This window comes from Staurois parvus, unplaced genomic scaffold (assembly GCF_062004578.1).
Source record: "Staurois parvus isolate SC_StPar_1 unplaced genomic scaffold, SC_StPar_1.0 ptg000110l, whole genome shotgun sequence".
Lineage (NCBI taxonomy): Eukaryota > Metazoa > Chordata > Amphibia > Anura > Ranidae > Staurois > Staurois parvus.
This window is the reverse complement of record NW_028317906.1, coordinates 162,678-234,766: the sequence shown is the minus strand read 5'-3', so window position 1 is coordinate 234,766 and position 72,089 is coordinate 162,678. Positions and strand designations below refer to the sequence as shown.

Sequence of the window (72,089 nt, the reverse complement as noted above, 5' to 3'; positions counted from 1 at the left end):
TTACATCAGCGTCCCCATCAAGTGCTCTCCTTACATCGGGGTCCTCATCAGAATCCCCCGTTATATGAGAAGTGGAGACCATATGCAGCCTCTGCTAACCTCAAACAGTGCACTTTGAGGGTACGCCACTGAGTTCCCATCAGAGTCCCCCCTTTCAGGATCTTTTTGTGGGTTTGAAGGAGTTGAAGCAGAGATCATAAGCAGCCTCTACTGACCTCCATCCCTGCGCACATTTAGAACATGCCACTGACCTTAACTGAGGGTCGGATAAAATCATGTAGTGGGCCGGATGTGGCCCTTGGGCCATTGTTTGGAGACCCCCTCTTTAGATGGGGCGTCCAGAAAAATAATTTTCAGGGTTGTCATTGTGTAAGAGGGTGTTAGACCAGTTCCTAGTTTGGCCACTAGGGCACTCCCTTCCCCAGGTATAAATAGTGGGTTGGGTTGGAGTCAGTGCGGCAGGCAGTTTAGAGAAGAGAGGAGATGGTTATGTAGCTGTACCCTGTGGGACTGGGTGGGGCCCTCTTTAGAGATGGAGTGGTACTGCAAGCAACTGGCATTTACTGGGGAAATGCCTAAGAGTCCTGGTGCACAAGAAGGACTTAATAGGAGACAGGACTAAAGATTCCCGCCCTGGGAAAAAGGACTTGTAGCCACCACCCCTGAATATAGAAAAAGTTGTATGCTTTGTCATTTACTAGAAAAGCATTCAAAACCAAATTAACTTATACCTGATTTTATGGGTGGGCTGTCCCGAAACTGGTACCCTACTCAGCCGGGAGAAAAGTGTTATGTTGAGGAAATGAGAACTCTCAGTTTTGATACTGATGTAAGTGATAGAAATATGGAGGCTGCAATTGTTCCCACCTCCCTAAAATCTTAGTTGCCTGGCTTCAAGACAGTCTGAGTCTCTGATTTGGAACAAACGTGGCAACTGAAGTAGTAGAGAAGTCTGAATTCCTGATCTGCACATTTTTTTCAAGGTCGGTGGCTAAGAAAGCATTGAAGGTGGAGGGTTAGTTTTGCCTGCTGCAGTTAAGTGGCCCCTACAGGTCTTGCCCCTCCTCAGCCTATGATTGGACAGTGAAAGGAGAAGCAGCAGACCACTTGGCTTATCTCTGTCACTCTGCTCTCTCCTGCAATCATCATGTGATCTGACGAATGACCTGTAATTCTATTTAGGCACTTTTGGAAGTACAGTTGCAAGAAAAAGTATGTGAACCCCTTAAGATTACGTGGAGTTTTGCATGAATTGGGCATAAAATGTGCTCTGAACGTCATCTTAGTCACAATAGAAGAACACAGTCTGCTGAACATAATACTACACAAACATTAGATGTTGCCATGGTTTAATTGCACATAACATGTAAACATTCACAGTGCAGGGAGGAAAAGGTATGTGAGGCCCTAGCTTAATGACTTCTCCCAGAGCTCATTGGAGCCAGGAGTGAGCCAACCTTGACTCCAATCAGTGTGATGATATTGGATGTGTTGCTGACAGCTGTCCTGCCCTGAAAAAACACACAGCTGTTTTGGGTTTACTGGTTTCAAGAAGCACTGTGTGATGTGAACCATGCCTCGCAGAAAAGAGCTCTCAGAAGACCTACGATCAAGAATTGTTGACTTGCATGAAGCTGGAAAGGGTTACAAAAGTATCTCCAAAAGCCTTGATGTTCATGTGTCCACGGTAAGACAGACTGTCTACAAATGGAGAAAGTTTAGCACTGTTGCTACTCTCCCTAGGCGTGGTCATCCTGTAAAAATGACTGCAAGAGCACAGCGCAGAATGCTGCATGAGGTAAAGAAGAATCCCAGAGTGTCAGCTAAAGACCTACAGAAATCTCTGGCACATGCTAACAGTTTTGTTGACACATCTACAATAAGGAAAACATTAAACAAGAATGGAGTACATGGGAGGACACCACGGAGGAAGCCATTGCTGTCCAAAAAGAATATTGCAGCACGTTTGAAGTTTGCAAAAGAGCACCTGGATGTTCCACAGCACTACTGGCAGAATATACTGTGGACAGATGAAACCAAGATTGAGTTGTTTGGGAAGAACACACAACACTATGTGTGGAGAAAAAAAGGCACAGCACACCAACATCAAAACCTCGTCCGCCAACTGAAGCTCCGCAGAGGATGGGTGATGCAACAGGACAATGACCCAAAGCATACAAGTCATTCAACAAAACAATGGCTGCAACAGCACAGAATACGCCTTCTGGAGTGGCCCAGTCAGAGTCCTGACCTCAACCCGATTGAAATGCTGTGGCATGACCTTAAGAGAGCGATTCACACCAGACATCCCAGGAATATTGCTACACTGAAACAGTTTTGTGAAGAGGAGTGGTCCAAAATGACTCCAGATCGTTGTGCAGGTCTGATCTGCAACTACAGGAAACGTTTGGTTGAGGTTATTGCTGCCAAAGGAGGGTCAACCAGTTATTAAGTCCAAAGGTTCACATACTTTTTCCTCCCTGCACTGTGAATGTTTACATGTTATGTGCAATTAAACCATGGCAACATCTAATATTTTTGTAGTATTATGTTCAGCAGACTGTGTTCTTCTACTGTTGTGACTTAGATGACGTTCAGAGCACATTTTATGCCCAATTCATGCAAAACTTCACGTAATCCCAAGGGGTTCACATACTTTTTCTTGCAACTGTATATGAGATGCATACACCTCTGCTAGACAGCACAGCCAAGTGGCTGCCACTGCTTTCTGTTAAGAATTATGGTATACAGTGGTGTCACCTACTTTCCCCCAGCCTATTGATGTTCTCACTCTAAATGCTGCTGTGTACAAAGCCAGCTCAGTAAAGACATGGTTTGCCCAGTTTTGTGTGGAAGAAGTTGAGTGTCCTGCACAGATCCCTGATCTCAGCCCTACTGAACACCTTTGGGATTAATTGGAATGCCGATCATGAGAGGGGTCTTCTCATCCATCATCAGTACCTGGCCTCAACCCTACTGAATACCTTTGGGATGAATTGGAATGCCGATCACAAGACGGGTCTTCCATCCAACATCAGAACCTGTCCTCAACCCTTCTGAACACCTTTGGGTGGAATTGGAATGCCGATTGCAAGCCAGATCTTCTCATCCAGCATCAGTACCTAACCACAAATTCCCACAGACACTCCAAAGTCTTGTGGAAAGCCTTCATAGAAGAGTGAGAGATGTTGTAGCTGCAATTTAGGGAGACAACTCTATACTCATCCTCCATTCATAGAGCACTTTTCTCTGTTGGAACCGATAGTACAGCTTCTATGGACAGAGCAGAGCAGTGGAAAGGGGCAGGTGAAGAATGCCTGTGATGGGTAGAGCCGCTCATACTATTCCCTGCAGCACTAGTAGATCACAGGTCCAGTGGCCGAGTGCTTTGGATTTCTGAGCATGGCACACTTTTAATTCATAGTAAATTCCGTTCCTGGTGATTTTTTTGTAATTCCACAGAACTTCAGTTTTAATCTTTTCCTACAACTCCTGGAAACTTGAGAGATTTTACCTTGTCTACAAATATTTTTTTTTTCTTCTGAGCAAGTGGCAGAAGAACTGACTTTATGCAAATAGTGTCACAAAAATAACTGTTGGGTCTGGGTTTAACATCAAACATTCAGAATGAAACTTTTGTGGGGGGAAGATGAGACTTTCCAGGACATAAAGGCTGCAGTTTCTGAGAGAGTGGTAACATTAGGCGCTTGATGTTAAGAGGGGCATTTTCCATTTCAATACATTTTTACTGAAGTATTACAAGTTCCAAGTAACAGGACAGTAACTGAACACAAAAACAACAAAAGTTCTGGCGCTAGCCTAGGGTGAAGTTACAAGCCAAGAATAGTACTACCCAACGTCACGACATGGCCACATTGGTCAGAACACCTAAATATGGGATATTTGGGCATACCATTAGAGCAGCCACTGTCAGGAATGGACTTGCCAGTAATGGTGGGACTCACCTGCCTTGTGGGCTGCAGTACCAGGGCTGGCCAGCGGGTGCTCTCAGCAATCAGAGACTCAACCCTGCAGTCAGCCAAACACCTGAAGCTGATTACGGAGGTGTATTTAAGGGATGGCCAGACCTGCAGTCTGGGCCTTGGTGTGTGTTTTTCTATGGGCCCCTGTATCTTGTTACCTGCATTCCTGTTCCTGTTCCTGCCTGACTTACTCATTGCCTACCCTGCCTGACCCTGACCTCTGCTGTCTTCTCCTGTTTGATCCCTGGCTTGTGACCCCGACCATTCTCTGCCTGACCCCCTGTACCTACTTGCCCGTTAGTTGCTGTACCCGGCTCGTGACCTGACTACTCTCCGCCTGCTCCTCCTGTTCCTACCTGCCCGATTGTTATTGACCCAGCCTGCCTGACTACGCTTGCATTGTATGTATTGTTATCTGTGGGTGGTTTGGTTTGGTTCGTTTGCACTGTGTTTATGTTTTAGTATTGCACTGCGTTTTGTATTGTTAGTATTAATAAATTATATTGTTTATAACACATCTGAAGCCTGCGTTTCCCTGCGTCAGTTCACATACCTCTGGTCATACCCGGAGCCCTGACATTACACCAAGGCCCAGACTGCAGGTCTGGCCATCCCTTAAATACACCTCCGTAATCAGCTTCAGGTGTTTGGCTGGCTGCAGGGTTGAGTCTCTGATTGCTGAGAGCACCCGCTGGCCAGCCCTGGTACTGCAGCCCACAAGGCAGGTGAGTCCCACCATTACTGGCAAGTCCATTCCTGACAGCCACACTGCCAGGCCATTAACATTGTGAGGAATATCAAAAGGTAAGGAATAGTAAAAGCCTAAAGACACAAGAGATAAAGATAGTAAAGAAACGGGCAGGTTAAGGGTTGAAAGCAGAACACGGGGAAGAGGAGGACCTCAGGGGGTTGGGAACCTCCCTATATCCTGTGAAAGGTTTCTGGTGCTTTCTTGAGTATAAGAAACAGCTGTCTTGTCTAGTGCCACTGTCACTTGCCCTTCACAAATATACTTCAAGGCTGCTAGGGCTGTCATTACCTCAAAGATGTTGGGGTATCACGGAGGGTTGTGCTGCTATCTCGCCTGGACCTGGTATCCCCAACAATGCATGCCCAATGCTGATTGGTGTCTGTTGTAAGGATGACCAGTACGCCAAGACTTAGAAGCTTTCCCAGTAACAGGTTCTGAGGCATCACCCACCAAAGGTTACATGAGATGGGGAGAGCAGGATCTGTTAAGATAAAACACTGAAAAAATATGGTAATGCCGGTGCCACCATCAGGGTGTCAAAAAAAATATTCTATTTTAAGCTGGAACCAGCTGGCCCAGATATACCAGCCATCAAAGGTGTACACAGAAGTATTCTCTTGTGGGACAGCAACATTGCAAAAGAGCTTGCTAGAAGCAGAATATACTCTAAATATTGATAGATTTGCAGGTGTTGGATGCAACAGAAGAACCTGGAAGCTGTTGCCAGACCAGAATGGTAGACAGTGGAACTGATCATGTCTGATGTACTGAAAACTGGAGGTACTTCTGTTGAGACTTGGCCACTGCAATATGGAGGGACATATTCAGGTCTATTGACAACATTCAGTTCCCCCTCTGCCGCTTTTGCATAATCAACTTTGCTAACTCAATCCAAATTTTTTTTCTTTGATAAAGGAGTTGAAACTTGCTTTATAGTACTGGTCTGACTGAATTTCCCAGATTTTCTTACTAGAAAGATTGGGGAGTAGAACAAGGGGTTCCTGATTCTGCTCCAGGAGCTAGACAAATTGCCCTTGACTACAGTTCTTCTATGTGTTGATTTTGTGATCACTGCTTTTCTGGGGGAACCTGCCACCAACCAGGGGCTTCTGGGAGGGCAGAACCTCAGAATAACGTTTGTACTTTTGTGCTTGCCTGTCCGAAGAAAGAATCGCTGGGTCCCTCGCCAGTGAAATGTGGGAACTTCCTTTCCCAATGTATATGCTCTTGCCTCACTGAAAGCCTCTTGATCAAAGGGACGGTTGATTCTTTCACCTATCTTGGGACATTAAACCAAGCTTCCTACCAGTTACTCTCTGGATGGCTTCTTCTAAGGGGTTGCCAAACAGGGCCTTCCCCTTGAAGGTAAAAACACAAAGGCCCGGCTAAGAAGAGGCATCCACCACCCAATATTTCAACTAATCACAGCATGCATGATCAAACATGAAGACATGCAGTCCACCGCTGCCTTGCCCACAAATCTCAGCTTCAACTTCAAGAGCAATTTGAAAATGGTCAGTCCGTTTCTTCAGAGCTCTTGAAACTGATGTTAGTGCTGCAGATGGCCTGCAGGCCAAAATTGCAACCAAATAAATCTTCTTTAAACCGACATCAATGCATCATTCTAGCTAAAGGCTAGAGTTACACTATATTGCCAAAAGTATTGGTCGGTCGGCCTTTACACGCACATGAACTTTAATGGCCCCCCAGTCTTAGTCCGTAGGGTTCAATATTGAGTTGGCCCCGCCCTTTCCACACATATGACCTTTAATGGCCCTCCAGTCTTAGTCCGTAGGGTTCAATATTGAGTTGGCCCCGCCCTTTGCAGCTATAACAGCTTCCACTCTTCTGGGAAGGCCATCCACAAGGTTTAGGAGGGTGTCTATGGGAAGGTTGGACCATTCTTCCAGAAGCACATTTGTCAGGTCAGGCACTGATGTCGGGGGAGGAGGCCTGGCTCACAGTCTCCGCTCTAATTCATCCCAAAGGTGTTCTATGGGGTTGAGGTCAGGACTCTGTGGGGCCAGTCAAGTTCCTACACCCCAAACTGGCTCCTCCATGTCTTTATGGACATTGCATTGTGCACTGGTGCACAGTCTTCTTGGAATATAAAGTGGCCATCCCCAAACTCTTCCCACAAAGTTGGGAGCATGAAGTTGTCCAAAATGTCTTGATATGCTGACTCCTTAAGTGTTCCCTTTGCTGGAACTTAAGCGGCCAAGCCCAACCCCTGAAAAAGAACCCCACACCATAATCCCCCCTCCACCAAACTTTACACTTGGCACAATGCAGTCAGGCAAGTACTGTTCTCCTGGCAACCACCAAACCCAGACATGTCCATCAGATTGCCAGACAGAGAAGCGCAATTAGTCACTCCAGAGAACATGTCTTCACTGCTTTAGAGTCCAGTGGCGGCGTGCTTTACACCACGGCATCCGATGCTTTGCTTTGAACTTGGCACTGTAAGGCTTGGAAGCAGCTGCTTGGCCATTGAAATCATGCAGCTCTTTACGCACTGTTGTTGTGCTAATCTGAAGGCCACATGAAGTTCGGAGGTCTTTAGCTATTGACTCTGCAGACAGTTGGCAACTTCTGCGCACTGTGCGCTTCAGCATGCGCTGACCCCGCTCTGTCATGTGACGTGGCCTACCACTTGGTGGCTGAGTTGCTGTTGTTCCCAGTTGCTTCCACTTTGTTATAATACCACTAACAGCTGATTAAGGTATTTTTAGCAGCAAGGAAATTTCATGGATGGACTTACAGTGAAGGAAATGCGTATTTGATCCCCTGCTGATTATGAATGTTTGCCCACTCACAAAGAAATGATCGGTCTAAAAATTGAATGGTAGGTGTACTGAGACAGAATAGCAACAAAAAAATTCAAAACAAATGCATGTCTAACAAATGATGACTGATTTGCATGTTCATGAGGGAAATAAGTATTTGATCCCCTTCACAAAACATGACTTAGTACTTGGTGGCAAATCCCTTGTTAGCAATCACAGAAGTCAGACGTTTCCTGTAGTTGGCCCCCAGGTTCGCACACATCTCAGGAGGGATTTTGGCCCACTCTTCTTGGCAGATCCTCTCCAAATCATTAAGGTTTGGTGGCTGACATTTGGCAACTCAAACTTTCAGCTCCCTCCACAGATTTAGGTCTGGAGACTGGCTAGGCCACTTTTGGGTCATTGTCATGCTGGAACCCCATCCACGACCCATTTTCAATGCCCTGGCTAAGTTAAGAGGTTTCTCACCCAAGATTTGATGGTACATTGCCCCGTCCATCGTCCCTTTGATGCGGTGCAGTTGTCCTGTCCCCTTAGCAGAAAAACACCCCCAAAGCAAAATGTTTCCACCACCATGTTTCACAGTTGGGATGGTGTTTTTGGGGTCATAGGCAGCATTCCTCCTCCTCCAAAAACGGCGAGTTGAGTTGATGCCAAAGAGTTCCGTTTTGGTCTCATCTGACCACAACACTTTCAACCAGTCCTCCTCTGCATCATTCAGATGTTCAGTGGCAAACTTCTGATGGGCCTGGACATGTGCTTTCTTGAGCAGAGGGACCTTGTGGGCACTGCAGGATTTCAGTCCTTGTCGGCGTAGTGTGTTACCAATTGTTCTCTTGGTGACTGCGGTCCCAGCTGCCTGGAGATCATTGACAAGATCCTCACGTGTAGTTCTGGGATGATTCCTCACTGTTCTCATGATCATTGACACTCCACGAGGTGAGATCTTGCACGGTGCACCAGACCTAGGGAGACTGGCAGTTGTTTTGTGTTTCTTCCATTTGCGAATGATTGCACCAACTGTTGTCACCTTCTCACCAAGCTGCTTGGCCATAGTTTGGAAGCCCAGTCCAGCCTTGTGTAGGTCTACCATCTTGTCCCTGACATCCTTGGACAGCTCTTTGGTCTTTGCCATGGTGGAGAGTTTGGAATCTGATGGTTTGATTGCTCCTGTGGCAGGTGTCTTTTATACAGGTAACACAATGAGATTAGCAGCACTCCCTTTAAGAGACTGCTTCTAATCTCAGCTTGTTACCTGTATGAAAGACACCTGGTAGCCAGAAATCCTGCTGAATGATAGGGGATCGAATCCTTATTTCCCTCATGAACATGCAGATCAGTCATCATTTGTTAGACATGCATTTATTTTCCATTTTTTTGTTGCTATTTTGTCTCTCAGAGTTACAATACACCGAACATTCGATTTGTAGACTGATCATTTCTTTGTGAGTGGGCAAATAATCAAAATCAGCCGGGGAGCAAATACACATTTCCTTCACTGTATTGCACAAGTGGCAAACTACACTATTTTGCCAAAAGTATTGTCCCCGCCCTCCCAATCATGTGACTCAGGTGTTCCAATCCCCTCCATGGCCACAGGTGGATACAATCAAGCCCCTAGGCATGCAGACTGCTTCTGCAAACATTTGTGAAAGAATGGGTCGCTCTCAGGAGGTCAGTGAATGCAAGCGTGGTCCCGTGATAGGTGGCCACCTGGGCAATAAGTCCATACAGACAGCTTTAAAGCTAAACTCCACAATAAGCAAATATTGTCTAAATACAAGAAAATGACCACCATAGGGTGCATCTGAGTGCAGCATGTTAAGTAATTTATTAATTATACAGTAAAAAATGCACTCACACTCAGATTAAAAGAAGGAATATCATGAAAGCAGAAGTAGTCATTTCAGGGACCCAAGTCAAGCTGTAGCGATTAGAGGTCATGCCGTGCAAAGCCATTAGCAGTATAGATATCTACAGTGACACCAGAGCTAATCTGACAGCATGGGAAAGTTCCTGAATGAAGTCAGTCATTGGGGATGTGACCAGGGGCGGACTGACAACTCACGGGGCCCCCGGGCAATAGGGGATCATGGGGCCCCTGTGTCCTTGCCCAAACTCAAAAAAGCCTATGAAAAAGGTACCAGGGGCATCTCATGGGGCCCCCTACTGACTCCGGGCCCTCGGGCAGTGCCCGAGTTTCCAAATGGTCAGTCTGCCCCTGGATGTGACTACACGTTGAGGCGGTACCCCAATATGTAGTATTGCCTCGAAACAGTAATCCTGTGTGAAACTTGCCATAAAAAGTGCAGATCAACTAGTCTTGTATCTGCTCGCTTTTAGTTTTCTGCAAGCAGCCTGTTGCGGGTGCTATCAAACAGCTTTTCAAAAATATACAGTTGCAAGAAAAAGTATGTGAACCCCTTGGGATTACGTGGAGTTTTGCATGAATTGGGCATAAAATGTGCTCTGAACGTCATCTAAGTCACAACAATAGAAGAACACAGTCTGCTGAACATAATACTACACAAACATTGGATGTTGCCATGGTTTAATTGCACATAACATGTAAACATTCACAGTGCAGGGAGGAAAAAGTATGTGAGGCCCTAGCTTAATGACTTCTCCCAGAGCTAATTGGAGCCAGGAGTGAGCCAACCTTGACTCCAATCAGTGTGATGATATTGGATGTGTTGCTGACAGCTGTCCTGTCCTTAAAAAACACACACCTGTTTTGGGTTTACTGGTTTCAAGAAGCACTGTCTGATGTGAACCATGCCTCGCAGAAAAGAGCTCTCAGAAGACCTACGATCAAGAATTGTTGACTTGCATGAAGCTGGAAAGGGTTACAAAAGTATCTCCAAAAGCCTTGATGTCCATGTGTCCACGGTAAGACAGATTGTCTACAAATGGAGAAAGTTTAGCACTGTTGCTACTCTCCCTAGGCATGGTCATCCTGTAAAAATGACTGCAAAAGCACAGCGCAGAATGCTGCATGAGGTAAAGAAGAATCCCAGAGTGTCAGCTAAAGACCTACAGAAATCTCTGGCACATGCTAACATTTTTGTTGACACATCTACAATAAGGAAAACATTAAACAAGAATGGAGTACATGGGAGGACACCGCGGAGGAAGCCATTGCTGTCCAAAAAGAATATTGCAGCACGTTTGAAGTTTGCAAAAGAGCACCTGGATGTTCCACAGCACTACTGGCAAAATATACTGTGGACAGATGAAACCAAGATTGAGTTGTTTGGGAAGAACACACAACACTATGTGTGGAGAAAAAAAGGCCCAGCACACCAACATCAAAACCTCATCCCCACTGTAAAACATGGCGGAGGGAGCATCATGGTTTGGGGCTGCTTTGCTGCCTCAGGGCCTGGACGGATTGTTGTCATTGATGGTAAAATGAATTCCAGAGTTTATCAAGACATTTTGCAGGAAAACGTACGACCATCTGTCCGCCAACTGAAGCTCCGCAGAGGATGGGTGATGCAACAGGACAATGACCCAAAGCATACAAGTAATTCAACAAAACAATGGCTGCAACAGCACAGAATACGCCTTCTGGAGTGGCCCAGTCAGAGTCCTGACTTCAACCCGATTGAAATGCTGTGGCATGACCTTAAGAGAGCGATTCACACCAGACATCCCAAGAATATTGCTACACTGAAACAGTTTTGTGAAGCGGAGTGGTCCAAAATGACTCCAGATCGTTGTGCAGGTCTGATCTGCAACTACAGGAAACGTTTGGTTGAGGTTATTGCTGCCAAAGGAGGGTCAACCAGTTATTAAGTCCAAAGGTTCACATACTTTTTCCTCCCAGCACTGTGAATGTTTACATGTTATGTGCAAATAAACCATGGTAACATCTAATGTTTGTGTAGTATTATGTTCAGCAGACTGTGTTCTTCTATTGTTGTGACTTAGATGACTTTCAGAGCACATTTTATGCCCAATTCATGCAAAACTCCATGTAATCCCAAGGGGTTCACATACTTTTTCTTGCAACTGTAGCATTTCTGTTCTTGCCATAAAATTGATGATAAATCAAAACCAATGGCCTTCACCACATCCAGGCAATGGCGAGGCGTCTCCTATGGATCAAGGGGTTCCTGCCACGGGGAAAGCAACAAGACTACTTTGGACAAGAAGTTCTTGGTTTCAAAAAAACCTTGTATTTTGTAAGAAAAATCCCCCCCCCTTAATTTAGAAACCCTTCTGACCGAAGTGAGGGTCACAAAAAAGGCTACCTTACATGTTAGAGATGAAAAAAAATATGTCCTGAATAGGTTAACAGGACTTTACAGCACAGACAATACTAGGTTTTAAAAGAAAAGGTTATAAGGGAGGCCTACATGGTGGAGCAGCTCCCTTGTATAATTGTACAAATATACCAATGATAGCAAGAGGACGTTGGGGGGGAAATAAACAAAAAACATCAATGCAGACATTTGACCTTTGATGGTGCCAAGGACCAAGCATTCCCAATCATAGAAAGAGCAAACTACCCATCGAAAATCATGTGAAGGAAAACTCTGGAAGTGTTCCACATTCAGTGATAAACCTTCTTGGAAGATTTATGATTGGTAACATGGTCAGGACTACAGAATCCGAAAAATCCCTGCCTCTGATGTTGGTGTCCTCCAACAAAGGCATGTCCTGAAATAACACCAGGTGGAGAGACCATTCACTTGGGTACAGATGTCATCTGCTAAGAAAATCTACCTGTCACTTCACCATCCTGGTAATGTGCAGTGTGGAGATTGCCTAAACATTCAAATCCTGTCCAGGAGAGAACAGACTATACCTTCAATGCTACAACACTCCTGGGGTTCTCCTGAAAATTAATGTAAGCCACAACTTTGCCACTGCCTGAGTGAAATCAAAATGCAGGACTTGCCAGGAGGGGGGGTCCAATGAATGACAGAATTACTCATAACTCCAAGATGTTGATAGAAAAAGTTGGCTCCTTCAGTGAATAACACCCTCAATAGAAGGTTCCAAAACTCTACCCCAACCTCAAAAGACTAGCATCCACTATGACAATTTTCCATTGTAAGGGGAGAAAAGTTTACCCTCTGACAATGTTGGGGACAGATGTCACTAGGACAAGATACAGTGGGGTAAAAAAGTATTTAGTCAGCCACCAATTGTGCAAGTTCTCCCACTTACAAAGATGAGAGAGGCCTGTAATTGGCATCATAGGTAGACCTCAACTATGAGAGACAAAATGAGAAAACAAATCCAGACAATCTCATTGGCTGATCTGGAAAGAATTTATTTGCAAATTATGGTGGAATATAAGTATTTGGTGAATATGAAAAGTTCATCTCAATACTTTGTTATATATCCTTTGTTGGCAATGACAGAAGTCAGCCGTTTCCTGTAAGTCTTCACAAGGTTGGCACACACTGTTGCTGGTATGTTGGCCCATCCTCCATGCAGATCTGCTCTAGAGCAGTGATGTTTTGGGGCTGTCGCTGGGCAACACGGACTTTCAACTCCCTCCAAAGGTTTTCTATGGGGTTGAGATCTGGAGACTGGCTAGGCCACTCCAGGACCTTGAAATGCTTCTTACGAAGCCACTCCTTCGTTGCCCGGGCGGTATGTTTGGGATCATTGTCATGTTGGAAGACCCAGCCACATTTCATCTTCAATGCCCTTGCTGATGGAAGGAGGTTTGCACTCAAAATCTCACGATACATGGCCCCATTCATTCTGTCCTGTACATGGATAAGGCATCCTGGTCCCTTTGTGGAGAAACAGCCCCAAAGCATGATGTTGCCACCCCCATGCTTCACAGTAGGTATGGTGTTCTTTGGATGCAACTCAGCATTCTCTCTCCTCCAAACACGAAGAGTTGTGTTTCTACCAAACAGTTCTATTTTGGTTTCATCTGACCATATGACATTCTCCCAATCCTCTTCTGGATCATCCAAATGCTCTCTAGCAAACTTCAGACGGCCCGGACATGTACTGGCTTAAGCAGGGGGACACGTCTGGCACTGCAGGATCTGAGTCCCTGGCGGCGTAGTGTGTTACTGATGGTAGCCTTTGTTACGTGGTCCCAGCTCTCTGCAGGTCATTCACTAGGTCCCCCCGTGTGGTCCTTGGATTTTTGCTCACTGTTCTTGTGATCATTTTGACCCCACGGGGTGAGATCTTGCGTGGAGCCCCAGATCGAGGGAGATTATCAGTGGTCTTGTATGTCTTCCATTTTCTAATTATTGCTCCCACAGTTGATTTGTTCACACCAAGCTGCTTGCCTATTGCAGATTCAGTCTTCCCAGCCTGGTGCAGGTCTACAATTTTGTTTCTGGTGTCCTTCGACAGCTCTTTGGTCTTCACCATAGTGGAGTTTGGAGTGTGACTGTTTGAGGTTGTGGACAGGTGTCTTTTATACTGATAACAAGTTCAAACAGGTGCCATTGATACAGGTAATGAGTGCAGGACAGAGGAGCCTCTTAAAGAAGAAGGTACAGGTCTGTGAGAGCCAGAAATCTTGCTTGTTTGTAGGTGACCAAATACATATTTTCCACCATAATTTGCAAATAAATTCTTTCCAGATCAGCCAATGTGATTGTCTGGATTTGTTTTCTCATTTTGTCTCTCATAGTTGAGGTCTACCTATGATGCCAATTACAGGCCTCTCTCATCTTTTTAGGTGGGAGAACTTGGACAATTGGTGGCTGACTAAATACTTTTTTGCCCCACTGTAAAGAATATATATATATATACACACACACAGTGCTCAGCATAAATGAGTACACCCCAACAGATTTGTCAGAGCACCTCCTTTACTTTTCTTTCAGAATCAACATTTTCTATGGGACACTATACTACATAATATTCCCACAAATGCCTGTCATTGATTGCAAACAAGATTTGTTAATTTGCACACATAAAAGAGTTTTTCTCCTAACAAATTCATCCAAGACCATGTTGCAGAAATGAATACACGCCAATGAATGTCTTAGGAGCAAAGATAAATTTTAGACAACAAAATCTTAATGAACAAGGATTCAACTCCAGGTGAGTCTACTCATTAAACAGGCATCCTGCAGACAGGTGATTATAAAAGGTCGTTACTTAACAAAGAAAACCCCTCCCATTTCATGCTGTGAGCTATGGGACCACATGGAAGAGAAATGTCACAAGGACTGAGAAAGAAAATCATTTCTTTACACAAGAAAGATCAGAAAAGTTTTACTTATCAGAATACTGTAGCAAACGTGATACAAAAATTGAACAAAGATGGAACTGCAACCATCTCACAGAGACGTCCAGGCTGTCCATGGAAGTTAACTCCCCAGACAGGAGCATCTTCTGGTGAGAGGGGTTGAACAAAATCACCATGCAAGTTCACTTCAGTTAGCTAAAGAAGTAGAAAGCCATACTGGGTGATTGTATCCTGTGACACAATACGGCATACACTGCAGAGAAATGGCATGCATTGTTGTCATCCACGAAGAAAGCCCATACACAAAAAAGCCCACCTAGAATTTGCCAGGGCCTATACTGAAAAAAAAAAGACTACTGGGACTCTGTACTCTGGAGTGGTGAGACCAACATAAATGTTTTTGGAACTGATGGCTTCAAAACTGTATGGTGTCACAAAGGTGAGAAGTACAAAGAAAAATGCATGGTGCCTACTGTGAAACATGGTGGTGGCAGTGTCCTTCTGTGGGGCTGCATGAGTGCTGCTGGTGTCGGGGAGCTGCATTTCATTAATGATATCATGAATTCACAGATGTACGGCTCTATAGTGAAAGAGAAGATGCTCCCATCACTCCATGCCCTTGATCGTCGTGCACTTATCCAACATGACAATGATACAAAGCACACATCTAAGGCCACTGTTACATTTCTGAAGAAAAGGGTGAAATTGATTCAGTGGCCAAGTCTCCTGATCTCAACCCAATCCAACACCTATGGGGGGAATTCTAAAGAGGCAAGTTGAGCATCGCTCTCCATCCATCATCCAGGCTCTACAAAAGGTAGTTCTTGAAGAATGTAAAAAAGATCGATGTTACAATGTCACCAACTTGATCATTCCATGCCTAGAGGACTTGTTGCCGTCCTTATTTTATCATACAAAATACTAGATATAGTTTTTGTTGTGGGGTGGATTCATTTTTGCAGCAACTAATTTGAGTAAAACTGAATATTTTGTAATCTAAGTTATATTATTAACCTTCCTTTCATGTAATGAGCTAAACAAATGGTCTATAAAAACTCAGTTTTGTCAAAATTTTGGAAATTGTTGTTGTGTTCATTGAGATATTGATTAAAATCTTACTTTTCAAAAGGGGTGTACTCATTTATGTTGAACTTGCTTCGAAGGAGGACATCATCATTCCCATCACTCGCACGCAGACCCACAGGGAAAACTTACAGTAGAACTAAAATGATCAAACCTGATTCTGCTGATTAGTCAGTTTTTTCTGGGGTGGAAACACCTTGGCCTGAAGGGTATCCAGAAGAAGGTCCAAAGCTCCAAGCTTTTTGGCAGAAACAGAAGTGACTGATTTTCACGATCCATCCAAAGTCCTCAAAGGGTCCACATTATAATTGACACATTGTATTTCAAGGTCAAAACAGGTCTTGCAGCAGAAAATAGTTTCAGTATATATAGTTACATAGTTAGTCTGGCTGAAAAAAAGACAAAAGTCCATCCAGTTTACCCAAAAAAATAAAAAAAAAATCATAATCCTATACCCACAGTTGATCCAGAGGAAGGCAAAAAAAACCCCCAGCAAAGCACGATCCAATTTGCTCCTGCTGGGGAAAAAATTCCTTCCTGATCCCCCGAGAGGCAATCGGATATTCCCTGGATCAACTTTCCCTATAAAAGTTATATCCAGTTATATTCTGTGTATCCAAGAAAGAATCCAGGACTTTCCTACAGCAATCCACTGAGCTGGCCACAACCAACTCTTGAGGGAGTCTATTCCACATTCTCACAGCTCTTACTGTGAAGAAACCTTTCGGTGTTTGGAGATTACATTTCTTTTCCTCCAGATGTAAAGAGCGCCCCCTTGTCCTCTGTGATGACCTCAGGGGGAAAAACTACACCGAGTTCACTATATGAACCACTGATGTATTATACATGGAGATCATATCCCCCCCTTATGTATTATACATGGAGATCATATCCCCCCCTTATGTATTATACATGGAGATCATATCCCCCTTATGTATTATACATGGAGATCATATCCCCCTTATGTATTATACATGGAGATCATATCCCCCTTATGTATTATACATGGAGATCATATCCCCCCTTACAGTCAGGTCCATAAATATTGGGACATCAACACAATTCTAACATTTTTGGCTCTATACACCACCACAATGGATTTGAAATTAAACGAACAAGATGTGCTTTAACTGCAGACTGTCAGCTTTAATTTGAGGGTATTTACATCCAAATCAGGTGAACGGTGTAGGAATTACAACAGTTTGCATATGTGCCTCCCACTTGTTAAGGGACCAAAAGTAATGGGACAATTGGCTTCTCAGCTGTTCCATGGCCAGGTGTGTGTTATTTCCTCATGATCCCAATTACAAGGAGCAGATAAAAGGTCCAGAGTTCATTTCAAGTGTGCTATTTGCATTTGGAATCTGTTGCTGTCAACTCTCAAAATGAGATCCAAAGAGCTGTCACTATCAGTGAAGCCGTCATTAGGCTGAAAAAACAAAACAAACCCATCAGAGAGATAGAAAAAACATTAGGCGTGGCCAAAACAACTTTTTTGAACATTCTTAAAAAGAAGCAACGCACCGGTGAGCTCAGCAACACCAAAAGACCCGGAAGACCACGGAAAACAACTGTGGTGGATGACCGAAGAATTCTTTCCCTGGTGAAGAAAACACCCTTCACAAGAGTTGGCCAGATCAAGAACACTCTCCAGGAGGTAGGTGTATGTGTGTCAAAGTCACCAATCAAGAGAAGACTTCACCAGAGTGAATACAGAGGGTTCACCACAAGATGGAAACCATTGGTGAGCCTCAAAAACAGGAAGGCCAGATTAGAGTTTGCCAAACAACATCTAAAAAAGCCTTCACAGTTCTGGAACAACATCCTATGGACAGATGAGACCGACATCAACTTGTACCAGAGTGATGGGAAGAGAAGAGTATGGAGAAGGAACTGCTCATGATCCTAAGCATACCACCTCATCAGTGAAGCATGGTGGTGGTAGTGTCATGGCGTGGGCATGTATGGCTGCCAATGGAACTGCTTCTCTTGTATTTATTGATGATGTGACTGCTGACAGAAGCAGCCGGATGAATTGTGAAGTGTTTTGGGAATATTATCTGCTCATATTCAGCCAAATGCTTCACAACTCATTGGACGCTTCACAGTGCAGATGGACAATGACCCAAAGCAGACTGCAAAAGACACCAAAGAGTTTTTTAAGGGAAAGAAGTGGAATGTTATGCAATGGCCAAGTCAGTCACCTGACCTGAATCCGATTGAGCATTTCACTTGCTGAAGACAAAACTGAAGGGAAAATGCCCCAAGAACAAGCAGGAACTGAAGACAGTTGCAGTAGAGGCCTGGCAGAGCATCACCAGGGATGACACCCAGCGTCTGGTGATGTCTATGCGTTCCAGATTTCAGGCTGTAATTGACTGCAAAGGATTTGCAACCAAGTATTAAAAAGTGAAAGTTTGATTTATGATTATTATTCTGTCCCATTACTTTTGGTCCCTTAACAAGTGGGAGGCACATATGCAAACTGTTGTAATTCCTACACCGTTCACCTGATTTGGATGTAAATACCCTCAAATTAAAGCTGGCAGTCTGCAGTTAAAGCACATCTTGTTCGTTTCATTTCAAATCCATTTTGGTGGAGTATAGAGCCAAAAATGTTAGAATTGTGTCGATGTCCCAATATTTATGGACCTGAATGTATGTATTATACATGGAGATCATATCTCCCCCCCCCCCCTTATGTATTATACATGGAGATCATATCCCCCCCCTTATGTATTATACATGGAGATCATATCCCCCCCCTTATGTATTATACATGGAGATCATATCCCCTCTTATGTATTATACATGGAGATCATATCCCCCCCTTATGTATTATACATGGAGATCATATCCCCCCTTATGTATTATACATGGAGATCATATCCCCCCTTATGTATTATACATGGTGATCATATCCCCCTTATGTATTATACATGGAGATCATAAGGAGGCCAATCAGTGATCACATGAATAGGTGGAAGCAAGATGTCACTTCTGACATCATTGCTTACATCATGTGAAATCTGTGAATGATCACAGAGGTCACATGGTACATGGCTATTCACAACAGTCTTGTACCATGTGACAAGCTGTGACCAATCACAGCTCACACAGTATTTCTCAATGGCTGCAAGAATGCAGCCAGAGAGAAGGAGAAATGATTGCTTGTACAGCCTTTATGGATGTAAAAGCAATCAGTGTAAAAAAAAAAAAAAAAAATTTTCATCACCCCCCACAAGTAGTACGGTGTCACTGTACTGCTAGGGTGACAGTATGTTAAAAAGAACAAATATAAAATAGTTTAAAAAATTATAATTTTTGGTTATAAACTAATTTGTTTTTGTTTTTTTTACTAAAAAAAGATAACATAAAATTTTGCAAATCTTGGCCAAAATTTATTCTAAGAAACACTTTAAAAAAATTTTGGACATTTTCATTTATACAGCAAAAAAAAATAAAAATCCCAGTGGTGAATAAATACCACCAAAATAAAGGTTTCTGTCTCAAAAAAAAAAAATGCTAAAAAATTCATATGGGTACAGTGTTGCATGACTGCACAATTCTCATTCAAAGTGTGATAGCACTGAAAGCTGAAAATTGTCCTGGACTGGAAGGGGGAGGAAAGTGTCCGGACCGGAAGGGGGAGGAAAGTGTCCGGACCGGAAGGGGGAGGAAAGTGTCCGGACCGGAAGGGGGAGGAAAGTGTCCGGACCGGAAGGGGGAGGAAAGTGTCCGGACCGGAAGGGGGAGGAAAGTGTCCGGACCGGAAGGGGGAGGAAAGTGTCCAGACCGGAAGGGGGAGGAAAGTGTCCGGACCGGAAGGGGGAGGAAAGTGTCCGGACCGGAAGGGGGAGGAAAGTGTCCGGACCGGAAGGGGGGGAAAGTGTCCGGACTGGAAGGGGGTAATGTGTTAAAGTTGAACTGTAAGTGAGCCCTTCGGGTGGAATTGGGCCGATGTGGGGGGTTTATAGCTCAGTGAGGACCTCCCTTCCGTCATCCATGTGCCTAGTTGTCCATGTCTTCTGTAGGCAGTATAACCCTAGGTTGCTTAGTTCAGGGCTCGATAAATTTGCTTTGAATGTAGGAGCCAGCTAAAAAAGTTGGAAGCCATTTTTTTTTTTAGCACAGCATGGGTTGGCAAGTACCTAGGGCAAGTCCATCGTTGGGCGACAAGCCTCACGCGATGTGATTTGCCGCACGACAAGCACAGCACCACGTTTTAGGTGCTATTGAAAATGGCACCTGAATCTGAGTTTTTGCAATCACAAAACACCCCGGCATTAATGGAGCCCACCATGATTCACACACACACGCGATTCCGGATGCGTTTTCAAACTCACAGATTTGCACAACAGGCTACATATTACGTGTTCCTATTGATGTGGTTCACACGGAGGGGATCCCAATGCATTGTGTTGAGTACCATTATGAAAAGGGTCCTGTGCGTGTTTGTAGTGGTGCATTCCAGGCATGCAAGCGAGAGTAGAGTGGCATGCGGAGATAGGTGTTCACATACGATTGCTATTGAGTGATGTTTTGCGCCACGGGCAACGGAGAGGAGGCCGCCTGGCTCCACGGGCAACGGAAAGGCCGCCTGGCGCCACGGAGAGGCCGCCTGGAGCCACGGGCAACGGAAAGGAGGCCGCCTGGCGCCACGGGCAACGGAAAGGAGGCCGCCTGGCGCCACGGGCAACGGAAAGGAGGCCGCCTGGCGCCACGGGCAACGGAAAGGAGGCCGCCTGGCACCACCGGCAACGGAAAGGAGGCCGCCTGGCGCCACCGGCAACGGAAAGGAGGCCGCCTGGCGCCACGGGCAACAGAAAGGAGGCTGTCGGGCGCCACGGGCAATGGAAAGGAGGCCGTCTGGCGCCACGGGCGACGGAGAGGAGGCTGCCTGGCGCCATGGGCAACGGAGAGGCGGTGTGTGAACCCAGGTGTAACGATTATGTGCAATAGAGACATGGAAGCTGTACGCGACAGCCATCTTGTTAAGGTCTCAGCCGTTTGGTTTGTTTTTCATGAACAATCCCTCCTCCGAAAATAGAATTTGTAGCTGTAAGTTGTAACAACTTCAAAAAGAACCTCTTATCTTAAATAAAACACAAAATAGATGCAGCGCCGGGGCTGTAAAAAGGTTGGTCTTGGCAGGATGTCTATTTTGCAGACACTTTCCTCTGCCCGATCGTAAAACAATACCTCAGTCAGCCATCACACGTGATCTGTTGGGTCATTGGAGCTCTAGAAATGCAGAGCGTGCCATAAACCGGCTATTCCACATTCAATTCATAAAATTCAACAGGAACTGGGCACATTAATATTAGGTATATATTTGGATAGATCATATCATGCCGAACAAATCTAGGTCATACATGACTGTTAGCACATAGGAGAGAGAAGAAAGCAGTCTCTTCCCTCCTGGGTGACAAGGGTAGGTTGTGTTTGGTATCCCTGGGTTTGAAATATAATTCTGAATATTAATCTGCCAGTTTCTAGAATACCACTTGTACACACTGGAAGTTATTAGCATGAAATAGTTGGGACTTGGTCATAAACTTGGTGACCTCCTAGCACCCATCCCCTAAACCGGATGATTGGTCAGTTTTCAGGCGAAACCCCTTTAACCCTTTGAGGACCAAGGGATGTATTTGACCCATGTTTTTAATTGCCTGTATCATCTGATTAAAAACTTAAAATACTTTTTTTTTGGTTTGAGTCAAAATATGAGTTCTTATCAACAAATTGATCTAGACCAGTGGTCGGCAAGCCGCGGCTCTTTACAAGCTTAAATGCGGCTCTTCTGTGTGCCGGGCGCCCGCTCCCCTCCCTCCCTCCTCTCGGACGGCCGCCCGCTCCCCTCCCTCCTCTCGGGAGTCAGGACTCTGCAGCTGTCAGGATGTAGGCGGGGCAGCGTGACGAACTCCTCTCCTCTCACAGTCCGCCCTGAAGACCAGAACGGCGCGGGAAACACGGCGAGAGGAACGCGCGGAGCAAAGGTAAGTGAATTGACACAGGGGGGGACTTGCTATATGGGGGATGAATTGCTATATGGGGGATGTATTTTCAGTTTTAAAAATGTGGCTCTCAAAATAAATTTCAATCGTGGTTTTGGCGAGATTTGGCTCAGTTGAAAAAAAAAGGTTGCCCACCACTGATCTAGACTGACAGGCCTGGTGATGGGAACTCTCATTTAACATCAATCAGGAAACATCTAAACGGACGCGAGAGCCAAGGCAACATTTTTGCTCAGACAATTGGACTCTGCTAAACCAAGGACTTTGCAAGTATTCTGCTTTCTGAAATCCTTTTATTTCTGTTGCTTTATTTTTCTCTTTATATCATTTTCTGAAAATATTTTAATTGCACCATTTTTACCTTTTTAGTAATAAACTATCTGGAAAAAAGTGTTGGAACGGTCTCTAAAGCTTTTCATGCAAACTAAAGAATCCCTGTCTCTTGAAGAGCGCTCCTGTATGTAATCCTCTGAACATCCCTGTCTGTGGTGACCGTGTGTAATGCCCCTCTGAATAATCCTCTGCAACACACTGTCACCACATACGGATATTCAGAAGATTACACACGGTCACCACAGACAGGGATATTCAGAGGATTATTACAGTCACGACAGGAATATTCAGAAGATTATTACACACTGTCACCACAGACAGGGATTGTCAAAGGATTATTACACAGTCACCGCAGACAGGGATATTCAGAGGATTATTACACACTGTCACCGCAGACAAGGATATTCAGAGGATTATTACACACTGTCACCGCAGACAGGGATATTCAGAGGATTACTACACACTGTCACCGCAGACAGGGATATTCAGAGGATTACTACACACTGTCACCGCAGACAGGGATATTCAGAGGATTACTACACACTGTCACCGCAGACAGGGATATTCAGAGGATTACTACACACTGTCACCGCAGACAGGGATATTCAGAGGATTACTACACACTGTCACCGCAGACAGGGATATTCAGAGGATTATTACACACTGTCACCACAGACAGGGATATTCTGAGGATTATTACACACCGTCACCACAGACAGGGATATTAGAGGATTATTACACACCGTCACCACAGACAGGGATATCAGAGGATTATTACACACTGTCACCGCAGACAGGGATATTAGAGGATTATTACACACTGTCACCGTAGACAGGGATATCAGAGGATTATTACACACCGTCACCACAGACAGGGATATTCTGAGGATTATTACACACCGTCACCACAGACAGGGATATTCAGACACTTATGCTAATCGTGTTATTGCTAAGATTTGCGTTTCCTCCTCTGTAAAAAGGTGGTGGTGGCAGTGTGAAGGGTTAATTGCATAACCTGACCCAGTAACAAACGCTCTCAGGCAGCTGGCACAGACTGTGGTCCCGCGAGCTGGAAAATCTTTGTGCAGGGTGAAGCTGAGAGTGGCATTGTTACGCAAGTGAGAGCGCGGTGCGAGATCGGCTGGTCATTTGTCAAGAGTTGGTGAGAATGGCAGGGGTCGGGCACCGCACTCCACAACACCAGGCTCCAATTTATAGTAGCCATGGCGAACTTGGGATTTGTCGAGCCTTGGCTTATTCATCATCAATCCCCGCAGTGGACAATATAGAAACCAAAAACTTTTCCTTTTTCAGAATTGGCATACAAGAAAGACTTATTTTCTCTGCATCAGACGACACACAAAAGGCAAAAGAGACGGAATGTGAAATAGATGGAATTTTATTCTAATAGCTTTAATTACAGTGCTTGTTTGTCCAAATGAAAACAAGTTTACAAAACAGTTTGATTACGATTCGTTTACTGAAAGCAATAAGATTCCACATCACTAAATGAACCGGCTCGCACAGGTCCTTACGTTCCACCGAGTTCCAGCGTTTCAGTGTTGATCAGAAGAGGAATAAAAAAAAAAAAAAAAGTTTTGTTATCAAATGGCAAATCTGAGCCTTGCAGCAAGAGGCATGCCGCCGGGAATGATTCCAGACAGGAGAGATGTCTGCGTTCTCATATGGAATGAATGCATATGGGGGGGGGGGTTGTAGGCAATTGGTTACTGGTCTGTGTAAGAGTTGTAGAAAGGATCGGGATCAGGGCTGCGTAATGCGACTGAGGATTCTGGGAACACAGCCATCTCACCAGGAGCGCTGGACAGTGCACTCAGCTATGGTTTGGGAACTTCACTGACAAACCGATCTGAAGAAGTGGCTGGCAGGCAGTCACGTGGGCACCAAAGCCTGTCATCTGCATTGGACAGCCTTATCCAGAAGGCCACGAAATTCAACAGCACCAAAAATGTGTAAACACTTCAGTAAAATCTGTGTAGTTAAAGAAAAAAAAAAAAAAAGCCTTTCCGCTTTGCGAGGTCAAAGTGCATATCCAGCCAAAAGCTCACATTAAGGCCCCTTTCACATGGGAGGCCCAGTCGGGTCTGCCTGTCAGACCCTTCCTTGTCCTCTAAGGGTAGCCAGAATGTAAACAGACTTGTGTCCATTTATACCCAAAAGAAAAAAAAAAAAAAAAAAAAAAAAAAAAAAAGAGGGGCGCCATCTGAATGCAGTACGTAGGAAAAATGTAATGCGCCACAATGAAAAAAAACTCACTTTATCATTGTGGTCCATGCAGTTTCCTGCGTACTGCACTCAGATGGCGCCTCTCTTTTTGCATACAGAGCTGGCTTACTCCGGGATGGCTGCTGTCTGATGCGGTTACTAGCCATAGACTTTATAGGGACTTATGGACATAGAAGACGACATTAGTGCGCCGAGATCTCTCCTCTATTCATGTCCATTTATAACCGGCTACCTCTGAAACCAAAAACGGAAGGGGGATCCGTTCCCCTCCGTCTGGCAGTCTGGTGTAAAACAGACAGCCGGTTTATACCGACTGCCCATATAGGAGAGTGGGCGGTGTCCGCTCTGCTTAAGCGGAGCAGACAGACCTCTGTCATCCGCCTGCACAGAGGGGGATCAGCGGACAGAATCCTGGCTGGGAGTGCGCCCCATGTGAAATGGGCCTTAACCCCTTGGCGCCTCCTGGCCCTTTAAGGGTTCCAGGGTTTTAGGGTCATGTGACCTCCGTGATTCTCGGTCACATGATCAGGAAAGGTCCCAATCGAAACCTTTCCTTGACCTTTTTAATAGATCGCAAATGTGCAGCCGCTCGGCGTCTAGGCCCAGATGCTGGAAGGCCACACATTTGCGTTCGGCCGGCGCTAAGAGGTTAAGCAGGGAAGGATCAGATTTCTCTGGGGCTTCAAAAGAAATGTCCCTTCTTGCCACAGTGACAACTCTCACCATACAGGAAGTGAGGGAAACTCTCCCAACAGCAGATTAGTAGAGAAGCTGAAACCGCAGCAAGCTTTGACTTCATCTGCAGAAACCGTAGTTACGAGTAGAAATCGATCAAAATGGAGCATTTTAATGCCTTTTTCAGTACCAGCGATTCCAATCCTCCTCCGCTCTGGGCAAAGTTTTAGCCGGACATGCATTGAAGAAGGTAGGGACTAACAGAAGCACAAACGTTATGGCAGATCAGATGTGTACAGCTTCTACAAAGCGATATGCCACCTAGCTGAAGCAGCCACGTCATTGGATGCCATAAAACCGCCAACTGCTTTTTCGTGAGCAACAATCGCTGCCGTGACCACTTGCCATAAGCCACCTTCAAAAGCATTTGTCAGTGTAAGAATTGTTAAACCCCTTCTGCTGGCCGTACGTATACATGTGGCAGCACAGAGGTGGGCTTTTTTATTTTTTTCGGTGCTGCCACATATATGCACACAGGTGTTGCCAATTTGATCTTTGAGCACGCTCCGTTATGCACCCCCTCAGTATGGTCACTGCACTGTCGCCAACAGCTCCTGGACTTCCAGACATAACCCAAAGCCAAAGCTACTCCCCACCCCCATTGTAAGTCTCTTCTATCCAACCCTGTAAAGAAAAGACCTGTATACTTTCCTGTTCTGACGCCGCTCTGGTCTCCAGCGGCAGCAACCGTGTGCAGGAGAGAAAGCCAACAACGGTTGGGAGACGATATTACCCATAGACTTACTATGGGGCATCTCGCCAGCTGCCCCGAATGCACAGAAGCCCCCCGCTGACAGCTCATCCTGGGACCGGAGCGGCTTCACAATAGGAAAGTATACGGATCTTTTCTTCACAGTGTTGGGGGTGGGGATAGGTTTTGCATTACGACTGGAATTCCACTTTAAAAAAAATGGAGGGCCGGGAGGCTGGGCTCCCAATCACACGATACCTGTAACAGCCAATCACATAATGGAGAAGCCCATGTAATACCTCTGGAAGTTACAATGTCTTAATGAAGGCAAGTGGGCGTCGGGAAGGGGTAAAGCATGTGAAGGTTCAAGTCCCCTATCCTCTTCTATTATGATCAGCACAGCTGCAGAGTCCCAATCGCTTTAAAAAAGAAAATAAACAAAAAAGGGCCGACGTTACTTTACAATTTTTTGTAACTGAATTTCCAGTGCAATTAAAAAAAAAAAAAAAAAATTGCTCACTTTCCGTACTCTCGAGGCTGGTTGGTTAGCATTGTACGGTTTTAATCTACAAAAGTCGTCACTCGAGCACAAACAGAAGCACAGAAGCGGCAAAAACGCAGACAGATCCAGTGGCGCGATTAGAGAGGACCTGTTCATCATGCAAAAGGGAATTTAGCGTCCCGTTTAACCCCTAAAATATGAATCTTCACCAGCTCCCATTTTTTTTTTTTTAAACTGATTTCTAAAGCAGTCTCCAAAACGTTGACCAGCTTAAAAAATAATAAAAATGTTGTAACACGCCGTCGCCTTTTGGTTAGAAAGGGACTAAATGCACGCACCTGTTGGCATGTGAGGTAAACTGGCAAAAGGGGGGGGGGGAAGGTAGCAAAACGATAAATTGTGCAGCCTCGATCACACACAAATCTTGTGATTTCACCTGCCTTCCAGTACTAGACGGTGATCTGATACGTTAAAAAAGAAAAAAAAAAAATGTAATATTGCATAGGAGTACCAGAAACTGCCTCATTGAAGAAACACAAAAACAAAAAAAAAAACTATTTACATTAAATAAGACACCTAACTGTGTTCAGGCTCTTCATTGCCACATGTACAGCATGGTATGATGCATACTGCGTGGGAGAGGGTTTGGGAATGAAGTACTGCTTCCAGCACTCAAGACCGCAAAGTTGACCAGTTTGCCACATTAAAAGAGAAGCAAATAGGGAGTAGGAAGGCATGAAGAGGAGATGAGGTGGGGAGAAAAAACAAAAACAAAAAAAAAAAAACTTAAACCCAAGAAAAAAAAAAAAAAATATATATATGATTGGTGGTTTTTATTTCTGGTTCCGGAGCTGATTGGACAGCCAATCCAGTCCTTCATAGAGACCATCTCCACTAGTTGCACAAGTTGCCTGGATGTACCAGTTTCTATGACGGAGGGAGTGCAGTCCTAGCTTGTCGGTTATTTCCGCTGCATTCATCGCGTTCGGCAGATCCTGCAAAAGGTTACAGAAAAGCATCGACTTTTAGGGGAACTTTGTAACGAAAGATTGCTTAGTAAGACTACACACACCCTGTACATCAGGGATTCTAGCCTGTCACATGACTCAAACTTCTACAACAGATTTATTCCAAAACAGCAGTGTAAAAAAAAACAAAAAAAAAAATAAAATAAAAATATATATATATCTTTTTTTTTTGCTTTTTTTTTTTGCTTTAATGATTTGTTCCGCCACCAGCCTCTGCAATTATTAAATTTATAAAAAGAAAAAACCCACAATTTATATATATATATATATATATATATATATATATATATATATATATATATATATATATATAGTTTTTATTTTTTTATTTGTTCTGCTTTAATGATTTGTTCCGCCTCCAGCCTCTGCAATTATTAAATTGTATTTAAAAAAAAAAAACACACACAAATTATATATATATATCTATATCCATAGATATTTTCTGTGGTTTTTTTTTTTTTAATAAAATTTAATAATTGCAGAGACTGGAGGTGGAACAAATCATTAAAGCAAAAAAAAAAATAAATAAATAAATAAATTTTTATATATATATATATATATATATATATATATATATATATATATATATATATATATATATATCTATCTATATCTATCTTTTTTTTGCTTTAATGATTTGTTCCACCACCAGCATCTGCAATTATTAAATTTATAAAAAAAAAAACAAAAATTATAGTACATACATATACATATACATATATATATATACATATATATATATACATACATACATACATATATACATACATATATATATATATTTAAAAATAAAATTTAAAAAGCACATTGTTGCCAAGAAGCCCCATTCATCGGCTTGGGGACAATTAGCCCCACCCTCATCCTAGTCATACAACAGCAATTCTGATGCCACTCAAAGTAGTATATATATCATTGGGGTGATAAAAACTGCAAATCCAGCCATGATCTACCAGTCACATGGCCATAGTGGATGGGTAGATTGTGACCAAACTGTTGCTGGCCACCACTGCAAGGCTGTACAGTGGGGAAAATATTTGATCCCCGGCAGATTTTACACGTTTTCCCACTTACAAAGAAATGAAGGCTCTATAATTTTTTATCATATGTGTATTTTAAAAGGCAAAAAAAATCAACCCAAAAAAAAAAACCCGATACAAATGGAGTTGCAGTTCAGTGAGTAAAATAAGTATTTGATCCCCTACCAACCAACAAGGATACTGGCTATGAGCTCATGTGGTACACAGATTAGTCCTGTCAATATAAGAAGGTGCTAACGTCAACTCGTTATGTGTATAAAAGACACCTGTCCACGGAATTTTATTCCTCCATTCAAACCTCATCACCACCATGGGTGAATGACCAAAGAACTGTCAAAAAGGGATGTCAGGGACAAGATTGTAGACCTGCACAAGGCTGGAATGGGCTACAAGACCATCAGAAAGAAGCTTGGTGAGAAGGAGACAACTGTTGGGAGAGATTATTCACAAATGGAAGAAATACAAAATACCCATCAATCGCCCTCGGTCTGCAGCTCCATGCTAGATTTCGCCTCATGGGGTAAGGATGATCATGAGAAAAGTGAGGGATCAGCCCAGAACTACAGGGGAGGAGCTTGTGAATGATCTCAAGGCAGCTGAGACCACAGACACCAAACAAACCATTGGTAACACACTACGCCGCCATGGACTGAAATCCTGTAGTGCCCGCAAGGTCCTCCTCAAGAAGGCACATATACAGGCTCATCTGACGTTTGCCACTGAACATCTAAATGACTCAGAAAGATTGGGAGAACGTGTTCTGGTCAGATGAGACCAAAATTGAGCTCTTTGGCATCAACGCAACTCGCCGTGTTTAGAGGAAGAAAAACGTTGACACTAAGAACATCATCCCTACAGTCAAGCACGGAGGTGGAAACATTATGCTTTGGGGCTGATTCTCTTGTAAAAGGTACAGGCCAACTTTGCCGCATTAAGGGGCCAAGTATTGTAAAATCTTGGATGAGAACTTTCTTCCCTCAGCACCACATCAAAGGGACGATGGACGGGGCAATGTACCATCAAATCTTGGGTGAGAACCTTCTTCCCTCAGCACCGCATCAAAGGGACGATGGACGGGGCAATGTACCATCAAATCTTGGGTGAGAACCTTCTTCCCTCAGCCAGAACACTGAAGATGGGTGGTGGATGGATGTTCCAGCATGACAATGAACCAAAACATACCGCCAAGGCAACAAAGGAGTGGCTCAAGAAGAAGCACATTGAGGTCATGGTGTGGCCTAGCCAGCCTCCAGACCTTCATCCTATAGAAAATGTATGGAGGGAGCTGAAACTTCAAGCTGCCAAGTGACAGCCAAGAAGCCTCAAGGATTTAGAGAAGATCTGTAAAGAAGAGTGGACCAAAATCCCTCCTGAGATGTGTGCAAAGCTGGGAACCAACTACAAGGAATGTCACCTCCGTGACCGCCAACAAGGGTTCCTCCACCAAGCCATGTTTTTCTTGGGGGATCAAATACTTATTTTACTCGCTGAACTGTAACTCCATTTTTATCATGTGTTTTTTCTGGATTTTTGGCTGATATTCTGTCTCCATCATTTAAAATACAAAATCTGCAGGGGATCAAATTATTTTCCCTGTTGCAATGGATAGCTGCCATAGTGCTCTGCCGTTCTGTCAGTTGCTGGCTGCAGTGTGGGGGGGCAGTGTGGTGTAGGATTCAGGGCATCACACAGCTCTTTTTTTGTACAAAACTTTGTGAAGTGCACAAAACGTAAGTTCATTCCAAGCAATGTCCAGCAGCAGTGCTCTATACGGTCATGCGATTGGGCATAGTGTGCTGTGACAAGATGTAGCGCATGTCCTCATTGTGCAGCCCTAGGCTGTGCTGCGGTGTGAATAGGACACATAGGAAACAACTGTTACCCGTGTGCCCTACAGTGACTGACGTTTTACAATGCGGCAAAATATTGTCACCGCAGTATTTGAGCACTCTAATACAAACATTAACCTCTTGGCGCCTGCCGAACGCAAATGTGCGGCCTCCCGGCGTCTGGGCCTAGACGCCAAGCGGCCGCACATTTGCGTTCTATTAAAAAAAAAAAAAAAGTATGTGCCGAGAGTGCACGCCCTGCACACACACAGAAAGGTCCCGATCTCTTTCGATCAGGACCTTTCCCGATCATGTGACAGCGAATCATGGCGGTCACATGACCCTAAAACCCCACCCTGCCTCCTGGAACCCTTAAAGAGCCAGAAGGCGCCGGCGCCAAAGGGTTAAATTCCAGCCAGTTGGGGAGAGTGAGAATTAGGGATGCACCAAAATTTTGGTGCCGAAACGTTTCAGCCGAAAAAAACCCTTTGGGCCGTTATGGGGAAGAAAAAAAAAACAAAAAAAACAAAAAAAAAAAAAAAGCACCAATACAGGTGCCAAAAAACCCCCAGCCCTGGCCGTCCGCCTCTACCGCCACTCGGTAGTTCACAGCCTTACCTGAGAAACCATCGATTTCAGGGCTTGGCATAGAGATGAGCGATGTCACGTCCCGTTATGCCCATTTTTTTTTTTTTAAAGCACTAGATCAATAGTTTTTTTTAATCCAATGCTTTACATTGCAGAGGAGAGATGGGGGGAGGGTCTTATTGACCCCCCATCTCTCCATAAAGAGGACCTGCCACTAATTATGTCTATCACAGGGGATGCATTTCTTGTGATAAGAATAAAAGGGATTCAAATTTTTTTTAAAGGGACAGTGAAAAAAAAAAAAAATTAGTTTAAAAAAAAAAAAAAAGTTTAAAGCGCCCCCATCCTTGCACGTAGTGAACACATACCTAGGCCATGCCCACATATGTAAATGGTGTTCAAACCACACACGTGAGGTATCGCCGCGAACGTCAGAGCAAGAGCAATAATTCTCGCACTAGACCTCCTCTAACTTTACACTTCTATCCTGTAGAAATTTGTACAGTATCACCCATGGTGATTTTTAAGTACCGCAGTTTCACGCCATTCCACGAGTGTGCGCAATTTTAAAGCGTGACATGTTAGGTATCTATTTACTCGCCGTAACATACTCTATTTTATAAAAAAAATTGGGGTATGTATTTTGTTTTTTTTTTTTAAAAATATATATTCTTTTTTAAAAACTGCACATTTCGGTTTTTGGCCAAGTGCATTTTGAGTTTTCGTTTTCAGCACCAGAATTTTCATTTCGGTGCACCACTAGTGAGAAACTTGTGTTCTGAATTCATTTGGCCAACTGACAGAAATGGAAGGTGAAGGGAAATCTATAAAAAAGCGAAATCCTTTATGACAGGAGACTTCCATTGTAGTGTCTGGCTCTGGTCATTTACCTGTTTGTTAGCAAATATTAACAATACCGCGTCTCGCAGCTCGTCTTCCGCCAACATCCTCATCAACTCTTCCCGTGATTCGTTCACTCGCTCCCGATCGTTGCTGTCCACCACGAAGATTAAACCTGCGTATGAACAGAGGCTGTAACACACAGTTGAAGCAAAAAGAACAACCCACTTTGTGGACAATATTATTCACACTACAGACCACACATCACATGAACAGTTCACAAGTTTGGCTTTACTACCAACAAGGCCTGGAGGTTAATTAAATCCCCCAAAAAGCCACGCACAGTTACAAACAACAAAAATTGCAAAAACTGTCCAAGAGATGGATTTACAAACCTGCAGCCGGATGGCCTTTCCAGATCTGCACAGCACAGCCATCCAGAGCAGTGTGCTTACAGTGAGGCACACAAACCCCGCCCCCTAGTAAAAAACACTCCCTACACAGAGTTAACCCTTTGATCACCCCTCATATTAACCCTTTCCTGCCCAGTGCCATTAGTACAGTGTACAGTGTATTGGTGTCACTGGGGATGTCAGTTTTTCCCAGTGCCAAAATGTCCGCCACAGTCCCGCTATAAGTCACTAATCGCCGCCATTACTAGTAAAAAAAAAAAAAAATCCCAGTATCTATTTATTTCAGGTACTTATATAGCGCCGTCAATTTACGCAGCGCTTTACATATATATTGTACATTCACATCAGTCCCTAACCCTCAAGGGGCGTACAATCTAAGGTCCCTAACTCACATTCATACATACACATACTAGGGATATCTGTCCTGATATTCTGTATTGGTGTGGGGGGGTTGTCCATTGTTCACTGTTATGCGCTGCATCCCATTGTTCTATTGTGTCTTGCTTGCCAGCAAACTATTATGGGATGTATGTGTTCCCGATTGTCTACTTCCACATGGTGTACCCTTTGTTCTATTGTGTCCCTTGGTTTGGTGGGGGGGGTGTTTCCAGCAGCCCTTCCCCCTGATGGGACTGCCTGCTGATGTGTTTCCTGTTCCTGTTTGTATTTCCCCGCCCTGTGTATATATCTTGTGTTTGTGTTAAAATAAAGTAGTTGACTTCCTGTCTTAAGAATAGTCTGGTGCTGTCTACTTCCTGCATGATCAGCGGTGGGGTCTGTGGATGGTGTTCGGACAGGGAAGCGAGAGTATAACGGAAACATCCTAGCGCAGTCAGGGTCCGGTTCCGTTACATTTACCAAAAACCATATAAATAGGTCAAACCCAAACAACTTTCAATTGTATCCAATTAGGCAGGCCCCTGCACTACATAGTTGAAGGTAAATCTAAAAGAAATTGAACAGAAAATTGTATAGTGTATGGCCAGCCTAAGGCGGAAATGTATGACAATTTGATTTTTAAAATTTTACTGGACATGTTTAATAGCAAAGTCAAAAATATTGTTTCTCCAATTTTTTTTTTTTTTTTTAACACAGCGCACAAGAAAAACCAAAAAAAACAAAACCGCACAGGCCAAAATACCACGAAAAGAAAGCTCAATTCATGGGGGGGGGGGGGTAGTAAATTTCATTTGGATGCAGCGTTGCATGACTGCACAAATGTCAGTTAAAGTAACGTAGTGCTGTAAAGCAAAAAATGGCCTGGTCAGGAAGGAGGGGGGGGGAGGGGGGGGGGTGTAAATCCTCAGGAGGGCAAGTGGTTAACACTTTAAATATTGCTGGTAACTATTTGAATCTCGTGATGGTGTAAGAGGTGTTTGGTAAATGGAGCCACACTGGTGTAAATCACCCTTGTAAGAGCTGGATTATAAAAAAAAAAAAAAAAAAAAAAAAAAAAGGAGGATCAAGACACAACACACCTCGGGAGACGGATAGATGTTCAAACAAACCCAGAGAACTTTGTAAGCAACTACTGCCCTGGCTAAGTTCTTGTTAGGCAACTACCCAAAGAGGAGTTCACCAATACACAACATCGTCATACAAGGGAGGACAGTCTCCTGCACCATAACAATGTATGCCTCCACAGAAGAGATGTAAACTTTGTTGCTTACCTTGTGTGTTCTGGAAGTAATGACGCCAGAGAGGCCGGATCTTATCTTGACCCCCCACGTCCCACACCGTGAAACTGATGTTCTTATATTCTACCGTTTCAACATTAAAACCTGAGGAAGGCAAAAGGCGTTTACAGTCACTATACCGGTACAAATACACACGCAGCGATTGTGCGCTCAGTGTTGGCGCTCACCTATTGTGGGGATGGTTGTGACGATTTCTCCTAGCTTCAGCTTGTATAGAATAGTGGTTTTACCTGCCGCGTCCAACCCCACCATCAGAATACGCATCTCCTTCTTGCCAAAAAGGCCCTTGAAGAGGTTGGCAAACACATTCCCCATGTTGGAAATGTGACAGTGTCAGGAATGGCAAGAAAAAAAAAAAAAAAAAACCTGAAACAAAAAAAAAACAAAGTTAGGAATTATTATTATTATACAGGATTTATATATTATTATTCAGGATTTATATATTATTATTATTCAGGATTTATATATTATTCTACAGGATTTATTTATTATTATTATAACACAGGATTTATATATTATTATTCAGGATTTATTTATTATTATTATTCAGGATTTATTTATTATTATTATTCAGGATTTATATATTATTATTCAGGATTTATATATTATTATACAGGATTTATATATTATTATACAGGATTTATATATTATTATACAGGATTTATATATTATTATTATACAGGATTTATATATTATTATTATACAGGATTTATATATTATTATTATACAGGATTTATATATTATTATTATACAGGATTTATATATTATTATTATACAGGATTTATATATTATTATTATACAGGATTTATATATTATTATTATACAGGATTTATATATTATTATTATACAGGATTTATATATTATTATTATACAGAATTTATATATTATTATTATTATAATACAGAATTTATATATTATTATTATTATACAGGATTTATATATTATTATACAGAATTTATATATTATTATTATTATACAGGATTTATATATTATTATTATACAGAATTTATATATTATTATTATACAGAATTTATATATTATTATTATTATACAGGATTTATATATTATTATTATTATTATACAGGATTTATATATTATTATTATACAGGATTTATATATTATTATTATTATTATTATACAGGATTTATATATTATTATACAGGATTTATATATTATTCTACAGGATTTATATATTATTCTACAGGATTTATATATTATTATTCAGGATTTATGGCGCCAACAGTTTGCTCAGCACTTTACAATATAACGGGAGACAATACAGCAACAATACAGTTCAATACAAGAGGGATAGGAGGACCCTGATCCAGGGAGCTTACAATCTAGGAATAGTTAGGACAACATACCCAGCATGCTCTTCTGCATTCAGCTGGTATACTTCTAACCCACTTTTGCATTTCTATAAGACTAGGATTGGCAGAAAACACACGTGTCCTAATGCACAAACCCAAATTGAAACCCATTGCCTACCACCCTATAGCAGATACAGGTGTACATCGGTTTATGAACGCCCCGGTTAACAATTTTCAGTTTACGAATGAAAATCTATTACAAAATAACGCCTCGATTTACAAATTTTTTTCACAATACGACCAGATTAATTATTTTTCAATGCATTTACAATTTTTTTTAAATTATGTCCCTGTACAGTATTTATGCCTTTAAAGTGCACTTTATAAAGAGGTTTGAACAGACTTTCACTTTTTTTTCTGACCTCCGGAACAGATTAATTGGTTTTCGATGCATTTACAAAATTCATTTTTAACCACTTGCCTGCCGGGCACTTATACCCCCTTCCTTACCAGGCCAATTTTCAGCTTTCAAAGCTGTTGCACTTTGAATGACAATTGCGCGGTCATGCAACATTATACCCATATGACATTTTTATCATTTTTTTCTCACAAATAGAGCTTTCTTTTGGTGGTATTTAATCGCTGGGTGTTCTACTTTTTGTGCTATAAAAAAAAAAAAAAAGCAAAAAATTTTGAAAAAAAAAAAAAAGTGTGTTTCTATTATAAAATTTTGCAAAACAGGTAATTTTTTTCCTTCACTGATGTGCATTGATGAGGTGACACGGATAGGTGGCACTGATAGGCACCGATCATCAAGGCACTGATGATCGGTGCCGATCCCCGCTCTGACAACTGCTGGTTCTTGGCAGTACTTTCCTTGCGCTCTGACAGCGTGAGGAAAGTGCAGCCGAGAAACGGCAAATGCATTTCCCGGTGATCAGCGTGTCACTGGACACAGCTGATCATGTAGTAAAAGGCAGCAGATCCCCGGGGGCGTGCAGGAGACCGTGTTCTGGGAGGACGTCATATGACGCCCTCCCAGAACTGGCCAGCCGCAGTGCAGCTGTCATTCGGCTGTGGTCAGCAACTAGTTAATCATGTCCCTGTACAGTATTTATGCCTTTAAAGTGCACTTTATAAAGAGTTTGGAACAGATAAGACTTTTTTTTAAACTTTTTTTTCTGACCTCCGGAACGGATTAATTGGTTTTCAATGCATTCCTATGTGAAACTGCGTTTCGGTTTACAAATTTTTCACAATTTACGAAAATTCCCATGGAACTAATTAAATTCGTAAGCTGAAGTACGCCTGCTGCTACAGAGTGGCCGCTCTATGAAAATTACACACACCACATTTTACAGTTCAAGGTAAGGAGTGCACACACCACCCGCACGGCCATTGGTTGCAGCAGATGTCAATCACTGGATCCCGGCCAGCGATTCTCGGTCGGCACTCTGATCGCCGCTAAAGCTGAGGAGCGAGAGATCTGTGTGTAAACACAGATCTCTCTCCTGTCAGCATGGACATGCTGCTTTCTGCCTCTACACAGCAGAGAGAAAGCAGCATGTCTCCCTAGTAACATAGCACAGTTAACCCTTTGATCGCCCCAGATGTTAACCCCTTCCTGCCCAGTGTCAATGCTTTTTATTAGAACTGATCACTGTATTAGTGTCACTGGCAATTAGTAGTTCCCACCCAGGATCAGAATGCCCGTCGCAGTCCTGCTATAAATTCGCTGATCACCACCATTACTAGTATAAAAATATAAAATTCCAGTATATATACCGCCATTTGTACACGCTATAATTTTCACGTAAACAAATATACACGTATTTGGATTTTTTTTTGTATTGGCAAAAACATGTAGTTGAATACATTTTGGCCTAAATTTATTTTAATGGATATCTTTCATCGCAAAAAGTCTAAATTTGTTTTTCCAAAATTGTCAGTTTTTGTTTATAGTGCAAAAAAACCCTAAACAAAAAAAAACAAAAAAAAAAACAGCAGAGGTGATCAAATACCAAAAAAAAACTATTTGCAGGGGGAAAAAAAAAAAAAAAAAAAAAAAGATTTTTTAATTTATGTAAAGCGTTGCCTGACTGCGCAAGTGTCCATTAACGCAGAGCTGTACCACAAAAAATATCCTGGTCAGGAAGGGGGGGGGGGTAAGATCCTCCGGAGGGCAGGTGGTTAACCTTTTTTTAGAGTGAGGACCGCTTAAGTGACTTGGTAACTAGTCGCAGGCCACAATAAAATGAAACAGTTCAGAATTTTGGATTTTTTATTTCCAATAGAATGAACATTTTCCTCCTAAAGTGGTTGCAGGAGGAAAATGGAGAGGATCAGATCCTGTTTATGCTGCTTCCACCACTGTGCAACAGTAAAAGAATGTGACAGGGAGGCCACATGGGACCCCTGGGGCATGCAGTGGAGTCACCATTGTGACTACAGATGCTACACCAGTGGTTAGGGGTGTGTGGTAAAAGCATGTTTCAACTATGGGGAGTTTAACCTCCCTCCCCCACCCCCCAAACGTAAAAGTCCTTACTGTCCCGAGTCCCCTATAAGGCTGCTTCTACACTTGCGCCATGTGTGCAGCACAGTGTACCTGGGGCTTTCCTGCGCTTTGCCAGGACTTCTTACTGCATTCAAGTGTTTTGTTACACGTTCAGAAAGCGCATCAAACCCACAAGATATAACCGAAGTATGAGTCTCTGGTTTGAGGTCGAGGGCCACATCAGAGGGCTCCACTAGCCACAGGTTGAGCACCCATGGATGAAAAGTCAATCCCACCTTTTGCAACGCATTGCATCTGTGAAATGAAGCCGACTGTACACACATACAGATGTGACTTGGGTTAAGTTAAAAGAAAAGGTTTTTCTGAAAGAAAGAAAGAGAGAAAGAGAAAAAAGAAAAGGAAAAAGAGAAAGAAAAAAAAAGAAAGGGGGAATTTTTTAGGAGCCTGTAAAGCGTTGCACCAGTAATCAGGCTCCTGCTGACTGTCTGCTGATATCCTGTAAGGACAGGCAGTTACTGAATGACAGGACGCATCGACTACTAGAGAGTTCACTAGCGCTCTGGTAGTTCATTAACCATTAGCCGCCCGGCCAATGGCCGTTTGGCGGCTTCAAAAGGGTCTCTGCACTCCGGGAGGACGCCATTTGGCGTCCTCCCGCACATGCGCAGTTTGCGCTAATGCAGAGCGGCGGCGCGATCTGTCACCGGCCGCGTACCTCGGACACGGCCGATGACAGATCTGAGTACCGGCCCCCGTTGCAGGTACCATGTGACCTGCTGTGACCAATCACAGCAGGTCACATGACAGTTGTATACAATGGATGGCTTCATTCATGCCATCCATTGTATACTAGTGCCTAGCTGTGAATGGTCACAGCTAATCGCATGCACATGTCATGTGATTAGCTGTGACCAAATCACAGCTAAGAACAAAAAAAAAAAAAAAACCCGAATGAATCGATTTCATTCTGGTAAATGCTTGCTTATAGCAAAGTAATTCTTTGCTATAAGCAAATTGTGTAAAAAAAAAAAAATATATATATATATACTGATCACTTCCCCAAAGTAGTACAATGTTACTATGGTAACATTGTACTACTTTGGTCATAGTAAAGTCTAAAAAAAAAAAAAAAATGTAATAAAAAATTAAAAATAATAAAATAAAGAAAATATATATATTTTTGTTTTTTTCATACTGTCACCAGTCAGTGTCCCTGTTCACCGCCATGCCAGTTAAATGATGATGTTGTACTGCACTGGTGACAGTATGTAAAAAACAATAGTGAAAATAAATTTTTTTTATTTTTTCATTTTCCGAAAAATTATGACAAAAAAAATACAACTTCAAAAAACTCGCCATGCCTCTTATGAAATACGTCGGACTGTCTGCTCTGCAAAAAGGGGTCATTTGGGGGATATCTGTACTGTTCTGACATTTGGGGGATATCTGTACTGTCCTGACATTTGGGGGATATCTGTACTGTCCTGACATTTGGGGGATATCTGTACTGTCCTGACATTTGGGGGATATCTGTACTGTTCTGACATTCTTGGACCTCAAGAAATTAGATTGGCTGTCAGTACTTCAGGATTGATCAATATTCAGATCTATACCATAGTTTGTGAACTCTATAACTTTCCTACAAACTAAATAATACATCCTAATTTGGGTTATTTTCACCAAAGACATGGAGCAGAATACATCTCGGCCTAAATTTATGAAGAACAATTATTTATTTGTAAACTTTTATAACAGAAACAAAGAAAAACGTGTTTTTTTTTCAAAATTTTTGGTCTTTTTTTGTTCATTTAGCAAAAAATAAAAACCCCGGCGGTGACCAAATACCACCAAAAGAAAGCTCTAGTTGTGTGAAGAAAATGATAAAATTTTAGTTTGGGTACAATGTTGTATGACCGCGCAATTGTCATTCAAAGTGTGAGAGCGCTGAAACCTGAAAAATGGCCTGGGCAGGAGGGTGTAAAATTGCCCGGTATGGAAATGGTTAAGAGCTACAAGCTGTCAGCTGCAAAGGCTGTTGGTACTTGTAGTTCATTCATAGAACTTTGTGAATGAATGATGCAGCCATTGTGACAGCGGCTGCGGGGAAAGGCTGCAGGAACATGTTTAACCCTAAAAACAGGTGAAACGTAACACAGGGCTGGACAATTCCCACGCAGCAGGCCATCATGGTGACTAGAAATTGCATCCTGGTGCCTGGGCTTGTGTCAGCCCATCCACTGTTGGTCTGAATAATGTGTCTGCCTGAAACCCGGACACATTCAGACAGGAATGTGACTCAGAGTGGGGCCTGGTGCGAGGGTGAGGGGAGCGTAGGAGGTGGCGGCACCAGACCTGTGAAGTCAGGGGCGGACTGGACCGGACAGGTAGGACAGCAGCGGAGCATGGCATGAGGGGACTCGCCTCACTGAGCTCCCACTGCTGATCTTTCCAATACTCCTTCCTACATTGGCTCCTGCTTTCACCTTTTGCTGCCTGTGCTCCTGCAGAGCCCACCGGCAGAACAGAGGGGAAAGAGCAGGACCGAATCTCCAACATGGCGCTGCCACAAAGAACTCCACAAGGGGCTGAGAAAAGGGACTACTGTGTGAACAGGGCAATCCTGCAAAGCAGCCAGCCAGGGAGGGACATGCTGCCCTCTGTGTCCACTCTGCTCTGACACTGCTGGGGAGGATGTACGTAACATGGGGGAGTGTGTGTGTGTGGGGGGATTGTATTACTGTCCTACACCCTGCACACCAAGCCCTGCATGTCTGGCGTTCTGAACCCTCCTTCGGCACCCCATGTCCTTTGGTGACCTGCACCCTTCACTGGTACCCTGCACCCCATGTCCTGTGTTCTGCACCCAGAACCACATATCCTGCATTCTGCACCTAACTGCTTGCCTTGCCCCACACCATGCAAAAAAAAAAAAACAAAAAAAAAAAAACACAACAAACTATCTATATACAAATAAATAAATGGACTTGACCTTTTTTTTAGCTGGCTCCTAGATTCAAAGCAAATTTGTGAAGCCATGATGTAACATGTTCCCAAAGATGAACTTATCCTTTAAATATATCAAGGGGTTTTGTTATACTTCAACGAGTGCAAGAAAACAAAACAAAAAACCCGTACAAGCCGAAAAACTTTAGCATTTTTCCCAGATCTCTCGATGGACAACCAAAACACCTCAGGATTATGGAGAGGAGGTGGTGTTCTGCAGTCCTCTCTTAGGATGACAATGTTTCTCCATAGATATAATACAGAGCATGAGCGTTGTCACCCTAGGACAGGAAGCACAGTATCGACAAGATCACCAGGAAAAAAAAGAAAGAATTTAAAGCAGCCACATCTAAAAGCTGGGTTTACATTAGTGGTGCCCCAAAGTGAAAATTGTGGACCGAAACAAAATTCAGGATGCACTCAGCCGAAAACCAAAACAGACAGTTCAAAGGAAAAAAAAAAAAAAAAAATTTAATTTATATTTTATATATATATATATATATATATATATATATATATATATATATATATATATATATATATATATATATATTAAAAAGTAGAACTCAATAACGAAATAACTTACTGAAAGTAACCAAAAAAGGTAAGCTTAAATAGGAGTTTCTGCATTGAAGTCAAGAATACGCAATTTTGCATTGAAGTCAATTACCATTAGTATAATCAGTCCAGGCAAGCAGACACTGACAGGATGGCTCAATGAACTGGCAGGCACTGGGACGCCGCTCTGAAGGAAATCCCCACGGCTTAATCTCCTAGCTGTTCTCTGGCGGCAGCCAATCACAGCTCAGGTATAAAACACAAGGCGGCAGGCTCAGCCTCCTGCTCCTCTTCGTCCAATCCCTGGCTGGCGCTGTGCGTGAAGTGTTCCGGCCCTGCCCGCTCTCAGGCTGGCGCCGCGTGTGAACTGCACGGTTCCCGCCCACTCTCTGGCCGACGGTGACGGCAGCACTGGGAATGCATTCTGGGGCAATGGCGGCACTGAGCAGTGCGGTGATGAAGCTGCACCTGGTGGTCCTGGCTTCCATAGTGGACAGCAGGGAGCGGAGGAATGAGGTATCAGCCAGGGTAGTCAGGACTCTGCCGGAGGAGCACGTGTCTGGCAGGGGACCTCACAGATCATATATGTGACCTGTATGGTACCTATTGGGGGGGGGAGCCCACACTGTTCCTCTTTGAGGTGTCTAGGAGGGGGCTACATTGATCATGTGTGGGACCCTTGTGTTGTACTGATCATATGTAACGTGTGATATGAGGGGGGGGCTGTGCGATCTGGGTCGTCGAGCCCTGCAGCTCCCATATCGCTATGGCAACTATAAATTGCGCCTTGACGTCTGGGCTTTTGTCAGCCGCCCGTCAGGCACCGGGACGCCATTTTACTGTACAGGGATCTGAAATCTCTGTGGCGCAATCTCCTAACTTTACCTCTCAGTGTAGACAAGAGGCATTCTAATTGGTCATCACCTGGACAGCGCTGATTGGAATCTGTATAGCCTGTCCTGTCAGTGCTGGTAGGAGAGAAAACCTTGGCAATTTCTAATCCCCACAATGGTGAAACTGCGTTCCGGTGTCTCTTTTCTTTCATTGGCTTTGAAAAAACTGGCTCCTAACTTTTTTTTTTTTTAGCTGGCTCCTAGATTCAAAGCAATATTTTCAAGCCCTGTGGTAATGGTAGCGATCAGCGACTTATAGTGGGACTGTGAGAGTGGTGGGCAATCTGGCACTAACAGATGCTTGCTGGGATGTACACACCAACTGACACTGATGTCAACAGTGACACCATTACAGTTATCACTGTACCAATGACACCGGCTAGGAAGTATGTCAACTTTACAACAATGGGGAGAGACAGCAAACCCCTCATCTCAATGGCTTAACCACTTCCCGCCCGGTCCATGTACATAAAACGGCCAGATGGTAGCAGTGCAGGGGCGAGTTGCACTTCATAAATGGCGCCCGTCATTTTGGACTGTGCGCGCTCCCTGGGAACACCGAACGCTGTACAGGACCCTCCGTGTGAGGTCCCGATCATGTAATCACTGATTGGCCAATCAGTGATCACATGCAGAGTAGTAAGCAAGAAGTCACTTCTGACATCATTGCTTACTACGTGTGAAATCTGTGAATGATCACAGAGGTCACATGGTACAGGGCTATTCACAACAGCCTTGTACCATGTGACAAGCTGTGACCAATCACAGCTCTCACAGTATTTCTCAATGGCTGCAAGAATGCAGCCAGAGAGAAGGAGAAATGATTGCTTTTACAGCCTTTATGGATGTAAAAGCAATCAGTGTGTTAAAAAAAAAAAAAACACATCCCCCCCACAAAGAGTACTGTCACTATGGTGACACTGTACTGCTAGGGTGACAGTATGTTGTTAAAAAAATATATATAAAAATGTTTTTGAAAAATTATAATTTTTGGTTTTTTTACTAAAAAGAGAACTGAATAAATTTTGGCCAAGATTTATGAAGAAAAAGAAAATTTTGCAAAGAAAAAAAAAACAAAAACTTTTTTCCCCAAATTTTTGTACTTATTCAGTTATATAGCAAAAAAAAAAATCCCAGTGGTAAATAAATACCACCAAAATAGTTTTATCTGTCTCAAAAAAATTCATATGGGTACAGTGTTGCATGACCGCACAATTGTCATTCTAAGTGTGATAGCGCTGAAAGCTGGCCTGGGCAGGAAGGGGGTGAAAGTGTCCGGACTGGAAGGGGTTAATAACCAAACCATCAGGCCTAAGAACAGTCATGCGGGAGAGGTGTGCCTTAGCCTAAGGCAGGCTTTCAGAGACACGGAGGAGATTCAAGGACACGGCTACCACACACTACACAGGTATGATCTGTGTCTAAGGATAGATCCCAACCTAAATCACAGCTTACACCTGAACAGGAGACCATTAGCAAGGGTACTGACCGCAGAGAGAAAACAAATTCTACTGCTTTACAGAAAAAAACATCTGGAGTATGCCGTCCGGTTCTGGTTATCAGTCCTCAGGAAGGATGTGCTGGAACTGGAAAGAATCCAGAGAAGGGCGACAAAGCTAATAAGGGGACTGGAGGACCTCAGTTATGAAGCACAGCTGTAAACATTCTCCCCGAAGAGAAATGATTGATTAGGGGTGCACCAAAATTTCAGTGGCTGAAACGTTTCTGCCGAAAAAAAAAAAAAAAAAATGCTTTCGGCCGTTATGATTAACCCCTCGCCTACCGGGCGCTTACGACCCCTTCCTGCCCCTCGCCTGCCGGGCACTTACACCCCCTTCCTGCCCCTCGCCTGCCGGGCACTTACACCCCCTTCCTGCCCCTCGCCTGCCGGGCACTTACACCCCCTTCCTGCCCCTCGCCTGCCGGGCACTTACACCCCCTTCCTGCCCCTCGCCTGCCGGGCACTTACACCCCCTTCCTGCCCCTCGCCTGCCGGGCACTTACACCCCCTTCCTGCCCCTCGCCTGCCGGGCACTTACACCCCCTTCCTGCCCCTCGCCTGCCGGGCACTTACACCCCCTTCCTGCCCCTCGCCTGCCGGGCACTTACACCCCCTTCCTGCCCAGGCCAATTTTCAGCTTTCAGCGCTGTCGCACTTTGAATGACAATTGCGCGGTCATGCAACATTATACCCATATGAAATAATTTTTTTCCTCACAAATAGAGCATTCCTTTGGTGGTATTTATTCGCCTCTGGGTGTTTTACTTTTTGCGCTATAAACAAAAAAAAAAAAGCAAAAAAATTAAAAAAAAAAGTTTCTTTGTTTCGATTATAAAATTTTTGCAAACAGGTCATTTTTCTCCTTCACTGATGTGCTTTGATGAGGCGGCACTGATCATCAGTGGCCCCGACGATCGGTGCCGATCCCCGCTCTGACAACTGCCGGTTCTCGGCAGTACTTTCCTCATGGTCTGACAGCGTGAGGAAAGTGCAGCCGAGAACCGGCAATTGAATTTCCTGGTGATCAGCGTTGCATTGGACACGGCTGATCATGTGGTAAAAGGCCGCTGTGATTGGCCTTTTATCACATCACGTGATCAGCTGTGTCAGTAGGACGGAGATCACCGGGTGCGCGCAGGAGAGCGCATTCTGGGAGGATGTCATATGATGCCCTCCCAGAACTGGCCGGCCGCAGTGCAGCTGTCATTCGGCTATCTGTGGTCAGCAACTAGTATAATAATATAAAAAAAAAAAAAAGGCACCGATACAGGTGCCAAAAAACCCCGCCCCTCGCCGCTGCCGCTTGGTAGTTCTCAGCCTTACCTGAGAAACTATTGAACGATCCCGGTGCTGGGCATAGAGATGAGTGAAGGAAAGATGGCCTCATCTCTATGCCCTTGGAGAACCGAAGCGATGTCACTTCCGGTTCCGGCCAATTGATTTTTTTTTTTTAAGCACTAGAATAGATCAATGCTTTACATTGCAGAGGAGAGATGTGGGGTCTTATTGACCTCTTATCTCTCCATAAAGAGGACCTGTCACTATTTCTATCACAAGGGATGCATGCTGTGTGACCCCAGGTTCACACCTAAGCGTTTTCCGCAGCATTTTGCAGTAACGCAGTACAGTCCATTTAACATGACTTCCTATGGGACAGGTTCACATATCTGTGTTTTCACCCGGTGCATTTTTTTCGAAAGGGTCAGGGACTTTTTTGAATGCAAAAAGATGCATTTTTGGTTCTATGGACTTCAATGGAAACGCTGCAGAGAAGCATATATTGTGTTTTTGATACGTTTTGAGTTTTAAATCTGCCTAGCAACAGGAAAAATTAAAAAAAAAAAAATGCAAAAAGGAATCAAAAAACGCAGGTGCAAAACGCAATGCAGAAATGGCTCAAACGTAACCTGCATAGGTGTGAACCTAGCCTTAGTCATGGCTATCATACAAACATTGTGACTACCATTTTATAACATTCCATTGTCATGTGGGGGGAAAGGGGGGGGGGGGGGAATAATTAATGAAAAAGGCAAGAATAAACTGTATTCAGCATCCAAGAAACAGATTCAACATAAAATGCAAACACACACACAAGCATAAATCAGCATATACTCGGAGTGACGGAGGGTAAAACAAAGGTTAATGCCTGAACACAATTTTACAAACTTGATGTGTTAGTAAAACTGTACATACGATCCCAACTGCTTTGTGTATCCGGGTGGATTATACTGCGTTTTATTCAGTCAGTCGTTCTAGGCGCAGCGGAGGGGACAGGTGCCGTAAGTGAGGCGTGACCGCACACAGCCATACCTAACCTGTTCTGCACACAGAGGTGGGAGGGAACGGGGATCACACTGAACAGGTCACTGTGTGTATTTGTACACAATCACTGCAACATCACCTACTCTAGAGATGTGAGGGGGGCCCTGATCACCAGATGCCCCCTTCCCCCATTAAAGTTCTTAGCATTCCCCCTTGACATCAGTATCTGCAGAATTCCCCCTTACGATGTAGGGGGACACTCCGCAGGCCCCCCAAGGCAAAGGGGGACACTCCGCAGGCCCCCCAAGGCAAAGGGGGACACTCCGCAGGCCCCCCAAGGCAAAGGGGGACACTCCGCAGGCCCCCCAAGGCAAAGGGGGACACTCCGCAGGCCCCCCAAGGCAAAGGGGGACACTCCGCAGGCCCCCCAAGGCAAAGGGGGACACTCCGCAGGCCCCCCAAGGCAAAGGGGGACACTCCGCAGGCCCCCCAAGGCAAAGGGGGACACTCCGCAGGCCCCCCAAGGCAAAGGGGGACACTCCGCAGGCCCCCCAAGGCAAAGGGGGACACTCCGCAGGCCCCCCAAGGCAAAGGGGGACACTCCGCAGGCCCCCCAAGGCAAAGGGGGACACTCCGCAGGCCCCCAAGGCAAAGGGGGACACTCCGCAGGCCCCCAAGGCAAAGGGGGACACTCCGCAGGCCCCCAAGGCAAAGGGGGACACTCCGCAGGCCCCCAAGGCAAAGGGGGACACTCCGCAGGCCCCCAAGGCAAAGGGGGAATCAATGCACTGATGTAAGGGGAGTTATTGTGACCAGAGACGACCTTACATCAGAGTTCCCCTTTACATCAAAGTTTTCAGCATTCCCCTTCAGAGACTGGAGACGATCGCTCACTTATTACGATTTTAAAATGCACCGAGTTCTTATGGATCCTAAGAAGGTTAACAGGCAGAAGCTGAGAGGTATAATAACTGTGTAAACCTGTGCCGGGTATCTGTAAATATACATCACGGCTACATAAATGTTGAAAATAAAGCTGTGCTAAATTGCTTCCACACCTCCCTATAGCAGAAATACTGCCACAGGGTGGCACGGGTACACAAAATCAAGTACACACACGTGATTTTGCATTTCCAGGTAGGGGGCGCACACCCTAGCCAAGCCGCCTTCCATCACTGTGTCCAGACCGGTGATTACTCGCCAGCATCCGCTGATGGGGAGCATCTCTGACAGGGGGGGGCAGGAGAACTGTTTGTAAACAACACAGTTCTCCCTGTCAGCTTGTGCACACTGCTGTGAATGGTCCTGCAGAGCACAGCCAAAGCAGTGTGCTTACAGTGAAGCACACAGACACAGCCCCAAGTAAAAAAAAAAAAAAAAAAAAAATTGGTGTCACTGTCAAAATGCCCACCGCAGTCCCGGAATAAGTCACTGATTGCCACATTAGTAAAGAAAAAAAAATCCATATATATTAAAAAAAAAAAAAACACCATTTGTAGACGCTATAACTTTCCCTCCTAGATTGTAAGCTCCCCGGATCAGGCCCTCCTATCCCTCTTGTATTGAACTGTATTGTCTCCCATTATATTGTAAAGCGCTGAGCAAACTGTTGGCGCCATAAATCCTGTATAATAATAAACCAATTAATTTACAAGTTGAGGTTTTTATTTTTTAGCAAAGACACAGAATACATTTTGGCCTAAATTTCTGACATTAGATTTTGAAAATATTTTTTACTGGATAGGTTTTATAGCAAAAAGTCAAAATTTACTCAAAATTGTCTTTTTTTTTCTAAAAACACATAGGCGATCAAATACCACCGAAAGAAAGCTCAATTTGTGGAAAAAAGATGTAAATTTCATTTGGGTGCAGTGTTGCATGACCGCGCAATTATCAGTTAAAGTAGCGCAGCGCCGTAATGCTAAAAATCCTCAGGAGGGCAAGTGGTTAAAAACAAAAAAAAAAACAAAACCAAAAAAACAGGTTCCTATATTTTTAGCTGGCTCCTACATTCAAAGTATAAATTTGACAAGCCCTTATTTAACCACTTAAGCTCTGGAAGGTTTTATCCTCTGCATGACCAGGTAATTTTTTTGCTAGTTAGCACTGCGCTACTTTAACTGGTAAATGTGCGGTCATGCAACACTAGAGCCAAAATTTGTTTTCACACATCTAGAGTTCTCTTTTGGTGGTGGTATTTGACCACCACTTTTTATTCTTTATTATATATTAGAATTAGAAGAAATTAGAATATATATATATATATATATAAAATAATTAGAAATTAGAATATATTAATTTCTTCATAAATTTAGTCCAAAATGTATTAGGATACGTTTTAGTTAAAAAAAATAAAATAAATAAATTCCATAAATAAATATGGTTTACTTGAAAGTTATAGCAGCTACAAACTATGGGATATACATTGGAATTTGTATTTTTTATTTTATACAAGTATTGGTGGTGATCAGCGACAATCTGACTCAGAGTGGGAGGGGACTACCAATGACATCACCAGTGACAATACTATTAGTCACACATACGGGACGTTTTTAAACCCACAGTAGTGGGTTTCTAGGAGTTTTTTTAGCTGCAAAAATGCTCTAATGTTGATAAACTCAGTAAATCAGCATTTTTGGACTTTCTGAAATTAAAAAAAAAAAAAAAAAAAAAAAAAAAGCAGCAAAACACCAATGCAAAAGCACAAAAAAAAAAAAAAAAAACCTCAGGTTTTTGACGTGACTATACACAGCGTTGTTAAATGCCCCCCAGTGTGCATGGAGCCTTGAAGAGACAGGCTGGGAAGCGGCTAACATCTTGGGGCAATCAAGGGGTTAACTGTGTAACTTGTGCTGCTTTTACTAATAGATGTCATTGTTTTGGGAGAAAAAAAAAAAAAAAAAGGAAAAAAGTCATCCACATCTCTGTGTACAGAGCTCTGTGTTGTTCGTATATACAGGGCTCTGTACTGTGACTCGCTCAGCAGGTCTCGGCTATGAATCACTGGCCAGGACATGCCGGCTGACTTGGGCTGTACCCGGAAACGCCGGATCACAAACACGTACAAGATTCGGCGCTGCAGGGCCACTCTGATGGGCGGTACAGAAGTAGACAGAGTAGAACTAAATGCATTTCTTCTTCATTTTGGATAGCATTAGGGGGGGTTATAGCCTTAGACAGGTTTTTTTTTTTTTTTGCCATCTGTGTCCTATTGGGGAGACTTCCCTTCACTTCCTGTCCCATAGTCAAAACAGGAAGTGAAAGGAAATTCTCCAAAAGTGAGGGAATCCCTGGTTGTTACCAGAACCAGTGTCCCCATTGAAAGATATCCCCTCTATTCCTGTTTTGAAAGGGCCCGCACTCAGCCATCAAGCACTGAGGATGCCTGATCTTCCCTGACAGAAGACATTGAGGAGAGGTCCCGGCTGCGAGCGGTCATTGTGGCGGGTGTACAGATAACAGCGAATGGTGCCATTCACAGACACCTGCGTCATCCCACTCCCAACCACAGTGTCACTGTGACCGGGGGGGGTACAGGAAATGGTGAGACATGGTAGAGGGAGGCTACACCAGGACAGACTGATCACTGCACAGCCATGGAGTTCCCCCATACCAACATCTGATCCCCGATTACCCTCCCCCTCTACAGGGGAGTAGTGGCCGTATGTCTGTCCAGAGACTGGGAATACCAATCCACCTCCTAAAGAGGACCTGTCTACACATGTTGCACCCAATGACTGGAGGCTTTATAACAGATGTGGAAATAGAGATCACACAAACATGTAAATCGTGGGGGGGGGGGCTGTGTTCACAAATATCTGACACAGATCAGCCCCTGCTGCAACCTCTCACCCTGGGACTTACTACAAAATTACAATGTACAGTGTGATCACTGGGAGAAGGGAGACCGAGGAAATGCTTCCTCCTGCCTGCAGCAGACTGACGACATCTCAGCCTAGGCAGAGTCACTGACACCTTTTTAACCGATTCCCAGAGAGGGAGACACACACAGCGATCGCGCACACGCCGCCCCCAGTTAACCGTTCACTGCCCTGTCACCAGTGTCATTAGTACAGATTTTTTACTGATCACTGTATTAGTGTCGCCGGCAAATTCAGACAGCGTCCGATTGCCCGTCACTGCACCCCTTGATTGCCCGCCACTGCACCCCTTGATTGCCCGCCACTGCACCCCTTGATTGCCCGCCACTGCACCCACATACACAATATACCTCCATTGCTAGTATATTGTCTGAACGGATTAATATCTTTGATTAGATCAGAACTATACCAGCGTTCACAATAGTATAGCTTCCCCAAAAACGCAGCGTTGGCGGGATCAGCCCCGGCACCGGGATTTAGCCCCTACACTTACCACCCCCTCCCCAGAAAGTGTATGTGGAGAATCCCATAAGTGCGGTAGAAGCTGGTGCGGTGGCGAGCACAAGTATTGTCAAGAATTCACACACAGGCCCGTAGAGCCCCTAGTATCCTTCCGGATGTGATTGCCAATCCCGATTGGCAGCCCACAAATTCTGCAGCACCCGTACTTCCCCCATTCACTGCCCAACCTGGAATTCAGGTGGAAACAGCAAATTTAACGAATCCCCTTGATTGTTGGAGACGTTTTTTCACAGAATATCTGTATGCATGGATTGTGGATCAAAGCAATTTATATGCACAACAGTTTATCGCCGCCAACCCAAATTCAAACTTTGCCAGACCATTCGCATGGAAACCCATTAGGAATGTAAAGTTGTTTTGGGCCTAACCCTCAACATGGCCATTACTAAAAAAAAAAACAAAAAAAAAAAACATGAATTGCGGTTGTATTGGTCCGCAGACCCGATTCATCACATGCCTGTGTTCTCTGCTGCCATGGCCAGGCATAGATGAGAGTATAATGCGTTTTATGCATTTCAACAAAAATACACTGTCGTTCTCGGGGTGATCCTGAATTTGATCGGCTCCACAAAACTCGGCCCCTCGTAAATCACCTCAAAAAAAACATCTGCGTTGAGCCCCACATTATTTTTTCTGGCCGCCTTGCATTTCAACAATTTCTCCCCAGCAAGCGTGCCAGATATGGGGTCAAGATGTAGAAGACCTGTGAGAGGACAACAGACTTTACTTATAAATTTCAGATTTATGAGGGAAAAAGAGTCACGTGGAGCCCCCCGGATGTTTAGACTACATGGGGAGTAGTGGCAAGATAGTTTGGGACTTGGTGTTATCCTTTTTCCATATGGGGTACCACTTATACGTGGACAATTTTTATTGAAGCGTGCCACTATTTAGACATTTGTACAATCTTGGAATTGGCTCATGTGGCACCGTGCGACCTAATCGCCGGGGTTTCCCCAAACGGCTTGTAAATACCAGTTTTAGAAAAGGGGGAAAAGCCTGCTTGAGAAATGAGGAATTGCTTGCAGTGAAGCGGAATGACAAACGGGATGTTTTCGTCCTGTCTTCCTTTCACGCAAACGTGACCAGCCAAATTGCCATGGCAGCTGGTGTTGAGAAGCCCCTCTGTGTCCACGACTATAACCTTACCATGGGAGGGGTGGACTTCAACGACCAGATGATGAAGCCGTACTTAGTTTCCCGAAAAAGCCAAAGGCTAGTACAAAAAAAGTGTCTATTTCAACTGGCTCTCTAATGCTTTTGTGCTTCACAAAGCAACTGCACATAGTGGATCCTTCCTAAAATTCCAGGAAGAGATCACGGCCCTTTTGTATCTAGAAGGTGCTATGGCCCAAACCCCCATCCCAGATGCAGTTAGCCGGCTGCATAAGAGGCATTTTCCCAATGCCATTCCTGGTAACCCAACACAAAGAACAGCCCAAAAAAGATGTGTCTGTAAGACACAGAATTAGGCGTGACGCCCGCTTTTTTTGTCCCTCTTGTCCTGTCCAACCTGGTCTCTGCCTCAAGTACTGCTCCGTCGCTACCACACACTAGTGGAGTATTAGTATTGGGTACAGCCCGGCACAGTTCAGGGCACATATTTACACAGGGTCTCAAAAGATGTTAGGTAGTCAGGAAACGGGCTATCGCATTTGGAGAGACCCTACAGTCTAAGGTCAAGATTTAAAAAAATAAAATGCACAAGTATGAAAAAAAAATAAAGTTTAAAACCAAAAATAGTTGTTTTTGTTGTCTTACTGTTCTACTGATACGATTTTACTGTTTTATTGTTAACCATAAGAAAACCACTGTTTTCTTTACAGGACTGCCATTCAGCTGCAGCACCGACCTGTTTATTCTGACAGCAACAGGAACTTACTCTCAGAATATACATAAGTAGGTGTGTGCAGTGCTGTTGGATGAGATTTTTCATCCGCAGTTAAAGAGCATATATGCCGAAGCATGGGGGCCGGGGGTGGCCAGTGGGTGGATGGCCCCTATGCTTCAGCATGTAATATTTTTAGCACATATTTCAATAAAAAAGTTGTTTTATGGAGTTATTGTTTTATTATTAACCATTGCTGTTTTCTTTGCAGGAATGTAATTCAGTTGCAGCACCAACCTGTTTATTCTGGCAGCAACAGGGTCTTGCTCTCAGAATATATATACATGTCTGTGTGCAGTGCTGTTAGAGGAGATTTTTCATCCGCAGTTAAAAGGAAAAAAAAAAAAAAAAGGCCAAGCATGGGGTGCCCAGTGACTGGATGGCCCCTATGCTTCGCTATATATTTGAAGAAAAAAAAAAAAAATTGGCAGAGATTTCTTCATCCACATCGACCGATGTGAATAGAGGAATCTGTTATATTCTTTTTTTTATGTTCGGCCAAAAAAAAACACATTTCATGTGTGGCCACCATTAGAAGTGGGTGGATGCAGGGTGGTATATTTGAATGGTGGGCATACTACAGTACACACTTTTTCTGGCAGAGATTTCTTCTCTTTTTCATTCAGCCCCCAGGCTGCATAGAAAATAAAAAAAAGAAAAGAAAAAGAACATAGCATATACACCCAACAAGGACCAGCGACGTACTGGTACATCCCTGGACTTTAGTGGTTATACCAGGATGATGCCTGCAGTTGTAAGCATCATCCTGGTATAGTTTTTTCAGGTGTCTAATTAACTGCAGGATTGCTTTTACACGTAGCGGGAGAATATGCCCCCCACAGCCTCCTCGGGCAGTCCCACGCCATCGCGGGAACCTGAGAATGCAGCCGCTGTTTCTGCCATCTGACCATAGAGCTGACTGGAGACCAGAATGGCGCTAATCATCTCTATACTAAAAAAACAAAAAAAAAAAAAAAAAAAAAAAAAAACCACACACACACGGAAGTTACGAGCATTTCATCACTTTAGTTTCGCAGGATATAACCTGCGCCATTTGTAAATTGGGAAAGCATCTGATCACACCGATCTCGGTTTGATTAGATAATGTAAGGGCGCAGGAGATATCTAGAGTCTGACAGACCCCAGATTTCTCTCTCAAAAAAAAATACTTGTCAATGCCCACTGCAGTCACATGGGATATTTACAGTCCATGTGACAGTAATAAGTGATAAAAAAAATTAAAGGGACAGTGTAAAAAAAAACACCCTCGCGCGCCCCATGCTGGTATGTAAGTAGCGGTTGCGTCATGCATGTGAGGTATCGCTGCGAACGTCAGGTCAAGGGCAGCAATTCTAACACTAGATCTCCTCTGTAAATCTAAAATGGTAGCTTGTAAAAGCTTTTAAAGCGTCGCCTATGGATATTAAAAAATGTGCGCAGTTTGTCGCCATTGCATGGGGCATGCGCAGTTTTAAAGCATGTCACGTTTGGTCTCTATTTACTCTGCATATCATCATATTTTACCAAATAATTGGCCAATATATTGTGTTTGTGCATTAAAATTAAAAAAAAAAAAAAAAAATTTTTTTTTTTTTTTTAAATTCACCTTTGAAAAATCGCAGTGAGTACTATGTGGCATAAGAAATTGCAGCGCCCACCATTTTATTCATTAGGGTGTCTGCTTTTTTAAAAAAAAAATCATGTTTGGGGGTTCAAAGTAATTTCCTAGCAAAAAATACTTTTTTCATGTGATCAAAAAGCGTCAGAAAAGGCTCGGCCTTCACGTGGTTAGAAGAGTGAGTGATGTGTGGCATAAACTTCTAATGCTGGGCATAAAATGCCCCCACCCCCCCATGACCCCTTTTTGGAAAGTAGACACCCCAAACTGTCTTCTGAGAGGCATGTTGAGTCAACAGAATTTATTTTTTACCACAAGTTTTTGGAAAATGACAATTTTTTTTTTTTTTAAAACACAAAATTGTCTCTTAAATGATTTCCTGCTCACACATGCCATGGGTATATGTGGAATTACTCCCCAAAATACATTCTGCTACTTCTCCCGAGTATGGGGGTACCACATGTGAGACGTTTAGGCAGTCTAGCCAAGCACAGGACCCCAAAATCCAATAAGCACCTTCAGGCTTTCAAAGGGCTTTATTTCCTCATTACACTTCCTGACTACCTATCACAGTTTCGGAGGCCCTGAAATGCCAGGATAGCACCTAACCCCCCCCCCCCCCCAAATGACCACTTTTTGGAAAGTAGACGCCCCAAGGAATTCGATAAGAAGCATGGGGGGTATTTTGCAGATCTCATTTGTTGCCACAAGTTTTTGGAAAATGAAAAAAAAAAAAAAAAAAATTAAAACAAATGTTTTTAGATTTCAAAACCTTGCGAGAAAAAAATGAGATCTGCAACACACTCGCCACGCTTCTTTTTAAATTCCTTGGGGTGTCTACTTTCCAGAAAGGGGTCATTTGGGGGGGGTTTGGTGCTATCCTGACATTTCAGGGCCTCCGAAACTGTGATACGTAGTGAGGAAGTGAAATGAGGAAGTTACGCATATTGAGGATTTTAAAGTGGTCATTGGATTTCAGGCTCCTGTATGTGGCTAGGCTCCCAAAAAGTCTCCCACATGTGGTACCCTCATACAAGGTAGAAGTAGCCGAATGTATTTTGGGGTGTAATTCCACATATACCCGTGACCTGTGCGAGAAATACATCATTTAAGTGACTACTTTTTGTAAAAAAAAAAAAAAAAAAAAAAAAAGAAAAATTTTAATTTTCCAAAAACTTGTGGAAAAAAAATAAATCTTCCATGGACTCAATATGCCTCTCAGCAGATAAGCTTAGGGTGTCTAATGTCCAAAAAAGGGGTCATTTGGGGGTGTTTGTGCTATCCTGGTATTTTAGCACCTCAAGAAATGTGATGGGAGTCAGGAAGTAAAAGCTGTAAATTCCATCATCTATCCCATAGTTTGTAGACGTTATAACTTCACACAAACCAATCAATAGACACTTACTGGGATTCTTTTTTGGTAACCAGACATGTAGCAGAATACATTTTGGCCTAAATTTTTTATGAAATTCGAGTTTTTTGGATATTTATGACAGAAATAAGAAAAACATTTTTTCAAAATTTTTAGACTTTTGTTTATAGCGTAAAAAAAATGTCTTTATAAAAAAATAGAGGTGATGAAATACCACCAAAAGAAGGCAGTTTGTGTGAAAAAAATAACTGCCAGTTAAACTAGTACAGTATAGGAAAAAATGGCGGAATCTATACCTTCCTTCTACCCCACCTTCCTCACTATAACCCCCCCCCCCGTGGTCTCAAAACCTCTCCCCCTCCCTTTCAATCCCCCCCCACCCCATCTACCTCACTATACACTGCCCCCCATTAACTCCGGCCTTCCCCCCATATTCCTCACAACACCACCCCTCCAATGTCCTCCAGCCACCCCCCCCCCAGTCTTCTCAAACCCTACCGCCACCCGATACCCCATCTTCCCCACTATACCCCCCCCACAGTCTTCTCAAACCCTATCCCCGCCCGATCCCCCATCTTCCTCACTAACCCCCCCCCCCAGTCTTCTCAAATCCTCTCCCCCCCCATTCCCAACATCCTCATTATCCCCCCCCCCAATGTCCTCCAGCCACACCCCCCCCAGTCTTCTCAAACCCTACCGCCACCCGATACCCCATCTTCCCCACTATACCCCCCCCCCCCACCAGTCTTCTCAAACCTTACCCCCCGCCCGATCCCCCATCATCATCACTAAACCCCCCCCCAGTCTTCTCAAACCTTACCCCCCGCCCGATCCCCCATCTTCATCACTAAACCCCCCCCCAGTCTTCTCAAATCCTCTCCCCCTCACCCCCCCCCCCCGTAGCTCGCCCCCCAGATTCCCCTGCGCTAGTCTTGATCCCTCCCCAGACCCACCACCTTCCTTTCTACTCCCCCCCCCCCAATCTTCCTCACTGTACACTGCCCCCCAATACCCCCGGCCATTCCGCACCCCCCATTGCCAACTTCCTCATTATACACCCCCCAATATCCTCCAGCCATTCCCCCCATTGCTCACCCCCAGTCTTCTCATATCCCTCTGCCCCCCAATATCCTCTGGTCAATTCCCTCCATACCTCACCCTCCAGATTCCATTACCCCGGTATTCTCAAACCCTCCCCCACCTGACACCCCCCATCTTCCTCACTATACCCCCCCCCATATCCTCTGGTAAATCCCCCCCCCCCCATTTCCACTCCACCAGTCTTCTCAAACCCCCCCCCTTCCTCACTATACACAGCCCCCCCAATATCCCCTCAGCCATTTCCACCCCCATTCCCAACTTCCTCACTATCCCCCCCCCCCCATATCGCACCCCAGATTCCCCTGCCCCAGTCTTCTCGACCCCTCCCCCCCTGATCCCCCACCTCATTGTACACTGCCCCCCAATATCCTCCGGATATTCCCCCCTCTTCATACCTCACACCCCAGATTTCCCTCCGCCAGTCTTCTCTACCCCCCCATTTCCAGCCTCCATTAGGCCTGTCATACATTCCGGGTCCGCGCTGTGTGCGGCCTCCTCCTAACCTCAGCACCGGGCTCACCCCCTCGCTGTCCTCCCCCAGCCTGTATCCCTCCCCCTCTCTATCCCGGGTGTCCCCGGTCCCCCCTCACCTGTCTCGATATGTCCCGGCCGGTCTCCCCCTGGCGCGGCTCTCCTCTGAGGCGTTGGTTACTCCGGCACAAGATGGCGGATCCCGGCGGCCACGTCACTGACACAGAGAGCGCGCTGCGTAAAGTGCGTGCGTCACTGACATGGCGGCCGGAAGTCGGGGGACCGGGGGAGGGGCTCGGAGGGAGCGTGGGAGGGGCGGGGGCTCAAGGCGAATGACAGGAGTTGGGACAGCGAGGGGGGAGTCATGGCAACCAGAACGGGCGGGTTCCATGGGTGACTGACAGGAAATTGGTCAGCGAGGCAAAGCAACCAGCGGAGGCGGGAAGAGATGAGCGGGGCCGGTCACACGCAGAACAGTGTCTGCACGAGCTGCATTATAATCAATGTGTACATAGCCGGAGATCACTACCATTCTCAATTCTAGTCAGGGAGTCTGAGTCAGGAGAGGGGCTTGATAATGATTGGCAGAAGTGGGGAGACGCTTGACAGTGATTGGAAGACAGGAGTAGGAGCCTGGTAGTGATTGGCAGACAGAAGCAGGAATCTGGCAGTGATTGGAAGGTGGGAGCAGGAGCCTGACACTGATTGGCAGATAAGAGCAGAAGCCTGGCAGTGATTGGCAGATAAGAGCAGAAGCTTGACACTGGAAGATAGGAACAGGAGCTTGACAGTGATTGGCAGAAAAGCAGGAATCTGGCAGTGATTCGCAGACGGGAACAGGAGCCTGACACTGATAGGCAGATAGGAGCAGGAGCCTGGTGGTGATTGGCAGACAGGAATAGGACAATGACAGCGATTGTCAGAGAAGCAGAGTTGCTTGACACTGATTGGTAGATAAGTGGAGGTGCTATTTTTTTGAAGACTAGACCCCTCCCCCCTTATGCAGCTGCACATTTATATTTTTTATATTATATTAAAATTATGTTTCCATTTATTCATTTATTTTCCTTTTTTTACACTTATTAAATATATTTATTTTAATTTTATTAGTATATACTGTACATTTTCCTTTTTTTTTGTACACGTCCTACTTTATTTAAATTTTGTTTAACTGGAAACCAGATCCAGACCCGCCCCCCTCCCCATGCAGCTGCACATTTATATTCTTTATATTATATTAAAATTATATTTTATATATATATATATATATTATAGTAAGTTCGTTTATTTTCCTTTTTTTGTTTACTCTTATTAAATATATTTATTTTATTAGTATATCCATTTTCCCTTTTTTTTTGTTTGTACACTTCTTACTTTGTTATTTACATTTTTTTCTTTTTTTCACCGGAAACCAGATCCAGACGTGCCCCCCTCCCCATGCAGCTGCGCATTTATATTTTTCTTATATTATATTTTTTATTACAATATATTTAAGCTGTAAAATTATATATCTAATGATATTATATTTTTAAACATAATTAAACATTTCAATAATATTTTAAATATTTAATTATGTCATTTCAATGACATAATTAAATATAATATAATAAAATTATATTTAAGATGTAAAATTATATATCTAATGATATTATATTTTTAAATATTTAATTATGTCATTTCAATGACATAATTAAATATAATATAATAAAATTATATTTAAGATGTAAAAGTATATATCTAATGATATTATATTTTTAAACATAATATAATTAAATATTTAAATAATTAATTTAATTATGTCATTTCAATGACATAATTAAATATAATATAATAAAATTATATTTAAGATGTAAAATTATATATCTAATGATATTATATTTTTAAATATAATATTATAATTAAATATTTCAATAATTAATTTAAATATTTAATTATGTCATTTCAATGACATAATTAAATATAATACAATTATATTTAAGATGTAAAATTATATATCTAATGATATTATATTTTTAAATATTTCAATAATTAATTTAAATATTTAATTATGTCATTTCAATGACATAATTAATTATAATATAATAAAATTATATTATATTTAAGATGTAAAATTATATATCTAATGATATTATATTTTTAAACATAATATTATAATTAAATATTTAAATAATTAATTTAATTATGTCATTTCAATGACATAATTAAATATAATATAATAAAATTATATTTAAGATGTAAAATTATATATCTAATGATATTATATTTTTAAATATTTCAATAATTAATTTAAATATTTAATTATGTCATTTCAATGACATAATTAAATATAATATAATAAACTTATATTATATTTAAGATGTAAAATTATATATCTAATGATGTTATATTTTTAAACATAATATTATAATTAAATATTTAAATCATTAATTTAAATATTTAATTATGTAATTTCAATTAAATATAATAAAATTATATTTAAGAAGTGAAATTATATATCTAATGATATTATATTTTTTAAATATAATATTTATATATTATATTCGAATGATATATTAAATATGTTTACTTATATGTTTTGCTCACAGCGCCGCGACAGTTCATCGGGAACTAGAAGCCATTGGCCGCTGTCAGGACTTGTAGTTCTCTTGTTCACAGAAAGCTGCGAAAGAGTCATGTGGCTTGGGTGGGCGGAGACAGCTAGTGGTGGTATTGGGGGGAGAAGATCGCCCGCTAGCTTTCAAAGCGGGGAGGAGCGGGGGCCGGTCCTTTCATAACATGTTACCTATTATGCCCTGAATATAGGTGTGACATGTTATGAAAAGTGAACTAATCCTTTAAAAAAAAAAAAAAAAAAAAGTATTATCAGCACTTTTTTTTTTTCTGTCGGCAAAACGCCGATAACCCCATCTTTAGTTGTTAATTTTCGCGGCCGATATATCAGTGCATCCCTACTCATAGTGAATGGATTCTTCCTCTGGTCTTCTAAAATCAGAAGTAACATTCTATGGAAGATACATTGTAACATTTATCCCTGTCTATACATTGTAACTATAGGTAGGTGGAAATGTAAACCTGATAGAAATGTTATCTCTTCCTCTTCCTATCCAAACCTTGAAAAATACATCGTGCCGGAATTCCGATTTAAGGGGCCGGTTCACACTATAGAAACGCAGTCCCGATGCGTTTGCGCATGCGTGTTTTTGAGGCGCTTCACTTAATTTCCCCCCTCTCTTTTTCTTCAATTTAACTGCCTCCCGCCCGCCATATAAGGAAATGACGATCGGGCGGCGGTTCTCTCGTTCTGGTATGACGTCCTATGACGTCCTCTTACCCCGGGGGGCGCGCAGCGCGGTGATTGGAGGTGCGCTGTGTCCCTGGGACACAGCGGATCACTGATCAGCGGTAAGAGCCGATGACGTCGGCTCTGGCATGTGATTAGCTGCGTCCAATCACAGCTGATCGCATGTAAATGGGAAATGCCGGTTGTCAGTAGTCCTCTCCCCACGAGTTGTCACGCTGACAGAGGAGAGGAGAGCCGGTAATCGACATTCCTCAGAGGGGACATGTGCACTGATCATCAGGGCATTGATGATCAGTGTGCCCTGGTGATCAGTGTAGTTCCATCAGTGCCACCTGTCAGTGCCTACCAGTGCACATCAATGCCACATATCAGTGCCCATCTGAGCTGCCTTTCAGTGCCGACTATCAATGCCCGTCAGTGCCACCTAACTGTTACAGTCAGTGCCGCCTATCAGTGCCAGTCAGTGCCGCCTATCAGTGCCATATATGAGTGCTGTCTTTTAGTGCCCATCAGTGATGCCTGTCAATTCCCACCAGTGATGCCTGTCGATATCCATCAGTGCAACCTACCAGTGCCTCATCAGTATCCATCAGTGCCACCTATCAGTGCCCATCAGTGATGCCTGTCAGTGCCCACCAGTGCCTCCTCATCAGTGCCCACCAGTGCAACCTACCAGTGCCTCCTCATCAGTGCCCACCAGTGCAACCTACCAGTGCCTCCTCATCAGTGCCCACCAGTGCAACCTACCAGTGCCGCCTATCAGTGTCTCCTCATTAGTATCCATCAGTGCCACCTATCCGTAATGCCTGTCAGTGCCCACCAGTGCCGCCTACCAGTGCCTCCTCATCAGTGCCCATCAGTGCAGCCTCATTAGCGCATATCAGTGAAGGAGAAAAATCACTTATTTACAAAATTTTATAACGGAAACGAAGAAAAAAACTTTTGTTTTTTCAAAATTTTCAGTTGTTTTTGGTTTGTTTAGCAAAAAATAAAATCCCCGAGGTGACTAAATACCACCAAAATAAAGCTTTATCTGTCTCAAAAAAATGATAAAAAATTCATATGGGTACAGTGTTGCATGACCGCGCAATTGTCATTCAAAGTGTGATAGCGCTAAAAGTTGAAAATTGGCCTGGACAGGAAGGGGTTAAATAGGGAAATGTGCGTTCCGGTATGCTTTTGATGTGTTTTGGTGCGTTTTACTGCACTCCAGTACCGTTCTGTGCAGAAAAAATGCAGCCTGTTCTACTTTTTTTTTTCTGCACCCGGAACGCACTGGAACTGCAGGCACTGATGTGAACGATGACACTGACCACCATATCACCTACTTTCTGTGCGCTTTGCATGAAAAAAAGCAACTGAAACGCATGGAGTGTGAACTGCCCTAAATCCCATTCATTATTCCCAATAAACCTTCAGATGGCAACAGCCGGAACCCGGGAACGCAGATTGGACGCTAATGTCCCCGGAGATTCGCACCGATCACAGTTCACTTATGTCCATTAACTTCTATAAATAACAATTAGTCCCCGGTCACGTTACACCGACTTTGAAATCGTGCGGCTTCCAGTGAAGTCGTGCGATTTCAAAGTCGCCTGTCATTTCGACTCAAGGTACAACTTGTAAGACAGATATCTATGCAAGTCGCACCTGAAGTAGTGCATGCGTTACTTTCAAAATCGGTGCGTCTCAGACCAAGTCAGAATCGCGCCGATATGACCGCCTTAATTACGGACAACAGGGTGCAACTTGCCATGTGATTTGAAACTCGCAACGCATGTTTGATTTTTGCCTAGCACAACCCCCCCCCCCCCCAATCCCCTCTCCTAACACAAATCCCCCCCCCCTTCCTAACACAAATCCCCCACCAAATCCCTCCAAGCACAACCCCCCCAAACTCCTCCTCCTAGCACATCCCCCCAAACTCCTCCTAGCACACCCCCCTAACCCCCTCACCATATCCCCCCTCCTAACACAAATCCCCCACCAAATCCCTCCTCCAAGCACAACCCCCCCAAACTCCTCCTAGCACATCCCCCCAAACTCCTCCTCCTAGCACACCCCCCTAACCCCCTCACCATATCCCCCCTCCTAACACAAATCCTCCACCAAATCCCTCCTGCAAGCACAACTCGCCCAAACTCCTCCTAGCACATCCCACCCAAACTCCTCCTCCTAGCACACCCCCCTAACCCCCTCACCATATCCCCCCTCCTAACACAAATCCCCCACCAAATCCCTTCTCCAAGCACAAACCCCCCAAACTCCTAACACAACCCCCCCAATCCCCTCTCCTAACACAAATTCCTCACCAAATCCCCCCCTCCTAACACAAATCCCCCACTGAATCCCTCCTCCAAGCACAAGCCCCCCCCAAATTCCTCCTCCTAGCACAACCCCCTCATGCATGCACTACTTTCAAGATCGGTGCGTCTCTGACCAAGTCGGAATCGCACTGATATGACCGCCTTATTTGCGGACAACAGGGTGTGACTTGCCATGCAATTTGATTTTTGCCTAGCACAACCCCCCCACCATCCCCTCTCCTAGCACAAAACCTCCTCAAGTCCCCCCTCCTAACACAAACCCCCTACCAAATCCCCCCCCCGTCCTAACACAAATCCCCAACCAAATTCCTCCTCCTAGCACACCCCCCCCAATCCCCTCTCCTAACACAAATCCCCCCTCCTAACACAAATCCCCCACCGAATCCCTCCTCCAAGCACAACCCCCCCAAATCCCCCCTCCTAACACAAATCCCCCACCGAATCCCTCCTCCAAGCACAACCCCCCCAAATCCCCCCTCCTAACACAAACCCCCTACCAAATCCCCCCCCCCCGTCCTAACACAAATCCCCAACCAAATTCCTCCTCCTAGCACACCCCCCCAATCCCCTCTCCTAACACAAATCCCCCCTCCTAACACAAATCCCCCACCGAATCCCTCCTCCAAGCACAACCCCCCCAAATCCCCCCTCCTAACACAAACCCCCTACCAAATCCCCCCCCCCCGTCCTAACACAAATCCCTCACCAAATTCCTCCTCCTAGCACACCCCCCCCAATCCCCTCTCCTAACACAAATCCCCCCTCCTAACACAAATCCCCCACCGAATCCCTCCTCCAAGCACAACCCCCCCAAATCCCCCCTCCTAACACAAACCCCCTACCAAATCCCCCCCCCGTCCTAACACAAATCCCCCACCAAATTCCTCCTCCTAGCACACCCCCCCCAATCCCCTCTCCTAACACAAATCCCCCCTCCTAACACAAATCCCCCACCAAATCCCTTCTCCAAGCACAAACTCCTAGCACAACCCCCCCAATCCCCTTGCTAACAAAACCCCCCCAATCCCCTCTCCTAACACAAATTCCTCACCAAATCCCCCCTCCTAACACAAATCCCCCACCGAATCCCTCCTCCAAGCACAACCCCTCCCCCAATCCCCCCTCTTAGCACAACCCCCTCTTGCATGCACTACTTTCAAGACAAGTGCGCCTACGACCAAGTCAGAATCGCGCCGATATGACCGCCTTATTTGCGGACAATAGGGTGCGACTTGCCATGCGATTAGAAACTCACAACGCATGGCAAGTCGCACCCAGTATGAATGGGCACTTAAGCTGGCCATACACGTGTAGATTTTCGTTAAAGAATTTTCATTTCAAGAAAATATGTTTGATTTTCTAACTGTGAGTGGGGTCAAATCGATGTTTGTTCTCGACTGCACTGATGGGAAAATTCCAAGGGGCAGGAAGGAAAAACTTTTCTTGATCAAACGAATTTTCGGCCAATGTATGCGATTAACGTTCAGAAATTACATTGCTTTTAAAATCAAATGTCAAAAGCAAAAGACAATTTTTCGAACGACATTCGTCCATTCACCGAATGTTCAAACAATTTTCACACGACTTTTTGTACGAATATTCTCATCTGAAAATCTACACACGTATGGCCAGCCTTAAGCTGGCCATACACATATAGATTTTAGTTTCGAGAATATTCGTTTAATTTTCTAATCGTTATTGGGGGTCAAATCGATGTTTGTTTTCGACCGCAGTGACGGGAAAATTCAAAGGGGCAGGAAGGAAAAACTTTTCTCGATCAAATTAATTTTCGGCCAATTTCTGCGATTATCGTTCAGAAATGACATTGCTTTTAACCACTTACAGTCTGGCCGCTGTATATGAACGGCTGGATGGTGGCAGTCCAGGGGCGGGTTGCCTTGCTTAAACGGCGCCCGCCATTTTGGACTGTGCGCGCTCCCTGGGAGCACCGCGATCCTCTGGACACAGTGGAACACCGATTGTCATACGGAACCTCTCTGCGAGGTCCTGATCATGTGATCACCGATTGGCCAATCAGTGATCACATGCAGAGTAGTAAGCAAGATGTCACTGACATCATTGCTTACTACGTGTGAAATCTGTGAATGACCACAGAGATCACATGGTACAGGGCTATTCACAACATCCTTGTACCATGTGACAAGCTGTGACCAATCACAGCTCTCACAGTATTTCTCAATGGCTGCAGGAATGTAGCCAGAGAGAAGGAGAAATTATTGTACAGCCTTTATGGATGTAAAAGCAATCAGTGTGTAAAAAAAAAAAAATCTTCATCACCCCCCACAAAACATAAATAATAATATAAAAATGTAAAAAAAAATTTAGAAAAATTATAATTTTTGGTTATAAACTAATTTGGGTTATTTAATTTTTCAGTAAAAAGATAACTGAATACATTTTGTCCAAGATTTATGAAGAAAGATTATTTCTTTGCAAACTTTTATAAGAAAAACACTTTTTTTTCCAAAATTTTTGGACATTTTCATTCATATAGCAAAACAAATAAAAATCCCAGCGGTGAATAAATACCACCAAAATAAAGTTTTATCTGTCTCGAAAAAATGCTAAAATATTCATATGGGAACAGTGTTGCATGACCGCGCAATTGCCATTCAAAGTGTGATGGCGCTGAAAGCTGAACATTGGCCTGGACAGGAAAGGGGGGAAAGTGTCCAGACTGGAAGGGGGGTGAAAGTGTCCGGACTGGAAGGGGGTGAAAGTGTCCGGACTGGAAGGGGGTGAAAGTGTCCGGACTGGAAGGGGGGAAAGTGTCCGGACTGGAAGGGGGGGAAAGTGTCCGGACTGGAAGGGGGTGAAAGTGTCCGGACTGGAAGGCGGGAAAATGTCTGGACTGGAAGGGGGGGAAAGTGTCTGGACCAGGGGGGGACTGACCATTCGAGAACTCGGGCACTGCCCAAGAGCCCGGGGTCAGTAGGGGGCCCCATGAAATGCCCCTGGTTCCTTTGATAGGCTTTTTTTGAATGTGGGAAAGGAAACAGGGGCCCCATGATCCCCTATTGCTCGGGGGCCCCATGAGTTGTCAGTCCACCCCTGGTCCGGACATGAAGTGCCCGGGTTCACATATATGCGGTGCAGTATATCGCATGTGATTTGTGCAGGAACCGCACCGCATTCCTCTGCCAATCACATGTGATTTGTGTGCGGTGCGGTCGGAGTCGTACTTTCTGTATGGCTCTAATCGCACCGTACCCGCACCAAAAAACGTGCAGGACCCTTTTTTGGGTCCGCACTAGAATCGGATCGCACGGGTATTCACACCTATGTGATCCGATTCTGTACATCGCACCACGTTTTGCGGACTGCTTTTGGGGTGTTGTTAACATCCACACCCGCGGCGGTTCGCATGAATGGGGTGCGATTCTGATGCGGTGCGGAATTCGCACCGAAAACGCTGCAAATTCCGCACCACATCAGTGTGAACCCAGGCTAAATTACATACATGAAAACATGACCAAGGTGCCAACTCCGGGAGGTTTTACCCCCTTCATGACCAGGGCATTTTTCTTTTCTATTCGGCACTGCGCTACTTTAACTGGTAATTGCACGGTCATGCAACGTTGCACCCAAATGAAATTTATATCTTTTTTTTTTTTTTTGCACAAATAGAGCTTTCTTTTGGTGGTATTTGGTTTTATATTATACAAATATAGACAGAACATTTTGATTAAAAAAAAACAAAACAAAACAATATTTTCTACTTTCTGTTATAAAACATATATAATAAAATCAAACTTCTTCATAAATTTAGGCCAGAATGTATTCCGCTACAAGTCTTTGGTTACAAATAAAAAAAAAATCCCAATAATTTTGCTTAGTGTGAAAGTTATGGTGTCTACAAACCACGGGGTATATACTGGAATGTACGCAGCTATGATGCTATACTGGTCATGGTGGTGACTAGCAACTTATAGTGTGACTGCGATAGTGTGGTGGGCAATCTGGCGTTAACAGACCCTCACTGGGAGGTACATTAACTGAAACCTACGTCGAAAGTAACACTAATACATTGATGAGCAGGGTGGACTGACCATTCCGAAATTTGGGCACTGCCCGAGGGCCCGGGGTCAGTAGGGGGCCCCATGAGATGCCCCTGGTACCTTTCATAGGCTTTTTTGCGTGTGGCTTGAGTGTGAGCGAGGACACAGGGGCCCCATGATCCCATATTGCCCGGGGGCCCCATGAGTTGTCAGTCCGCCCCTGCTAATGAGTGATAATACTGTACACTGTCACTGTACTAATGACACCGGCTGGGAAGGGGTTAACATCAAGGGGTTAACTGTGTGCCTAACAATGTGTAACACGCAGGGGCGGACTGACCATTTGGAAACTTGGGCACTGCCCGAGGGCCCGGGGTCAGTAGGGGGCCCCATGAGATGCCCCTGGTACCTTTTTCATGGGCTTTTTTGAGTTTGGGCAAGGACACAGGGGCCCCATGATGCCCTATTGCCCGGGGGCCCCATGAGTTGTCAGTCCGCCCCTGGTAACGCGTGCTGCTATTAGTCACAGGTCTGGCTGCTTTTTCTCCCTGCTTTTCAGGGAGAAGAAACAGCCAGATCGCTGATCTGCATACGGAGTTCCCTGTGTTTGTAAGCACAGGACTCTGTGCTGCGATTGGCTAGAGCTGATCATTAGGTTTCAGCTGAAACCATTTATCCTGATAAATCGCATGTATATTCGTTTTGTGCAAATGGGGGCAAGAAGGAATGTTATTAGGCTATTTTCCCTCCAGTTTAAAAGTTTTTTGTTTTATTTTAAATCTAAAAATACAGTTAATCAGGAAAATACTGCATTGTGACCACTAGATGGAGCTGGTGTAATAAACAAGTGCTGCAGGTAGGGAAGGTGTATACAGGATTGATGCCATGTTACAGAGGCGGGACTTGTTTGACAAGTTCACTGGACTGAAACCCTTCATAAGTCTAGGTTTGCACCTCAGCAGGTTGCGTTGGAGGCGTTTCTGCACTATGTTTTGCGTTGTGTTTTTGCACTTGCGTTTTTTTTTTTTTCCCCAGCAGGTGCAAATTGGATCGTGCTTTGCTGGGTTTTTTTGCCTTCCCGTGGATCAACTGTGGGTGTAGGATTATAACTTTATTTTTTTCCTATGGTTGAACTGGACGGACTTTTGTCTTTTTTTAATCAGACTAACTATGTAAATATGTAACATTTTTCTGGTTGCTAGGCAGATTTTAAACGCATCAAAAACATGATAAAATCGCAGCAATAACGCAATGCATGCTTTTCTGCAGCATCCCCATTGCAGTCTACAGAACCAAAAACGCAACGTTTTCCATTAAAAAAAGTCCCTGACCCTTTCCAAAAAACGCACCGGGTGAAAACGCAGAGATGTGAACCTGTCCCATAGGAAATCATGTTAAATGGACTGTACTGCATTTCTGCAAAACGCAAGACGCGGCAGAAAACGCTTAGGTGTGAACCGAGGGTAAGATACACCGGTGGTTTTCAGCCTTTTTTCTGTCAAGGCACCCTTTAGAACTGTGCACAGTCCCGGGGTACACCAGTCCGAGGGCTCGTTTACACCAGGAGGTGCATCTGAGCATGCGCTTTTTTGCATGTTTGTGCCATGTCGCATTTTTTAATGTTTACCGATCTTAGGTTGTAATTCTTTTTCTTCCAAATTCCCCTTTCTAGCACCCCCTCCTATTCCTAATATTCTGTATATAAGGTGACAGTGTGTGTCTTGTCAGATAATGGAGGAGGAAGCAGTGCTAGATGAGTAATTTGTATATTAGGTAACAGGGCGTGTCTTGTCAGATAGTGGAGGAGGAAGCAGTGCTGGATCAGTAATCTGTATATAAGGTTACAGTGCGTGTCTTGTCAGATAGTGGAGGAGGAAGCAGTGCTGGATCAGTAATCTGTATATAAGGTGACAGTGTGTATCTTGTCAGATAGTGGAGGAGGAAGCAGTGCTGGATCAGTAATCTGTATATAAGGTGACAGTGTGTATCTTGTCAGATAGTGGAGGAGGAAGCAGTGCTGGATCAGTAATCTGTATATAAGGTGACAGTGCGTGTCTTGTCAGATAGTGGAGGAGGAAGCAGTGCTAGATGAGTAATTTGTATATTAGGTAACAGGGCGTGTCTTGTCAGATAATGGAGGAGGAAGCAGTGCTGGATCAGTAATCTGTATATAAGGTGACAGTGTATCTTGTCAGATAGTGGAGGAGGAAGCAGTGCTGGATCAGTAATCTGTATATAAGGTGACAGTGCGTGTCTTGTCAGATAGTGGAGGAGGAAGCAGTGCTGGATCAGTAATCTGTATATAAGGTGACAGTGCGTGTCTTGTCAGATAATGGAGGAGGAAGCAGTGCTGGATCAGTAATCTGTATATAAGGTTACAGTGTGTGTCTTGTCAGATAATGGAGGAGGAAGCAGTGCTAGATGAGTAATTTGTATATTAGGTAACAGGGCGTGTCTTGTCAGATAATGGAGGAGGAAGCAGTGCTGGATCAGTAATCTGTATATAAGGTGACAGTGCGTGTCTTGTCAGATAGTGGAGGAGGAAGCAGTGCTGGATCAGTAATCTGTATATAAGGTGACAGTGTATCTTGTCAGATAGTGGAGGAGGAAGCAGTGCTAGATGAGTAACTTGTATATTAGGTAACAGGGCGTGTCTTGTCAGATAATGGAGGAGGAAGCAGTGCTGGATCAGTAATCTGTATATAAGATGACAAAGTGTATCTTGTCTCATATGGAGGAGGAAGCAGTGCTGGATCTGTTACCAACTCACACTGTCACCTTATATACAGATTACTGATCCAGCACTGCTTCCTCCTCCACTATCTGTCAATGCTATAGGAAAGGTAAGTGGCTTTGTGGTGACAGGGTCACTTAAGGTGAACCAATAGCTCCCCCCGATGGAAGCTCCCCCTTCCTTTCCAGGCTGAGAGCACGTATGTCAAAAGAGAGGTGAATCCCGTGTGCAGCCAGCAGAGGGCATCCAGGGCTGTGATTGGACAATACCGAGTATTACAGGAGAGATGAATGGGGGATGGGGAATTCTCAGCCTCCCTCCTGAAAATACTGGCTGCCTGGCTGGTATGCGGATCCTCTGGCTTCAGTACATTCTGAGTTGCTGATATGGTACGACATAGAGGCTTCCTTATCTGGCCTCCATGTGCCTTCCGTGGCTTCAGTACTTTCCGTGACACCGCCCTGCGTCAAGTGTGGTCAGGATTAGACACGTGCAGAACGAAAAAATGTGTTTTGTTTAGTTTCGGTTCAATTCGTAAAGTTACAAAAAAATTTGTTTTGCCTTGTTTATTAGTTTTCAAGCAGATTCGAAGGTTTCCAGTAGATTCAAAGTATTCAAATCAAAATATCAAATCGATCCGAATTCATGTGAAGAACAGCTGGTTTGAATTTCAATATCTGAATAGAATGAAATAGAAAGAGTATAGCCATCTTCCAAAATTCGATTTTTGAAAAGAATAGAATAGAAAATAAAAGAACAGAATATAAAAAAAAATAGAACGGAATGGAATTAAATTGAAAAGAATAGCAAAGAATAAAATGGAAGAAAAGAATAGAATAGAATAGAATAGAAAAAATAGAATATAGCCGCCTTCCGAAATTCAAATTTTGAAAAGAATAGAATAAAATAGAAAAGAATAGAAAATAAAAGAATAGAATAAAATAGAATAGAAAATAAAGGAATATAATAAAATAGAATAGAAAATAAAGGAATAGAATAAAAAATAAAAGAATAGAATAGATTAAAATAGAAAAAATATTTTCGTCTTCCGAAATTCAAATTTTGAATTTTCAAAATCTGAATAGAATAAAATAGAAAGAATACAGCCATCTTCCGAAATTCGATTTTTTTGAAAATGTTGAATAGAAAATAAAAGAATAGAATATAAAAAAAGAATAGAATGGAATTAAATTGAAAAGTATAGAATAGCAAAGAATAGAATAGAAGAAAAGACTACAATAGAATAGAAAAAATAGAGTATAGCCGCCTTCCTAAATTCAAATTTTGAAAAGAATAGAATAAAATAAAAAATAATAGAAAATAAAAGAATAGGATAAAATAGAATAGAAAATAAAGGAATAGAATAAAAAAAATAAAAGAATAGAATAGATTAAAATATAAAAATGTTTTCGTCTTCCGGAATTCAAATTTTGAATTTTCAAAATCTGAATAGAACAAAATAGAAAGAATACAGCCATCTTCCGAAATTCGATTTTTGATTAGAAAGATTAGAATAAAACAGAATAGAATAGAAAATAAAAGAATAGAATGGAATGGAACAAAATTTAAAAGAATAGAATAGCAAATAGAATAAAATAGAAAAAAACCCCAATAGAATAGAATACAAAAGAAAGAATATAACCATCTTCCAAAATTCAAATTTCGAATGGAATAAATTTGAATGCCGGTTTGATACTTTTGGAAAATTCGAATCAAATTAGAAAACGGGTAAACGAAACAAAATGAATTCCGAAAATGAATTGAACTAATATTACGAAACAAAATTATTTAAATAACAAAACAAATGTTTTCCCTGTGCACATGTCTAATGACCACCTGAAGTCTATATCTGAATCTGGTTTGACAGGGTGACAACACAGGAGCACAATTGGGAGGCAAGGAGAGAGTGTTGTCACCTGATAACAGGAAGTGCCTGAACAAGGACCTGCATGGCAGGATCACCAGGAACTATTTTAATGTAAGCTGCAGATTTAAAAAGATTAAAAATGAATTTTGAAATGACATGAACACGATGAAGGTGCCTTTCTCATCCAGGTATTTGTGGAGCCTCAGGGTCCCTCCACAGGTTTCTGGGGGTTTCTTGTATAGTGACGTCCTGCTGGGTGGTGCCTGCATAGCTCCTCCACCATCATCACTCAGCCTAGACAGAGGCATGGGACCAGCAACCACCAGAGGCACCACACCGACCAACCAGAGGAACATTCTTCTCAAGGAGCACCACTGTAATAGGTCATTCCTTCCACTGAACACCCATCTAATGGGGGCAGTGTCCCCTGACCATCAATACAAAGGAGCAATGCACCAAGGGACACTTTTCCACGGACCACCAATGTAAGGGGACACCGCTTCACTGACCACCAATTCTTCACTGACCACCAATGTAAGGGGACACCGCTTCACTGACCACCAATGTAAGGGGACACCGCTTCACTGACCACCAATGTAAGGGGGCACCTCTTCACTGACCACCAATGTAAGGGGACATCTCTTCATTGACCACCAATATAAGGGGACACCTCTTTACTGACCACCAATGTAAGGGAACACCTCTTCACTGACCACCAATTTAAGCGGACACCTCTTCACTGACCACCAATGTAAGGGGACACCTCTTCACTGACCACCAATGTAAGGGGACACCACTAACCACCAATGTAAGGGGACACCTCTTCACTGACCACCAATGTAAGGGAGCACCTCTTCACTGACCAACAATGCAAAGGGACACTTTTCACTGACCACCAATGTAAGGGAGCACCTCTTCACTGACCACCAATGTAAGGGAGCACCTCTTCACTGACCAACAATGTAAGGGGGCACCTCTTCACTGACCATCAATGCAAAGGGACACCTTTTCACTGACCACCAATGTAAGGGGACACCTCTTCACTGACCACCAATGTAAAGGGACACCTCTTCACTGACCACCAATGTAAGGGGACACCTCTTCACTGACCACCAATGTAAGGGAGCACCTCTTCACTGACCAACAATGCAAAGGGACACTTTTCACTGACCACCAATGTAAGGGGACACCTCTTCA

At 43.7% G+C, this 72,089-nt stretch overlaps 1 protein-coding gene across 1 annotated transcript; it reads right to left on the bottom strand.

Moving 5' to 3' along the window:
- Positions 1 to 23,522: 23,522 nt before the first annotated feature.
- ARF1 (ARF GTPase 1) lies at positions 23,523 to 56,892 on the bottom strand. The gene is made up of 5 exons (XM_089671638.1): positions 56,764 to 56,892; positions 33,914 to 34,112; positions 33,720 to 33,830; positions 31,687 to 31,811; positions 23,523 to 27,309 (listed from the first exon to the last, which is right to left on the bottom strand). The coding sequence occupies exons 2-5, from the start codon at positions 34,059 to 34,061 to the stop codon at positions 27,148 to 27,150; spliced, it is 546 nt and encodes a 181-aa protein (XP_089527764.1). The 5' UTR covers positions 34,062 to 34,112; positions 56,764 to 56,892; the 3' UTR covers positions 23,523 to 27,147.
- Positions 56,893 to 72,089: the final 15,197 nt, after the last annotated feature.

Coding starts and splice junctions, on each gene's coding strand:
- ARF1 (XM_089671638.1), bottom strand. CDS start 34,061: ATGGGGAATGTGTTTGCCAACCTCTTCAAGGGCCTTTTTGGCAAGAAG. Junction 33,831..33,913: donor CACAACCATCCCCACAATAG/GTGAGCGCCAAC, acceptor TGCCTTCCTCAG/GTTTTAATGTTGAAACGGTA. Junction 27,310..31,686: donor TAATATTTGCTAACAAACAG/GTAAATGACCAG, acceptor AACCTTTTGCAG/GATCTGCCGAACGCGATGAA.